Source organism: Convolutriloba macropyga, chromosome 12 (assembly GCF_964194025.1).
Source record: "Convolutriloba macropyga chromosome 12, txConMacr16.3, whole genome shotgun sequence".
NCBI classification, from domain to species: domain Eukaryota; kingdom Metazoa; phylum Xenacoelomorpha; order Acoela; family Convolutidae; genus Convolutriloba; species Convolutriloba macropyga.
This window is the reverse complement of record NC_134479.1, coordinates 45,471,805-45,543,893: the sequence shown is the minus strand read 5'-3', so window position 1 is coordinate 45,543,893 and position 72,089 is coordinate 45,471,805. Positions and strand designations below refer to the sequence as shown.

Here is a 72,089-nt window from a genome sequence, read left to right as displayed (position 1 = left end):
CAAAGCTTTCTTTTGAGTTCCTGAACTCATTGCATAAGAACTCACCTGGAACCATCAGGAAATTGTTACCCTGGTCGAGGTTTCGCGGTGAATTTTCGTAAGAAATGCGGTGAAGTGCGGTGAAAAAAATAATGTTCACAGCGTATTTCTGACATTTTTTTGCAGTGAATGCGGTGAATGGCGGTGAATTATTTATTTTCATCGCATTCTCAGTATTCTCACAAAAAAGCTTTCTTACACGGTTTCGAACCTCCTACCTCCTGCTCAACTTCTTATTCCAATGCGCCAACTGTCACTTACTGCTATGATATTTCTTGTGAATTTAAATCAGAAGGAGGAAACGTTAGAAAGCAAAGCGGGGAATTTTTGTAAGAATTGCGGTGAATTTAATGATGAATTTTTGATATGCGGTAAAAAAAATTTTTCACAGCAATCACCGCATTCACAACACTTCACCCAAAAACCTCGACTCGGGTTAAATGCTACCGAGCCTTGAAGAATCTCGTCAATCTTGACTATTCCTGAATTATCGTAGTGAGAAACTTCCTTGTTTCCTTGTTCTACTTGCCAAATCTTACAATTCCCGGAAATCTTCCTGATAAGTATCCAATCAATAAATATGGCTTTGTAAGCGGAAGTAAGTGTGATCCCACCTATATTTAGGAAATTTTGAGAAAATTCAGTTGAAACAAACTTGCACCCTCTAAAATCCTGAAAGTATGCAGTTTCAGAAGTTAAAATGCCAGAAGTTCCTATATACTTAGTCCAAGTAGACTTTCCTTTGGTTTTCCTCTTTTTGAAACTTGCGCGTTTGTGTTTTAAGTAATGATTACGAGACCCTACATGAAGTCACTGAGAATTTCTCACTTTTATCGTGAAACTGTTCGAGATATTCATTCAGAGTTTTGATCCGAGTCAATGTGCTACCGCCATTCAACGGAAAAATTTGTAAGATAAGCGGTGAATGCGGAATATTTTATAAGATAAGCAATGAATGCGGTGAAATTACATCAATCAGGCGGTGAATGAGGCGGGAATAAAACTTTATCATCGGGAAGCGTTGAAATTACATAATTTTACCGCTGAATTTAGCGTTGAAATTACATAAATTCACCGCTCTGGGAAATTGTCCAAATTATAAGAGATAAGCGGCGAAGGCATGAAATTATACAAATTCACAGCATAATTGAGTGGTAAACTTCCATAAATTCACCGCATAGAAAAAGTGTTAAAATTGTGTGATATCGGCAGTGAATGCAGTGAAATAACATAAATTCACCGCTTCGAAAAACGTATTAAAATTGTGTGAGATCAGCATTGAATGCGGTCAAATTACATAAATTCAACGCTTAGAAAAAGTGTTAAAATTGTGAGACATCAGCAGTGAATGCTTGTTGATAATCTCAATTCATCAAGGTTTTGTGAGCGAGTTGCACTTTGGTGATAAATGCGGTGAATGATAGGGTAAACGGTGAACTTACAAAAATTCACCACATTTCTTTGATAAAGTATGTAACCTCACCAGCAAAAATAGCAAATCCTACAAAAATTCAGCACTCATGTGTTAAAAAAAGTAGAGTGAAATTGATTTAAGTTCAAGGTAAATATCCCAGAAGTTTGTGAGAGTTGGCGCAGTGGAAGAAGAAGTGGCTGACATTCAGGAGTTGAGAGGTTAGAACCCGTGTAAGGCCGGAAATCTGAAGTAAGCTGTGAAATATGATAAATTTTTGTAAGTTCACCGCTCACTCTAGCGGTGAAATTTTATAATTTCGCCGCAGTTCACCGCAAATTTATGTACAAAATTGTCGGTGAAAAAAAAGTACTTTTCACCGCTTATCTTAGATATTTTTCTGATTTTTCCTCGACCCGGTGACTCACTTCTGCAGAATCACGTAACCATGCTTAAAACACGAAACGCGCACTTCTAAAAATGACGAAAGTCAACGGAAGTTACCTTATGGCTAGTAGCAACTTCTGGCACTGCAGACTTTCGGCATTTTAAAATGTGCACGTACGTGTTTTAAGCAAGATTACGTGACTCTGCAAAAGTTAATTCAAAATTCGGACCCGGGTCGAGAAAACAATTGAAACAAATGTAAGATATGCGATGAAAAGTGGGTTTTTTCACTGCAAATTTTGTACATAATTTTGCGGTGAAATGAGGTGAATGCGATGGAATTATTTAAGTTCACCGCTAGAGTAAGCGGTGAACATATAAAAATTAACCACATTTCACCTCTTACTACAAGGTACCGTCCTTGCATGGATTTGAACCTCGCACCTCCTGCATATCAGTCATTTCTTCTTCCACTGCACCACTGCTCACTAAAGTCTGACATATTTGTTTCGAATTTAAATCAAGTTCACTCTTCTCTATGTAAAACATACGCGTTGACCTTTTGGAAGATAAGCGGTGAAATTACAAATTTGAGCGATGAAATGTGGTAAATGCGGTGAAATTATGTAAGTTCACCGCTTACTCTAGTGGTGAAAATACATAAATTCAAAAAATCTTTTTTGAAAAAAAATTCAAAAAAATGTATGATTAGTCGTGGGTAAATTTTCCGTGCGTCTTTTAATAAACGTATTTTAACTTCTTGGAACAAAAGACATTTCGGAGCATTTTATAAGCGGTGAGTTTATGCTATTTCACCACTAAGTTAAGCGATGAATTTGTGTAATTTCATTGCATTCACTGCTGATCTCACACATTTTTACAATTTTTTCTAAGCGGCGAGTTTATGTAATTTCACCACTAAGTTAAGCGGTGAATTTATGTAATTTCGTCGCATTCACTGCTTATGTTAAATAATTTGGACAATTTTTTTTAAAGCGGTGAATTTATGTAATTTCACCGCTAAATTCAGCGGTGAAATCATGTAATTTCACTGCTACCAGGCGATAAAGGTTTTTTCACCGCATTCACCGCCTGATTTATGTAATTTCACCGCATTAACCGCTTCTCCTACAAATTTTTACGCATTCACCGCTTATCTCACATAATTTTGCGTTGAATAGCAGTGACACTTCGACCCGGGGACTTATTTTTTCGAACCCCTACGCTGTTCTCGATAAACGCCAGAAAATTTCAGTGACTTCAAGCAGAGTCACGTAACCTTTACTTAAATAGTAGATCAGTTTGTTCGATTCGTGAGTTTCTGTCAATTGTCGCTTCAATCCACCAGAATGCGGTTCAAATTAATAAAATTTGAGATAGTGACGTTTCCCGGTTGCAGCTTTCATGTTGACTACGATTTGTTGGGCAGTAATGGTTATTCCCCACGTGACGTTTTCTGATTTCATGCTTGAGGGTCGCTCCACTAATGTCATCGTTTATCTCTTCGAACACATGCAGATCAACCAATTAATAGTTGAACTATTAAAATTATACTTATAATAAATTGTTTCTAGCACTAATTCGGTACCTCCAAAATTACGCGTCTTTCCCATTATAGCCCCCAATGAAATTATAGCCCCCATTGTGGTATAATTACCATGATGGGGGGGGGGGCTATAGGTTGTCTGACCACTAATCTGGGAGGCTATCATGGGAAAGACCCAAAATTACTTGCACAAATACATTCACATAATTTGACTGTAGAGCAATATTGGGCAGATGACCCGATCTCAAGTGTCTCCCTCAGTTTAGCTTGATAATGAATCAAAGTGAAAAAAAGGACCATAATAGGTAACTTAAGTACCAATAAAATTGAAAAAAGAACGAATACTTTAATGGTTTTTAAGTGAACTATTCTGATCCGTTTTTTTTTCATTTTGATTTTTCGTCTGCTCAAAGGAAGGGCTCAATGTAATGACAGCTTTGATTGTCGTAGGAGATAAACAATTCGACATCTCTATATATAATAAGATTTGATCGCAACTTCCAAAAACGTGAAGCTATATACATACTGCACCCAGTACGTTGGGGGGGGGGGTCGAGACATAGTTGCAACATAACAATCGATGACAAGACCTATGATCGATTATCTATACGGTTGCTAAGCTCACATAAATAACTGCTGAAAACTAAGCTAAAAACTAACATATTGCTAAAAACTAAGCTCACAAAAATAATAGTTCAACTAGGGCATGCCTGACATAACACCCGATCACTTCAGTTACATCTGGGAGCATCCAAATCGTGCGCTAACTGCAATACAAAAAACCAGTAAAATATCACAGTTTTCCGGCGTCAATAAAAATTAGTTCAGTTTTTTTTAACGTATCCGTATTAAACAGCCTCAAACTGTGCCAAAAGTCAAGGATGCTAACTCTAAGATACCTCACATGGTGTTACTACAAAAAATTTAAAATGAAACAAGATACTTTTTTGAGAACTTTGAATGGTCAAGCCAGGTCAAACTTTGTAGTCCGCAAAAGTCACTAGAAGCTAACTTGAAAAACTTTTTTCAGTAAATTGTTCTTTTGTGTAACCGTATTGAACAAACAATCAAAATGAAGAGACTCGGTAATGTGTTTTTACATAAAATGTTCCGACCCCGCTCTTTCAGAATTTTGGCTAAAATGTTGAAAAAATGAGGAAGAGATAGAAAACTTTAAAAAACAAATTCAGGTCCGAAAGAAATTGGTGTAAAAAATACCATTGATTTCTGCTGAAATCCTTCATTCAAGAAAATAATGCCCCATTAGGAGTCCAAAAAGACTAAGCGACAAAAAACAAACAAAAAATCAAATAACAGAAAAAAAACATTTACACCGAAAAATCAATGCCTGGATTTTTTTAAATAAAAAACTTCATGACGAAGACACCTTATCGTCAGAAAAAAACCTAAGCTAAACAATAATTTTTGTACTTAACTATAACGAGTATGGGACTAGTCATTAATGAAACTCGTTAACAACCAGACAAAAGGACCGAAAGGATATTTTTAAAGAAAATGCGTTTATTTTGGAAAAAAAAACGAATATTTTAATGGTTTTAAAGCGAACTATTCTTTTTTATTTTGTTTTTTTTCTGCTCATAGGACTCAAGGTAAAAACAGCTTTGATTGTCGTAGGAAATGAACAATTCGGCATTTCTATCTAATAAGTTTTGATCTCAGCTTCCAAAAATGTGAAGCTATGCATTCTGTTCCCAGTACTTTAGGGGGAGGGGGAGGGGGGTCGAGACATCGTTGCAACATAACAATTGATGACAAGTCCAATGTAGTCCAATGGACTTTGTAGCTCATAAGCATCTTGACCAAGGATGATGCCAATTTCGATCAAGTTGAAGCTTTTGTTGAATAGAACACTCAAGTGATTGAAACTTTGCCTCAGCTTGCTGTATTTTGTAGTTTGTGTTTCTCAGATACTTTGTTCCGTGTACGCCAGCTATGTTGAGCGCCACATCGGTGCCTTGGGCTCGTAAATTCTCTTGCATACTTTGATCGATGAATGAAACCGTTGATCCATTGTCGCGGAAACCACATGTGTTCAGCCTGTTGCCATCGCTCTGAATTGAGACAGGAGCTATCTGAAGAAAACTTGTAACTTCGTTACTCTGGTTGATTGTTGCTGCACTTACGTTGACTGCGTGATTGCCCTCGTCCATTTGGTTTTTTGACTGTCGCAACCGTTTGTGCTTCTTGATGCATCCATTGATAACGCACGCATTGATTTTACAGTCTTTGATTAACTGTCTTTTGCCTAGACGTTCGTAATATAAGCGTTGCTCCCCCACTGCTGCGTACCGATCATTCACTTTCATGTTCCTGGATAGTGGACAGTTCCAAATTTTATAAGTGAACCCAGCTAGCGGACAGTGATCCATTGGCATTTGCCTTGTTTCTTTCACAATCGAACAAGTACTAAAGTTCGATGTTTTTGAAATCGATTTATCTCTATTTGTGCCTCTTCGGTCCTCTTCTTTTCGCTCTCCCTTGAAAGTTGAAAACCCTTCTCGCGCGATTGCCATTCGAGATAGCCATTTTTCAAACATAATCAGATCAGGTCAATCTTCATCTTTATCATCAACATAGACCCACCACTTCTCTTTGAGAACTTGAGGTAGCTTATCTACTGCCATATACAGTGTCGAGCTTGATTTCAGATCTCCAATCTGTTTGTACACTTTGAGCAAAGTCACAATGTTAGAAACAATAATTGAGAAACTGATCAGACATGTTGAGTCGTGAGGCTTCACCTGATTTGCTTTGAGACGACTCTCCAGCTGTGCATCAATGATCACATGAGGCCTTCCAAACTTCCTCTCCAGAATGTTCCGTGCAGCACCATAGAACTGTCCAGATTAGACCACTCCAGAGGTTGTCCTTGCCTTGCCTGTCAGTAGAGTCTTTAGATGGCTCATCTTCTTTGAGTCTGGTATTGGGCGTTGATCCACTGTAGCATTGAACATACTAGACTACTATGCTTTGCTTATTGATTGTTGCTTGTTGATGCGCTTACGTTGACAGCGTGATTGCCCTCGCACATTTGTTTTCTGAGTGTAGCAGTTGTTTGTGCTGCTTGATGCACCCAATGACAACACACGCATTGATTTTACTATCTTTGATTACCTGTCATTTGCTTAGTTATCTGTAGCATAAGCGTTGCTTCCTCACTCCTGCGTACCGATCATTCACACTCATGTTCTTGAATAGTGGACGGTTCCAAAATTTATGAGTGCCATCAGTTAGTGGAAAGTGATCACTTTGCAATTGCCTGGCTTCTATCACATTCGAACAAGCACTAAAGTTCGATGTTTTTGAAAGCCGTTCGTCTCTACATGTGCATCCTCGGTCTCTTTTCTTCGCTCTCCCTTGAAAACTGAAAACACTTTGTGCACGAATGCCGTCCGAAATAGCCATTTTTTAAACATAATCAGATCAGTTCAAAACTCATCTTTATCATCAACATAGAACCACCACTTCTCTTTGAGAACTCGAGGTTGTTTATCTACGGTCAAATACGGTGTCGAGCTCGATTGCAGATCGCCAATCTGTTTGTATACTTTGAGCAAAGTCACAATGTTAGAAACAATAATTGAGAAACTGATAAGACATGTTGAGTTGTGAGGCTTCACCTGATTTGCTTTGAGACGACTCTCCAGTTGTGCATCAATGATCACATGAGGCCTTCCAAACTTCCTCTCCAGAATGCTCCGTGCAGCACCATAGAACTGTCCAGATGAGCCCACTCCAGAGGTTGTGCTTGCCTTGCCTGTCAGTAGTGTCCTTAGATGGCTCATCTTCTTTGGGTCTGGTATTGGGCGTTGATCCACTGTACCATTGAACATACTAGACTACTATGCATCGCTAATTGATTGTTGCTTGTTGCTGCGCTTACGTTGGCAGCGTAATTGCCCTCGCCCATTTGTTTTCTGAGTGTAGCAATTGTTTGTGCTGCTTGATGCACCCAATGATACCGCACGCATTGATTTTACAATCTTTGATTACCTGTCATTTGCTTAGTTATCCGTAACATAAGCGTTGCTTCCTCACTGCTGCGTACCGATCATTCACACTCATGTTCCTGAATAGTGGACAGTTCCATATTTAATGAGTGCCATCGGCTAGCGGACAGTGATCACTTTGCTTTTGCTTCGTTTCTTTCCTTTTGGAACTTGCACTGAAGTTCGACGTTTTCGAGAACCGTTTTTCTCTATTTGTGCTTCTTCGGTCTTCCTCTCTTCACTCTCTCCTGAAAGCTGAAAACCCTTCGTGCAGGAATGCTATCCTTGATAGCCATTTTTAAACATAATCAGGTCAGTTCAATATTTATCCTTATCATCAACATAGAACCACCACTTCTCTTTGAGAACTTGATGTAGTTTATCTACTGCCAGATACTGCGTCGAGCTTGGTTGCAGATCTCCAATCTGCTTGTAATCTTTGAGCACAGTCACAATGTAAGAAAGAATAATTGAGAAACTGATCAGATCTGTTGAGTCGTGAGGTTTCACCTCATTTGCTTTGCGAAGACTCTCCAGTTGTGAATCAATGATCACATGAGGCTTCCCAAACTTTCTCTCCAGAATGCTCCGTGCAGCACCATAGAACTGTCCAGAAAATCCCATTCCATAGATTGCTCACCTTGCCTTGCCTGTCAGTCGATGATCAATAATTTTTTCTGCGCATTGTACGTTGGCAAGCAAACGTTCTTGTTGCACAGCAAGAAGTGATTGGGAGTCAATGCTTCTAAGTCATTGACCTCTGAACTGACTGGAGTCAAAGGTCTTGCGCTCAAAGTCTGCTCATCAAAACACATCGTTGTTGAAAGAACGTCCTCTCTGACTCGTCTGTTCCCCAACACTGCATACATTGCTTTTTTGCAACTTCTCACCAACAATCGTTGCTATACTCCTCTGAAGTGAGTTGCTGCGGGTGTGTTGAAGTTCCATCTATTTTCTCTTTGAATTAGATGTTGCCCAATCCCTTCTTTGTTCCGTGCCGCAAAGTACTCAGCAAACTCTTGTTCAGCTCCAACAAAGTTTTTCCCGTTGTCACTGATGATTGTACTCGAATTTCCTCTCCGCGCAATAAACCTCCTTACTGCATTGAGACAATTAGCTGCGTCTAACTTGGTTACAACTTCTATATGCACCGCTCTCATAGTTAGACATGTGAAAAGATAATACCATCGCTTTTCATTTTTTCGACCACTCTTCACAATGAAAGGGCCAAAGTAGTCAACTGCAACATTTGTAAAGGCTGTTGAAGCTCATAACCGCTCTTCGTGTAGATCTGTCAACACCGGTGCTATCGTTTGTGCTCTGCCTTTTCTGCACGTAACACACTTGTTCTTGATTAATCAGAAGGCGTTTCGTATGCCTAGTATCCACATCCTCAGTTGAAAAATGTTTCTTGCAAGCTCAGTGACCACGTGTTGATTGTCTTTGTGCTCGTTTTGCATAAATAGCTCAACCACAATGATGTTTCCAATGTAGCAAAATTGAAAGCTTCGCATTGAAGTCCAATTGATTTTTACCTATTCTGCCTGTGGCTCTAATTACTCCTGCTTCATCTAGAAAGGATTTTGCGGTTTTTTGCAATTTTCTTTTCAGTTTTCAGAGATTTGATCTCTTTACCAAACTGTTCTCGCTTTAGTAACTTGAAGATGATTGCTTTTGCTTTTTCTCTTTCTTGGATGTTGACTACGAGTGTTGCTGGTTTGTAATTGGTCAATGCTCGCTGTTCGTATGCCACTGTATTCACTAGTCTGTTAAAGTTAATGGATTTTTCCCACTGAATAATCGCTTTCTTCCCTTAAGCCTTTTTCATGAAGACTAATAAGGGTATATTCTCCTCATCTGAGGCAAAGATTGGTTTCAGTTGCTCTAGTTATTCTATTTTTGGTCGCTTCAACCAGGCCGGCCCAGTGAGCCACTCGTTTCTCTTGAGTACCTCAAAGTTGATTGCTCTAGTGCCAATGTCCACTGGGTTGTTGATACAACTCACATGTTTCCACTGCGACACATCAGTTGTATCTGGTATCTCCGCCAATCGATTGGTTACAAACACTTGTTGCTTACTATGGGAACTGTGTATCCACTGCAATACCGTAGTTGAGTCTGACCAAAGACTGCAACTATTTATCATCGTTTCGTGTTCCTTGAATATCTGTTCCTTCAACCTCACTGCCATGACTGCCGCTTGCTATTCCAATCGATGTATTGAAAGATGATTCATGGGTGCCACTCTGCAATTTCCAATGCTAAATGCTAAGCTGAGCATTTTTTCGGTTGTGAACGTAGATAGGCTACTGCTAACATCAAGTCGATGCATCAGTAAACACAAGAAGTTCGGTTTTATCCCTTCTCTCTCTCTCTCTCTCTCTGATGAAGTACCTTCTATCGATGTTTGTTTGAGCCACTAGTGTCAATTGTTCTTTCCATTTCAGTTCTTTTGCGTCACCAGGCTCCACTTTGTTGTCCAGATGTTGTCCATTCTCAGTGCAAATGCTTTTCAGAAGTCGTCTCATTTGAACACTGAACGGAGCAAACAATTCAATCGGGTCGAATACTGAAGATATCAGTGACATAATCTTCTTCTCGGTTATAGGTGTTTCAACTTCTTTGTTGATGCCTCTGCACACTTGAAGATTATCATCAGTTACGATCCATTACAGTCCTAGCACTGAGGATCTCTCCGTTTTGGCTCCACTTCGACCTGTTTCGTTTTGCTGATTGACTTCAAGTCTTCTGGGATTGCTTCGATAACTGCATTGTTTTTGCTTATCCACTTCTTCAGTTCAAATCCATCTTTTGAGAGATAAGGCTGTGGTTGATTGAAAACTTCAATTGCTTCTTCAGGGGTTTCCACAGACTTGATGACATCGTGTATGTAGAAGTTGTTTGTATTGCATTTGCCGCAATCGGATACTGTTGTCCAGTTCCATTTACTTGAGAGCGTAGTTTGCACAAGTTGGAGAACTCATAGCTCCAAATACATGACGTTGATATTCATATATCTGAAGAGGATCATTAGTCTTTGGACGCCATAGAAACCTCAAGCAACTTCTAGCCTGTTCGGGACTTTCACTTGTAGAAACATCTGTTTGATGTCAGCTGTCAGGGCTATTGGTCCTTTACAAAATCTGAATATTGTTCCAATCAACCCATGTAGCAGATCAGGTACTTCTAGTAGCTTGTCATTGAGGCGTACTTCTTTGTACTTTGATGCAGCATTGCAGACACGTCTTAGTTTACAAGGCATTTTCGGGTTTAACAGTGGATGGTGTGGCAAATACCATTCTTTTCCGAAGGTGCCTTTCATTTCGGACTCGATCAAAATTTTTACGAGTCCATTTTCCATATCTCTATGTTTTGACTGTTGATACAAACTCTCCATGTTTGGGTCCCTTTGGAATCATCACGCCAGTCAGTAAAGCTGACCCAAGGCAGAGCTGTAGTTGTTTGGTAGGTTTGACTCTGGTTCACTTCGCAGCATTCCCACTTCGTACCGCTCGCCTGTAAACTTCCTCGTACTCTCCAGCATCCTTTGTGACTTCAGTTCTTTCTTTGACTGAATGACTGACGGCAATGATCTTGGCAACATAATTTTCTATGTCCCACCAAGTTTTGAGATTCTCAACCACTTTCACATCTTCTGTGAAGGCATAATGACAAAAATTTTGCCTTCTTTTGACAATCATGGGTCCACTGACTACCCATCCTAGCTCTGTTAGAACGGCGAAAGGTTCAGTTCGTATTTCTATCTTGTAGTCCAATGGACTTTGTAGCTCATAGGCATCTTGACCAAGTATGATGCCAACTTCGATCAAGTTGAAGCTTTCGTTGGTCAAAACACTGAAGTGATTGAATATTTGGTTCAGCTTGCTGTAGCTGTAGTTTGTGTTTCCCAGGGAGATTAGATTAACGGGTAAGCAAACGCTTCGATTGAATTCACCTTTGAATGTAGTCACTTTTTTGGGAGGAACCTTCTCGATCTTCAGGTACTTTGTTCCGTGTAGGCCAGCCATGTTGAGCGTCACATAGGGGCCTTGCGCTCGTAACTTCTCTTGCATATTTTGATCGATGAATGAAACCGTTGATCCATTGTCGCGGAAAGCACACGTGTTCAGCTTGTTGCTATCGCTCTGTATTGAGACAGGAACTATCTGAAAAAAGCTTGTAACTTCGTTACTCTGGTTGATTGTTGCTGCCTTCACGTTGACTGCGTGATTGCCTTCGTCCATTTGGTTTTCTGAATGTTGCAATCGTTTGTTTGTGCCTCTTGATAACGCACGCATTGACATTACAGTCTTTGATCAATTGTCTTTTCCTAGACATTTGTAACATAAGCGTTGCTTCCCCACAGCTGCGTACCGATCATTCACTTTCATGAACCTGAATAGTGGACAGTTTCAAATTTTATGAGTGCAACCAGCTAGCGGACAGTAATCCCCTGGCCTTTGCCTTGTTTCTTTTTTGAACTAGCGCTAAATTTCTATGTTTTTGAAAAACGTTTGTCTCTATTTGTGCCTCTTCGATCTTCTTCTCTTCGCTCTCCCTTGAGAGCTGAAAACCCTTCTCGCGCGATTGCCATCCGAGATATCCATTTTTCAAACACAATCAGATCAGGTCAATCTTCAACTTTATCATCAACATAGAACCACCACTTCTCTTTGAGAAATGGAGGTTGTTTATCTACGGTCATATACGGTGTCGAGCTCGATTGCAGATCTCCAATTTGTTTGTAGTCTTTTAGCACAGTCACAATGTTCCAAACAATAATTGAGAGACTGATGAGTCGTGTTGAGTCATGAGGTTTCATCTGATTTTCTTTGCGAAGACTCTCCAGTTGTGCATCAATGATCACATGAGGCCTTCCAAACCTCCTCTCCAGAAGGCTCCGTGCAGCACCATAGAATTGTCCAGATTAGCCCCTTCCAGAGGTTGTCCTTGCTTTTCCTGTCAGTAGAGTCTTTAGATGGCTCATCTTCTTTGAGTCTGGTATTGGGCGTTGATCCACTGTAGCGTTGAACATACTAGACTACTATGCTTTGCTTATTGATTGTTGCTTGTTGCTGCGCGTACGTTCACTGCGTGATTGCCCTCGCCCATTTGGTTTTCTGAGTGTAGCAATCGTATGTGCTTCTTGATGCATCCAAGGATACCGCACGCATTGAGTATACAATCTTTGATTACCTGTAGTTTGCCTAGTTATCCGTAACATAAACATTGCTTCCTCACTGCTGCCTACCGATCATTCACTTCTCATGTTTCTGAATAGTGGACAGTTCCAAATTTTATAAGTTCCACCAGCTACCGGAAAGTGACCATTTGGTATTTGCCTTGTGTTTTTCACAATCGAACTAGCACTTAAGTTCGATGATTTTGAAAACCGTTTATCTCTATTTGCGCCTCTTTGGTCCTCTTGTCTTCGCTCTCCCTTGAAAGCTGAAAACCCTTCTCGCGCGATGGCCATTGGAGATAGCCAGTTTTCAAACATAATCAGATCAGGTCAATCTTCATCTTTATCATCAACATAGAACCACCACTTGACTGACGACAAAGATTTTGCAAGAGAAAATTTCTATGTCCCACCAAGTTTGGATGTTCTCATCCACATTTACATCTTTTGTGAAGGCAAAATGACAAAAATTTTGCCTTCTTTTGACCGTCATTGGTCCACTTACTACTCATCTCAGCTCTGTTAGAACGGCGAAAGGTTCAGTTCGTGTTTCTATCTTGTAGTCCAATGGGCTTTGTAGCTCATAAGCATCTTGACCAAGGATGATGCCAAATTCGATCAAGTTGAAGCTTTTATTGGGTAGAACACTGAAGTGATTGAAACGTTGCCTCAGCTTGCTGTAGTTGTAGTTTGTGTTTCCCAGGGAGATTGACGGTTGTGCAAACGCTTCGCTTCAATTCGCCTTTGAATGTAGTCCCTTTTTTTGAGAGGAACCTTCTCGGTCGTCAGATACTTTGTTCCGTGTACACCAGCTATGTTCAGCGTCACATATGGGCCTTGGGCTCATAACTTCTCTTGCATATTTTGATCGATGAATGAAACCGTTGATCCATTGTCACGGAAAGCACATGTGTTGAGCCTGTTGCCATCGCTCTGTATTGAGACAGGAACGATCTGAAGAAAGCTTGTAACTTCGTTACTCTGGTTGATTGTTGCTGCACTCACGTTGACAGCGTGATTGCCTTCGTCCATTTGGTTTTCTGAGTGTCGCAATTGTTTTTGTTTCTTGAAGCATCCATTGATAACAAAAGCACTGACTTTACAGTCTTTGATTAACAGTCTTTTGCCTAGACATTCGTAACATAAGCGTTGCTTCCCCAATGCTGCGTACCGATCATTCACTTTCACGTTTCTGAATAGTGGAGAGATTCAGATTTTATGAGTGACACAAGCTAGCAGACAGTGATCCTTTGGCATTTGACTTGTTTCTTTCACAATAGAAATAGCACTAAAGTTCGATGTTTTTGAAATCCATTTATTTCTATTTGTGCCTCTTCGGTCCTCTTCTTTTTGCTCTCCCTTGAAAGTTGAAAACCCTTCTCGCGCGATTGCCATCCAAGATAACCATTTTTCAAACACAATCAGATCAGGTCAATTATCATCTTTATCATCAACATAGAATCACCACTTCTCTTTGAAAACTTGAGGTTGTTTATCTACGGCCATATACGGTGTCGAGCTCGATTGCAAATCTTCAATCTGTTTGGACTCTTTGAGCACAGTCATAATGTTATAAACAATAATTGAGAAACTGATCAGACCTGTTGGGTCGTGAGGTTTCATCTGATTTGCTTTGCGAAGACTCTCCAGTTGTGCAACAATGATCACATGAGGGCTTCCAAACTTCCTCTCCAGAATGCTCCGTGCAGCACCATAGAACTGTCCAGAATAGCCCATTGCAGAGATTGCTGACCTCGGCTTGCCTGTCAGTAGATTCTTCAGATGGCTCATCTTCGTTGAGTCTGCTATTGGCCGTTGGTCCACTGTAGCATTGAACATACTAGACCTCTCCGCTGCGGTTATTGATTGTTGATTGCTGCTGCGCGTACGTTGACTGCGTGATTGCCCTCGCTCATTTGATTTTTTGAGTGTAGCAATCTTTTGTGCTTCTTGATGCATTCAATGATACCGCACGCATTGAGATTACAGTCTTTGATTAACTGTCGTTTTCCTAGACATTTGTAACATAAGCGTTGCTTCCCCACTGCTGCGTACCGATCATTCACTTTCATGTTCCTGAATAATGGACAGTTTCAAATTTTATGAGTGCCACCAGCTAGCGGACAGTAATCCCCTGGCATTTGCCATGTTTCTTTTTTGAACTAGCAATAAATTTCGATGTATTTGAGAACCGTTTATCTCTATTTGTGCCTCTTCGGTCTTCTTCTCTTGACTCTCCCTTGAAAGCTGAAAACCCCTTCATCCAAGAATGCCATCCGAGATGGCCATTTTTCAAACATAATCAGATAAGTTCAATCTTCGTCTTTATCATCAACATAGAACCACCACATCTCTTTGAGATTTCAGGTAGTTTATCTACTCATATACAGTGTCGAGCTCGATTGCAGATCTCCAAACTGCTTGTAATCTTTGAGCACAGTCACAATGTTTGAATAATAAGTGAGAAACTGATCGGACTTGTTGCGTCGGGAAGTTTTACCTCATTTGCTTTGCGAAGACTCCAGTTGTGCATCAATGATCACATGATGCCTTCCAAGCTTCTTCCTCGGAACGCTCCGTGCAGCACCATAGAACTCTCCAGAATAGCCCATTCCAGAGATTGCTGACCTTGCCTTGCCTGTCAGTAGAGTCTTTAGATGGCCCATCTTCTTTGAGTTTGATATTGGGCGTTAATCCACTGTAGCAATGAACATACTAGACTGCTTCGGCCACTCGAGAGGGTTTCGTCGAAGTTGTTCACCTTCAGCTTTGGTAGGCTACTGCTACCTGCGTACCCACTCTTTATCTTTGTAGACCAGCTCTGGGGGAAACTTCCAGTCTTCAACACTTGAGGATCGGTCTCGTGAACTACGATATCGTAAGAAGTGACTATGCCTGTTCCCATTAGGGTTAATTCGAAGCGAGTTGTTGATCGATCTGATGTTAGAAGGTTGTAGATTCTACTGACCCGGTCTGAGACATCTCTGTTCTTTGGGTTTGAGTTGGAAGGTGACTTGTCTCGAGCGGTAGTTGCTCGGGAACGAACATCATTATTCTCCAAGTCTGTTCTCTTCACTTTGCGCTCTAGCTCAAGCTCTTCCTTCAGTAGTTGATGCTTGGTTTCCAGTTTCTTCATTTGCATTTCCAGCTCTAGCCTTCTGCACTCAAACCGTGCCTGTTCTAGTCGCCTCTTGGTTTCGAAAACGATATCGAACTTCTTCATTCTTTCCTCGCGCTATTGCTTTGGTGAAGATGTTTCCGAAACATTCTCCGTATCCTGGCCGCTTGCTGTTGCTCCATTTTGCATTGTTTGATCAACTAGGTTGTCCGTTGGGTTGCTATTGTTGCTCTCGCTTTCGTTCATTGCTTGAGTTGTGCTGCTTTGCTCTGCATTCCTTGCTGGTGGCGTGCCTTTGCTTAATTATGCAAGCCTATGATAGTCCAAGTTTGCCATGCACTTCTTTGACTCTTTCAGATGTTCTTCAACGAAACTTGTTGGGTGGAATGCAAGCTTGATTAGACGCTACAGTTGCTTGGGTTTTTCTTCTTCTGGGAGGTGAACTGTCTGTTGACAGGGGACTCTTAGTTTTTGGGTCAATCTGAATCTTAATTATTTTGTAGCCAAGCCATCGTTTAGAGTTATCTTCTTATACTAAGTCTTGGAACTTCTTGTCGTACCTGTGAGCTGTTGATTGAGGCTCCTCTCTGCTGGTTGTGTTTGAATTGCCTGGTTGCTATTTGTTTGCTTTGCTGTTTTCTTTTCAGCAGGGTTCGCAATTTATTTTCTTTATTGAGTTGCACACTTCTGTTCGCCTCACTGGCCTGTTGCTGTTGATTTGTTTGATTCTCTTTGAAGGGTGCCTTCTGCAATCTTTTCATTAGATTAGACAGCAGTTTGCCTTCCACTTTCCAGGTCGGCGGACCAAAAAAAACGTCTGCTCTCCTATCAAAGTCAAGGAAAACTTTACACCACCCCGTTCGTTACAGCGGTTTCAAATCTGTCCGGAAATAGTGTTTTTGCAGTTAACTTTTGTGAACTGTATTATCCGCTATACTGTAGATTACCGTTGCATAACTTGTTACTCAATTCTTCTTGATAACTAATTGCTCAGCTTAGCTGTATAACAAACTCGTTTCTCTCACAATAATAAAATAATTCAATTTTAAATTATCAAATTTTGATCGAGTTTTGGTTAATGACTCAACCTATAATTCGAAATTGCAAAATCCCAGATGTATAGTTTTAGATAACTGTCTTAGGAACTGACTCGGGCAATATGTTTCTATAATCAATGTCTCAATATTTTCGGAGACTTCTGCGCGATAATCAAAGTTAACAAATGTAATAATTTTTGCACCTTGTGCTTTTCAGTACACTCAATAACGCAACTAGTGATCTATGCTAGGCTTCGTTAAAGCCAGTAAGAGAAAATGACTTTATACTTTGCACAAAGTTTCTCTTACTTAGGAACTTCGTTCCTCAGAAAGAAAGTTTTGAGAATATCAAAGTTAATTCTCTTTTCACAAGTCAAAGTTAAGTTAAAACTGTACAATCACTAATATGATCTACAGAAACAAGACATGATAACAAGTAATTTACCGCTCAAGAAAGAGTGCTTGAAAACGCACTGTATGTCAGTTTAGTGTAACCAAATTTACGAATTTCAACTGATTTTTGTTAATTTTTCAAGCTCTATTTTTACTGCCGTACATATCAAAATTGCATCTCTGATTGGTTGTAGATCACTATGTCGTAAAAATATCTGAATACACTGAGTTTGGGGTTCGGGATACCCTATACGGTGCCCCGCATTAACTGAATTGGTATCAAAATTGTAAAATTCATCGAATATGACTTATCAAGTTGGGTGTCTCTTGCTCCGTTTGATCTAAAATAGTGTGATTGTGAAGACTTGAAAACGTGGCAATAATAGCGTAGTTCGAGTTTGAATTTGAGTTTAACTTCATGTATGACGATTGTGTACTAATATTAGTTACTAAATATGAATGTTGAACAAAGTGAACAAATCCGTATGGCTTCGATAGAATGTAGCAATAAATTTTGCTCGTCATGCTATTCTAGCTTTAATGCTTGAAATGGCCTTGAAGCGCTATTCAATTTGGTTATTGAGTTAGTAAGCTCAACCGCCACATTGGTTCACGACCAATTGTAAGGACTGTGTGAACTTGGAATCTTTGAAAGATTTGGTCAAGTTTTGTCAATTTGAAAAAAATACCATTATACAAAGTGTTGAATATTTCTCTATAATCAATTTCAAAAAAGGTATTCGCGTATTATGAAGTGTTTTAAATGTTTTTTGTATGTTTTTGGTCAATTGTTTAAGTTCGCTTTTCTCTACCGTGCTATATCAGTATTGTTATTATTTTATTGATATTTTTGCCCCTGCCAGTCCCAAGCTCAGAATGAGAAAGGAGGCGAGAAAAACCACAAAAAAATAATACTCGCAAACTCTCAAAAGTAAATTTCTAACCTTGCTAGAGAGTTTTTCAACAGTTTTCAGTCCATTTCATGTTCAAGTGAATTTCTTGTTATTAATCTTTTTTTGGTCTTAATTGGGCATGGTGCCGTTGTAAACTTGACAAGATTTTGTACGGTTTTCTTTCCGAGCCGTATTAAGGCCTTACTAATTCTTCTATATTTTGTCAACTTGTGTAGTAAATGCTAAGTGTACCGTCTTTTTCAATGCATTAGCCAATTTTAAATCCATAATAGCTACCCTAATTCATGAATGTTGAACGAGTTAGAAAGACAAAAAAAACACAAAAAGTCGCACTGTTGACCATTTTTTTTTTACATTTTCTGGACAAAAGCTTCAAAAGTGGCGAAACGGTCAAATAAGCTTTGATTTTTTTGCGAGAGTTCTGCTGATATGCAATTCAACATTAAAAAATAATTCAATGAATATGACGCTGTTGTTTTCACAGCAATTACCTTGTCTCATTTTACCCTATTTTCAGCGTTGAATCTTCATCCGAAAAATCTAACAAAGTCACCGGCCTTGAAATGCTATGAAGTCCTGGAAAAATTTTCCTACGTAAAAATTATCTAGAGTTAATGTACTGGTCGTGACAGAACAATGCTGTGAACTAAAAAGAAGTTTATAGAGAAGTTTGAATGCTATCAGGGTTTATTAACAGTCTAAAACGCTGCGAGAAAAAGTGTTGGATCTATTCTGTTTCGGCTCCCCAGTGGTTTATGCCCCCCATTACTTTTTATGTGTTGTTACATAACACGTTACTACCTAAAAGATAACACATGCGTTTGGGGGCGTAAAAGATGCATGCGCTCCAATCTGGGGGTAGGGGGCTTCTTACGTTTTGAAACCGACAAAAACCGACAATTCTTACGTTTAAATACCGACGGAAACCGATCAAAACGGCGGAAAAAATAACGTAAGGGGTTTGACAGGTTTTGGTGAAGTAAAACCGACGAAAACCGACGATTTCTTATGTTTGAATCCGACGAAATTCTTAACACGGGGGGGGGGGGGGGGGGAGGCAGACTAGATGCAAAATGTCTACGGGATATAACACAGCGCACAATTTGAAACAGTTGACCTCACTCATGTTACTGCGTTCCACTATCGCCAGAGGAAACTAATGACAGTAGACATATCCCTGCGAGCAGTCCGGATCTCATTTGGATTTGTGAACACCATAATTGTTCTCATTCTGGTGAAACCGTTTCAGAAGTCAATTGCAGCGTTTATGTTGACAGCTGCGAAACTTTGTAGAATTCGTGGTGATGAAGAAACATAAAAATAAACAGAAAAGTGAATAAACCAAAAATTTCCCTACCCGATCTCAAAAAAAAATCTGTATAATGAAAGATTTGCCGCAAATGATGTTAACACGCCTAACAAAAATTTACCTTTACAAACGTACAAATTTCGCGGTGCCTATAGCTTCTCACAAGAATTGGCCTGAGATCTCACGATTTTCTGAGGACGATAAGTCAAGTGATATATTCAGTATATATTCAAAAACGTAGGTCAAAAGAGACAACAGGACCAAAAGAATCGATTCAAACTTCGCTTAAGAGAAATATACAATTCACAACTGAAAACAAATACTAAAATTGCGGGGCAACTTAATTATTGTCGTAACATTACGAGCAATCTACCGGTACCAAATTTTTTGAGTATTTTACTCGTTTTTTTACCAAATTTCACTTTTCTATCTTAATGCATTATGCGTGTGAAACATACTATCAAATTTTGTGCACAAAAAAGCGGTTGTTTATATGGAAATTCTTGTCATTGTTTTCACTTTTAAACTACAAGTTGAAAAATGAAAACTGCTTTTCAGCGCATAACATGTTTGACGGAAGCGCGTTCCGCGAAAAATTTTAATCCTCATTTTAGAAATCATAAAACATTAAGTCGTAAAATTGAGCGGCAAAAGGAATAAAATGATAAAGATTTTGTGAAATGCTCTTGCAGCCGAAAGTAAGTAATTTTCTCATTTATTTGATCCCATTTCTTATTTTAAGGCTCTTAATGGCTTCGTGAAACCATTTTCACAAAATTTAAGTGTTCTCCGCATTTAACGGAAGTTGGTGCACGAAAGCGCCAGCCACATTCTTTGGAAATAGTTTTAGTTCGGTACCGGTAGATGCTCGTATGAACAGAAATCCGTTTCCCATTATTGTGCCCAGTGGCCCATTATTGTGCCCCGCAAAAAAATGTGAGATAGTCGAGCGACCAAAACTAAGCACGCACGCATTGCAAAAATCACCTATTTAATTAAATATTGAGCTGTAAGAGATACTTCCTTCTAACCAAATAAAATGTAAGGCTTATTGTAAAAAAAAACTGAACAAATTTTTCAAATTCTAGTTTCCTGAAGATATGAATTAAAAAATTCACCGCTTTCTAAGGAACGGACAACTGAACGGGACCATAAAATTTCACTAGCATCTATCAAATTATCGACTACTTTATTAAATTATGTACAAAATAAGGAATTTGTTTGGTTTTGATGTCTTTTTTTGTTAACCTTTCGAGCAATTTAGACAAAGTAGTATATTAACTCAAATCATGAGAAAAGCTTGAAGGTGAGACCGTTTTCGAATCAGGTACTTCGTCCTGAAACAAAACAAAACAATTTTTAATTCAATTTTTCAAAAAGTTTTAAAGTTGCAAAAAACTTTTGAAAATGGAAAATCTCCAAAACCATAAATCCGCAGTGTTCAGATTTTCACGCAAACATTGTGACTCTAAGTTTGATTTAGAAAAGCATCCATTCAAGGCCAAAATTGATGGTGATGTATCATACTTGATAATACCTTATAAAAACGTTTGCTAGTTTTAAACTATTACCCAAAAACGTTTCTTTAAAAAATTATGATCACATGCTGTATACACACTTAGAAGTGATTTGGATTAATTTTTTCAAACAAAACTTAAAACTATCAAGAGTTGTTATAAGTGTAAAAGAAATAGCCAACCTCGGCTAAGGAATTCTTCTAAGAGCAAGTTTCAGAAAGCAGGAAGACATTTTCGTTTAGCGTAAGTTTTTTGCGAGCACAAAATGAATTTTATAATTGTCGTTCAATTTCAACTTCAGTGAACAATACATGTTGAAATAGAAACAAGTTTTTACATTAAAAGAGCACTGATTTTTAATTTAAAAAAAGAAATTAGCGAGAAGACCAATAATCCTTACAAAAATGTAGTTTTGTAGTTTTGCAAAGCTCCGATGATCAACATAGTTCAGAATTTGTAATTATAGATGGTGAATGTGTATTTATCCATAAAAATTTGCCGCTTTTGGCACCTTTCAAGCAAATAAGGGTCTAATTAGAAAAGAGAAAAAGAAGAGATGGAAATTGATAGAAATTTTTGCCGAATGAGTTCTGAAGTCAAAAAGTGATCTAATTTGGTGTGCAGATTCAGTATGAATCTAAAATGGAATTTTAAACAACTTCAAATGAGGAGATTATATGCCTCATACTGATGTGATCTAATAAACTTTTTTAACATAAAACACTATGACTTAATGGCCGGGTTTTATAGGTTTATCCCGCTTCTTTCATTTTCGCTAACTTGACCTTCACCATTCAATGTTTTGCGTAATTCATTGAATGAGTTGAGTTGAAATCCATTTTGTAGAAACAAAAAGCTAGGTACGCCAAATATTATAGATGAAAGTCATAATCGATGTAAAACGAATAACCTGATCGAAAGGTAAAAGAATTTAAAAAAATGCGTAACATGACAGGCCCTGACCTACAGTCCAAAGCGTTCAATTAACTATTGAACGGAAAAAAACCAATTTTGTAACAACATCTCACATTGACAGGCCAAATCATATAACGTTAACTGCAAGAAAAACAAAAAAAATCTAAAATAACTCTTTAAAAACTCTTCTTTCAAGTAGTAATGTTGTCAAAATTGTCAGAAAAATATAAGTTTGAAATTTATCGGCTCAAGGTTAACAAAAGTACATAACCATATACTTGAATATTCAATTCCAACACACAACACAACAGAAATCATCAAAGATTTTAACAAATCCTGTAGATGAAAAATGGACGGCAATAAGTGAAAGCATTGTTCAAAAATTCTCTAGAACAGCGTTTGATTCAAAAACTGAAGATGAACTTTTAGTTTCGTTTTATTAGAAAACCAATGAGATTGTGGTGAGATCAAAAAATGACAATGTATTCGCGATGCTACTGCGTAGTTTATTTGACAAGTGGAAATGCGATTCGAATCCAAAAAACTTATTTCTTTTTCAATTAAGACTACTTGTGCTAAATTTGACGAATCAAGAAACAATAAAATCGAATTGCACAACTTATCTCGAAGAAGCGAAAAAAGGACTGAAACGCAATTAATTACGAAGTTATGGGAAATGAGAAGCTAAATGAACTAATTGAGACTTTACAATTATTCCAGGATCACATATCCTCTTCAACAGGAAAAGAATAACTGCAAGTCCGTGCTAAAATAAGAGCAACATGGAAAACATTTAAATAACAATATTTAGTTGTTATCATCACTAAAAACAATTCTCGTTATTAAATTAAGTAATAATTAGTATTAGAAATGATGAAATTTTGAATAGTTTTTTATCATTCAAGTAATGTTTTGAAATTCTGTTTTTGGCATCCCAATTTTGTTGACCTCTTTCGTACTCATTGTCCAAAGAGCTTTCATTTATGTCCGCGAAATATCGAATTCTTGAATCTGATGACGATACAGAAGCCATCATAAATTCGGTAGATATAGATAGTCCTGTGATGACCTGCTCAACCTGAACTTTTTGTACAATTGATTGTTGAGAACTTCGTAGTTGTGGCTTGGGTGCAGTCAAAAATTGGATTCATCTGATTCTAGCGCGGGTTGAGGTTTTGGGAGGAGAATGATTCGCGAATGTTTTCGTGATTGTGTTAGTGTTCGCCCCGCATAAATTAATCCTGATACGTAGCCGTCTCTAGTTTCTAATTATCTCTAGTTTCCAAAGTGACCGACCCATTGTATTCTACATTGTATTATGCTGGCAATGCTTCTAGATCTAAATAGTGCTTCAGGATATTGGAATATGTTAAGTTTGGACGTTTTCGCAACGTACCGATACTGCATATGGACGTATTTGGTCATCTTCCAAACCGCTCTTCAATTGGGCTAACTGCTTTAAATATTTGTCTGTCCTAAAGACAGACACCTAATACAGCTTTCTTTATGTAACTTCGGCCAGTATTTTTGGGAAAAATGGGCAAAATTTTGTTTCAAATTTTTCCTCACGAGATAAATCAATCGCAACAATATCAATTTTTTCTCCTTACGAGCCTGTCGTATTTTGTGTAGTTGAGATTGGGGTCAAATGAAGTGTTACACAAGACAAAGAGCCTGTTTGACATTTTGTGAGTTTTGGCATCTGTTTTGCTAAAATGCAGTTGTAATAGTTTTTATGGCTGTACTGAGCACAATGAACTTTGTAAATCAAATTTCTATTTGAAGCATCTATATTTGGAAGTTGGTGTTTACATATTTGAATTATGAATAGCAGTTGAAAAAAAAAGATTGCAATCGAGTCGCAAATGCGCGAAGATGTTTCTACCGGAACGTCATTGTCAAAATTTTTATTAACGCCTGTTTTCTGTTTTGTATACGGAAAAAAACTAACCGACAGGTCCCATTTTGGCGCCCGGAATATGATCAAAGTGAAAATCAACGAATATAATTCTATCAATTCAAACTGTCACTCCACTATTGTAAGATAAATTTGAACGACAATCTTCCATGCTTTATAAGAGCGCTCCATGATTAGTAATACCAATAAATGATTTTGCGAAACTATTTTACGTGAATTATTCAACAGACCCAACTACCGCCAATAATTTTATTTATACCATAACGTTCTTTGATATGTTTAAGGAAGCGCGATGCGAATGCTATATTTTTCCAAACTTCTAAATTTCGCTGTTATAATGCAGCAATAACGCCAACCAATGCAGCAATAGAATTTCTAGTTTTGTTTGCTATTAATTTTAATGTGTTCAAAAAGAATATCGCATTCAGAATTCCAAAAAAGAGAATTACTCTTTCTTGTTTTATGCCGGATCTAGAGTTATAATTAGAGCAACTTTAGAATTGAGGGGCGAAATTCCTATTTTAGCAAAACCCAACTCAAGCCATTCAATCTCGGAGATCATTTTGCTTCGACTATTCAAAAAAGTGACATTTGGACAAAGTAATTGATAAAACAAAGATTATCTGCATCCAGATTCGCACATATTTGACAGAATAATTTCATACGATTCTGAATTGAATCTCGACTTAAAACAATTGCCTAATCGAAAAGCAGAGAATGTTTTTCATTCCTACTAAAATGTAGTCTGTAGCTTTCTGAAGCTCACAAGCAAGTCCTCGACACCATAGAATACAGTGTTTAATCACTATGTGCCTGTCGTGTAACCACTAATTTAAAAAGTTACAATAACGTAACGTATCAGGATGTAAATTTAACTATCTGTATGTGTCCTGCAAACACAATGTAGTGAAGTCTGCTGTACAGGACGAGTCAATTTTATACACATTTTGTGTGAGTGAGTTTAATGAACCATCATTATTTGGCAGTTCGTTTTTGATTTTGTTGATAGATTTGTTTAGAATATTTTTGAGTTAAAAGATAATTTTACAGATTGATCACCTTTGACTTTAATGACTATAGGAAATTGAAGGCTTGTTTTTGAACTACTTTATTATTTCTAATTTCACTCTTAATTGGTACTCCTCTCCTTTTTGTTGGGTAGATGTGAAATGTATGTGAAGTTTTTAACAAACGATAAAACTTTTTGACTGAACAATGCGAGTTACAAGGTCTCTGAAACCTTTGTGAACTTGTCCTTTTAATTGATATATAATAACTTTGTTCTTCAAGCACATTCACAGAAGTTTTTTGGATCGAGATTCTTAAAGGACTGAGAATTTGTTACCTTAGCAGAGGTTTATGGTCGTTCCTGACTACAAGTTTGTCTACAAGGTTGGATACTCTATTGTTGAGACTAATTGACGACTGTTTTTTCCGCCGTTTGTATTGGTGTATTTGAAGGAGTTCGTTACTCTTTTCTAATCGCGTCGCCAATTCCAAGTTAAAATTTGTCTGCTGCAAATAGGCGTTTGGCCAAGCCTTCGTTCATTATGGTGAATACGTTCCACGAATCTACCATCACCACAGTTTTTATATTGTCGGATTTCTTCAATGCCTTTATAGTTTTTGAATCAATCGAGATTGTGTTTGCACAATTGTCATCTGACGCTTGACGTTTTGTAAATGGAATCATATTGCGGACATTTTTGAACATCAATTGCAGTTTTGTTATCATTTGCCTCAACATGTTTGATCTCTTTAATCACTCGTTATTGCTATGGCCAAATTTTTGGCTTTCTCCACACTTTTCAGCAAATTTTTTGATTTCCACAAATGAGACAACGTTTGCTTGCGCTGGATATAATTTTCAATTCAAATTTCCTTTCATTGTCAAATTTTGGCAACTTTGAGGTGATAATCGATGGTCAAAACTCATATTGATAAATTTTCGTGTAATCACTGCGCGGGCTGCGAGCAATAAACTTTTCATTTGATCCGTGCTATTGCCGTTTGTTAGTTGCTGGTTGTGTAGTCGACATTGTACTTTTGCTGCAATCCCACTTCCTAACTGAAATTTAATTCCAACGCACTTTGTGTTTCCACGGCTACATGAAGCAGAAAAGTTAGAAGTCGAACATCTAGCATGTTCTAAACAAAAACAGCTCGATTCATAGTCTTCCTTCTCTCCAAGATCAGAATTTTTGGCTGGTTGTTTAAAGGTAACAAAAAATTTTGCTACAATTCACCCTCTTTATTATTTGCTCATAAGAAATGGGTAGTGATCGAAAGTAATTTTTCTTTCTTTTGTAAATGCGTTTTCCCTGGCATCCCACAGTTCTTTGGCTATCAATTCATGAACATTTCTACAAAGCTTTTCATTATTGAAATTGCGGCATGCTTTCACAACGAGGCAGAATAATCAAGGAGAATGCCTGCTGTGCTCAAACTTTACATCGCTTATCGCAGGAAAACATGCCTGCTTGTGTTTCAGCCTTTGCACATATATTCAAAACCACATATTGCTGAGCAGTCCGGAAATGGCGTTCACGTTCTGTATAGGGCATTTGCTTTTACTTTTTCCTTTTTCGTGCAAGTATTCGTCCATGATGGTTCAAAGTATTCGTCAATCAGTCCATGGTGGTTCAAAAAGTTTGTCCATTGAGATTCCCTCAATAGCCAAAATAGCCCGTTTCAAATAAATTTTCCAGATTATTGACCTTAATGTAGTTTCCGCGGTAGGCTTCTCCCACATTAGTTGTAATCCGATAGTCGAGTAATCAAAAACGCGCTCTGCTGGCTGCACCATGCGGAGAACTCAGACTGTTATTGTTGTTGTCTTGGGTGGACAAATAGCATTAGTAGCTTGACTCCTCCGTCAGAATTTTGGTTTTACCGATTCACGCAACGTTAGGTCCCGTTGGACATCTGAATTTGTCGAGAAAGCAATTGAAACTTTTTTGGTACGTTTTTGTGGGACCCTCTTATATTTTTGCCATTAACGTTTTTAGCAGAAGACAAATAAATGCAATAGACCAACTTCATTAATATTAAATTGGTAAAACAATTGTTGAGGTCAAGCAAAACATCATCTAAGAACTCAAATGATTCATTAGATTAATTAATGTCCAATTGGGAATAATGAAACCTGTGATTAAAAGGATTAGGCGGTAAGCCATAAAGTTATACCAAGTACTGGCCCAACTGAAACAAAAAACACATAAAAACTGGGACCCCCAATAGTTACAAAAACAAAAAATGTATTGAGTTTTGAACCCGTCCGATTAGTCAATAATGGGACAAAAGGATAAATTCATTTTTTGCCGTGGAATAGAATTAAAGTCTCAAAACCTATTCGTTGAGATATTGAAACTTTAAGAACGTTAATAATTTCCTCATTCCTAATCAATTATTTTAGTTAGTATTACGACTATTGTGCAAAATTAGAAACTTGTGAGATCTACGAATCAAAAAAGGAAACGCAAAATATATGCAAATTTCTGCGATTTCAAACGTTTAAAAAATTTTGTAAGAGATACACTTGGAAACATTAAAATATGCACAATCTACGCTTAGAAACACTGAAATTATGCAAATAGGAATGCCAAATTTGTAAGATCGTTACACAAAAACGTCAAATTTTGTAACAATGACGTTTTATAATGCTGATGTATTGTGTTCATTTCAATGAGCGTAGATCCTACATGAATTCAAGTCCATCACCGCCAAACTTACAGAAGTAGCTTTTTTGGCACTGATATATTCTCCCTGTTCACTTCAGCCTATATAGCTCATTGACAATTTTCTCTAATTACAATAAGTTACAAAACATTGGTTTTATAGAACGAAAGTTGGCGTCTACTAGAGCCCGTTGGTTCCTCTTCGACATATAAAAAAGTAGTTGGAAAATAAGAATATCATTTGCTTTCTTTTTACGACACTTGGTTGCCATTTGTATTAAAACACAAAATATATAGAGGCCTTTTCTTTGTATTTGCCTCAGTTTCAATTTCTCTTGGGTCGGATAAATTTTTTATTTTCTAAATTTGAGGACCAAGCCGCCTAGATGTTTTAAAAATTTAAACCATCTATGAAAATCGATTTATGAAAAAATGTAAGCATTTCTAGTTGGAAAGATTTTCATTAACTTTTATGCTAAAAGTTTTATGCTAAAAGTCATAAAAAGTTGTTCACATGTATTTTGGATTGAGAAAAAATCTTTTTATATTATAGAGTTAACTTTTGTAGAGAAGCTGAAGCAGCAATGGTGCACGACTAAACTGTAGTTGTAAAAACTTGAGTCTATTGCCACATTATTTGTTTGAACAAATTAGCTACCTTAATTGCAATCTTCTTTTTCTCATTAGCCATGATTTAAACATTCCGTTTCTTAGTTGTTTTTGTTTCCACAATTATGATTTAACATTTTTGTAAAACAACTAAGACTTTTGACTGGTTGCTGTTTTTTCAAAATTCCATTAGGTAACGCAGCATATGTGCTGACTACGTTATCTGCGTTGCAAGCGAGAGAGAGGTAAAACAGCAAAAGCAAACTTCTCGGCAGCAGTTGGACCCAATTTTTCTAACTTATTATATCGGGTTATGCAAAAATAGGGTGAAAAATTTGGTTTGAGCACAACTGCAGCGTAATTAGTTTTCTTCATGCAAACGTTGTGCAATACTGAGCAATAATAATGAGCTGAAAAATGTTGATTCAAAATGCACACTCATGACAAAACTTTTGCCCGACTCATGATATATATATATATATATATATATATATATATATATATATAATATATATATGTGTGTGTGTGTGTGTGTGTGTGTGTGTGTGAGTTGATTTTATTAATAGGACATCTGTAATGTTAGTCGCAAATCGAGAAAAACTATATATATTTCTGAAATTGGGTTTTCGTTTTCACAGCATTTTCATGATTTCTGGGAATCAAAATTCGTTGTAAACCATTCGTAATGAATCTTTTCAAAAATCAATACGTTAAATCGCCTGATTTTTCTCTTGTTTTGATTTTCTTAACCGATTTTAGCATTTTCAAGTCCCAAACAATTCTGTAAGTGTCAAATAACACTACCACTCCATTATTATTCCTACCATGGGAGCACGATATCAGTAGGCAATCACTAAAAATTCAGCTTAAAAATACCTAAGGAAAAATGCAAACGAACGTTGTGATTTATATTAAAAATCAATCAAAACGGGGGCTGTCTTAATCTCCGTAGCTGTGCACCAAACCAATATTTCGAAAGTTACGCATGAAGGACTGTTCATTGCTTTTTAGAAAAACGAGCACACAGCAAAGCTCTGAAGAAACAATAAAACATTTGGTCAAAAAATCTATGCACTGAAGGCTATACCTCTAGAATCATCAATTTTGCTGCAAAAAAAACTTTTAAAAAATTCGATTCAAGAAAACTGGCGAAAAACTACAGGAGAGGTTTCAGAAAACATATGAAAACATTGAGCCACCATTTTTCCTGCAGTACCGTAATAAAATTGGCCTGAAATTGAAGCAGCAAACGGAAAATAATTACAAAATTGAAAACCATCTTCAACACAGTTAAACTACGAACATGCTTTCCAACCTTGAAATAATGTTTTGATAGCAATATGTAATTTCATGTGGTCTAAGAACTAAGTTGCCTTGGATGATGTTTGATGCTGCACAAACTTGTTGACATTTGACAACAAAAAATTGTTACTGTGTGTAAGCATTTTGATGAACATTTAACGTAAAATTGCTAAACCCTGCTAATGAAAGTTATTGCGAAAACGTTCGAGTAAATAAACGATTCTTTCTATCAACTCTCAACTCTAATGAGAAAAGGCAATTACTCAGAAAGTCAAAAATTTCCGAAAAAGTGTCCCCAATGGGAGTTAAATGGTCGCTCAAAATCATTTCTAAAACTGCCGACACATAACCCTTAAAGGTGTAGGGGTCCAAATCCTAGACTTAAATTAATCAAAGTTCTATCGTGAGGACAGTGTATCAGGGTTATCGTATGCCTTGTAAAGAGGAGACCATTTGCTTACGAAATTGAGAAATATCAAAATACGCAAACCATGTTTGCGATAGAGAATTCAGCGTTGTGTATCAATTACAAACTTATGTGTGTCTATCGTGCCCGTAGAACTTCGAAATAAATAACAGCCTTCTTTTGTTAAATATATTGTCAAAAAAATCGTGCTTCCCCCTTTTTGTTTTCAACTACCAAGTGTGCCGGAGTTCATGCTGCTACCAAGAACGTGGCTGAGTTACGATTTGAAAAAACAACCTTATCTTCATTACTTGAAAACTCCAAATATGGCCCATGGCTGAAGTTAAAGAATTGAGGTTTTAACAATTGCAAAAATATGATACAATGTCGGACTATTTAAAGTTTCTTGCTGGTAAACCAAAATATGTTTCTGAACAAGTGGTGCATAGTTTTGAATTGAAACTCCTATAAGAAGAAAAAAACGCCGTTGAAAAAGGCCGTAAAGTGTGCAGGGAATTCGTTGAAACAGAAAGGAGTAAACTTAGAGCAAAATCGATACCAAAACTGATGCCATCTGTTATTGGCAGCATGAGGCGTGAAATGAGGAATGAATCCAAAATGGTTGCAAATAGACTTAATATTGAAAAAATTGATAATTGTCAGAGAAACAGCTCCCATAGTAAGGTTTCGATTATGGACAGAGATGAACATCTAAAACTTTAGCTTGAGGCCTAATTGTTGGGATCTAAACAGCCAGTGAGCGACAAATTTAACGAGGCGCAGATCTGTGTAGACGTTTACTAATTTGTAGGTGAATTGCGCGAGAACAACATTTAGGAAGACAACTATTGTTAAATTGAGGGATTGGCACAATGGCTTGCAAAGTGTTACGCAAAACTCCAGTGGATAGAGGAGTGAAAAAATACAAGATTACCTAAGTACGAGATCTCTTCTCAAACATACTAGCTCCTGAGATCACAAGGTCCTCGAAAAAGTTTTATTAGCTATTCATATTATTATGTATATTATTTTTTAAATAAAATAGCGGTTTTATATGTATAATTTAAATAAACGTCATCTGGTAGTACAATCAAGTGATCTAGCTCCGGGTGCATCAAAGGCTAAGATACTAGCAAACGTATGGATAGAAATGTTCGTGGTATCACTGCAATAACCAGATAAGTGGAAGCATCCCTCAATTTGATCAAAACGGGAATTTCAAGGACTGCAACCAGCGAGTGCCTTTCCGTTGAAAAATAGTGAATATTGAGCAATTCCAAAACTTTTATCGGGCCAAACGTGAACAAAAATTTTAAAAAGAGATGGCCAATATGCCGGACGTTGTTTGGATTTGTACGTACAGGCAAAAAACCAGAGGAGGCAAGGAAAGTTTAGGGAAAATTGGTCAAAAACTAATTTAATGGCGTTATCTGCACAGTCATTGTAAACCTGGACGAGTACAAAATTTGCAAAATCCATAAAAATCCTGGGCCGAAAATGAATATCCAGTTGAAAGGTCTCCAAAAACACTAAACCAGACCTTAGTTATGATAATTACTGGCAGTAAAAATCAATTGACTACGAAACAAAGAAGATGCAGAGAGGAGGAAGAAATTGTCAGTTAAATCTTAAATTGATTAAAAGAAAATAAACCTTTTCGATTATTGCGTTCATTGTCAGGAGTAAAATCAAATAAAATCAATTACAAAGTACATAAACTTGTCTTTGACTCTATTTCTAAGAAATGAGTTAAAATAACAACGAATTTTGGAAATTATTTATAGTTTAACTCATATTTACAACAGTTTGTTTACACTGTTGTAATAAAATTACCTTAATCTCTATTCTGGAGTTTTGGAAAAAACTGGGTGTATTGTTTCTCATTCCTGAAAAGAAGTTTTTACTTTCAGTCCTATATGTTGTTCTTTTTTTTTTAATTGTTGGGTTTGACAAAATATCGAGTTGACTTGTACCAGAATAATTTTTAAATTAAAAAAAAACAAATTATTTTTATTTGGAATAATACTTCAAATTCAATTCCCGCCCTCGGTACTCGTCGCGCGTTTTTAATAGCCGTTTCAGCATTTTGATATAGAACACTTCTATTGTCATTAGTTTTTCAACCCCGCGACTTGCATCTAGGACCCCCCATCCAATATTATGCGCTGTACCACAACCTTCAACGATGTGTTGTGCCACAAGGGAACCCTTCTTTTGAGGCTCCAAAATTCTTGTGTTAACATGTTGGATGATTTGGCCGACAGATAAGGAACTGCATCCATTACATGTAACTTTATCTACCACATTGGATTTCAAATTCTTATCAAAAGATGATTTCAGGGTAGTTAAGCATGTTCATAGTTTTCTCGTAGTGAAAATGATTTGAATATCACAAAATTTTTTAGTCAAATAAAATTATTTACAAAGTATATAAACTTGTCTTGGACTCTAATTTTAAGAAATAAGTTAAAATAACAACGAAATTTGGACGTTATTTACAGTTAAAATTCTGTTTAAAAAAACAAATTTACTTACACTTATTATAACAAAATTACTTCAGTCTCTATTTCGGAGTTTTGAAAACTCTAATTAGAAAACAAAATACTCATAAAGTCGAAAAATTCCGAAAAAGTTTCCTAAGTGGGAGTTAAATGATTGCTCAATATCGTTTCTGAAACTCCTGACTGACTGTAACCTTCATGTAACCCTTTTAGATCTATGGGTCCAAATCCTAGACCTACAACAGTGAAAGAACTATCGTGAGGACAGTTTATCAGCGTTATCGAATGGCTTTTGAAATAAGAGACCATTTGTCTACAAAATCGAAAAAGCTCAAAAACCGCAAAACAGGATTCCTATAGAGCTTTCAGAGTTTTGAATAAACTACAATCCTCTGTGATTCTATCGTGCCCGTAGAACTTCGAAATGAAAAATAGCCTTCTTTGGTCAAATTTATATGTCAAAGAAATCGTTCTCCCGGAGTTTTGTCTCCACTTGTTTTGCCAGAACTTATGCTGCAACCAAAAATGTGGCGCTTTAACTATTTGAAAAAACAACTTAATTTTCATTACTTTAAGACCCCAAAAATGTCACTGGCTGCAATTATTGAATTGATGTTTAAACAATTGCATTTAAAGTTTCGTGCTTGTAAACCAAAGATTTTTCTGAACAAATGGGGTATAGTTTTCAATTGATAGTCCCAATTAAAAAAATCCCGTTAAAAAAGGCCGTATAGTGTGCAAGGAAAACGTTCAAACAGAAAAGAGTAAACTTTGGGAGAAAATTAGACCAAAACTGATTCCAATTGTTATTGGCAGCATTAGGCTTGAAATGAGGAATGAATACATTACTAGCAAACGTGTGGATAGAATTATTTGTGGTATCACTGCAAAAATTAGAGATAAGTGGAATTATCCCTCAATTTCATCAATACGGGAATTTCAAAGACTGCAACCAGCCAGTGACTTTCTGCTGAAAAACAGTAAATATTGAGCAATGCCAAAACTTTTATCGGGCCAAATGTGAAAAAAAAAGAAACAAAAAAAGAGATTGCCAACATGCAGGACGTTGTTTGGATTTGTACGCAGGGCAGCAAATAAGAGGAGGCAAGGAAGGTTTAGGGAAAATTGGTCAAAAAATAATTTAATTGCGCTATCTGCGCAGTCATTGTAAACCCGGACGAGTACAAAAAATGCAAAATCAATAAAAAAAATCTTCAAATTACCCTACAATTTTTTAACAACGAACGAAATTTAATTTTTCGTATTATCAGTCTAGATATGAGCAACGAAGATAAAGTTATTTGTCTTTGCTGTGAAAAAGAAATTGACACGGGAATATTTCTGATTTTTTGGCAGCTTTGCACCGTTTTCAAGAACGCAAAATCTATTTGAAAATCCTTGGATCGGTCGTTACTGAAACAACAAGAAATCCTGGGCCGAAAAGAATATCCAGATGAAAGGTCTCCAAAATCACCAAACCAGACTCTAGTAAGGATAATTACTGCCAGCAAAAGTCAATTGAATTAAGAAAATTACTGGCAGCAAAGGTTAATTGAATACAAAACAAACAAGATGCAGAGAAGATGAAATTGTCAATTAAAACTTGAATTGATAAAACAGAACAAACATTGTCGAAAATTGCGTTCATCGTCAGATGTAAAATTGAATAAAATCATTTACAAAGGATATTATCTTTTCTTCGATTCTAAGAAATGAGTTTATATAACATCGGATTTTAGAAATTATTTGCAGTTAAAATCCTATTTATAACAACTCATTTACCCTTATTATAAAAAATTACTTCAATCTCTATTCCGCAGTTTTTGACAAAACCGGGCGTATTGTTTTTCATACATGAAAAGGAGCTTTTACTTTCATTCCTATCTATTGTTTTTTTATTTGTTTGGATTGAAAGCATTTCGAAAGTTTGGGTTGAAGGCACACTGAAAGCTTAGTTTGGAGATAAAAATCCAACTTGAAAGACACGTTACGGAACGAAAATTTCATTTTTACTATTGTAATATAATAATGAAAAATGCAAAGGAAGTAAACAAAGAAATCTGTCAATTCAACAAGCCGAAGCCCAGGAAGGGGGAAGTGGAGTTTTCTTTGTCATTTTAGTTAGATCAACATGAATCAATTAAATTTCCTTGAATGATTGATTTTTGTGATTTGCATTTTACTTTTGGATATGAGGAAAAAGGAGGAAGATACCGGTTAGGGTCTTTGAAGCTTTAAGGTCCACTGGAGGGCAACCGGCAAGGTTGTATGGATTAGCTAAAGTACACAAAAAAGAAACCCCTCTGAGACCTGTTCTCTCTATGGCGGGAAGTTGTTACCATAAACTTAACAAGTTTCTAACACCCTTTTTCCAAAAGATTGAAGGAGCAAACATAGAAACTAACACCAATGACGCACGAGAGACTCTTGAGCAAATAAAACTTGAAAAAACGAACAAATTCTATCATTAGATGTAAAAATTTTGTACACTAACGTTCCCGTAAAGGAAGCCATTAACATTGCCGTGCGATTGCTTTATGCTAGGAACGATAAACCAGACATACCTAGAACAACAAAAAAGGTCTGTTTGAATTAGCCGTCACCAACGTCCATTTCAAATGCAATGAAAGCTGGTACTGTCAGAAAGACAAGCTGGCAATTGGTGCATCCTTAGCGGTGATTTTGGCAAACTTTTGGATGAAATCGTGGGAGCCACAACTGAAATTACAGACACCTAAATGTAAAACCAACACACAATCTAGCACTTAACGCAATTGCGAACATCGTGTGACAGCACGTTCCAGGGGTGTTGAGTGTGAAGTTTGTAATAGAAGGTTCCACACAAACTGTCATCAAACCAGTAACACAGAGTATGATAGCATGGAAAACTAGTTCTGGTTGTGCTCATTCTGTCGTAAAAATGATCAGACTGACATTAACCATTTGTCGAAACTAAAGTTTTTCTAAGATATGTCGACGATATTCTGAGAACAGTTAGAGGTGACATAAAAGAGCTGTTAGATGTGGTCAATAACCTCCATTCAAAACTCCAATTTACATTAGAAACAACAGATGATTAAAATAGGTTGCAATTTCTGGTCATGTCAATTAACGTACAATCGGAGGGGAATACTTTCGCACATGGTATCACAAACCATCAGATATTGGAACAATTTTGAACTATCGTTGCTGTGCACCCCTACAACATAAGAATAGCATAATACACGGAACGATACACCGCCTGTTTCGAGCCACCAGCAATTGGAAAGCGTTCCATGAAGCTTTGACCAAAAATGAAGAAATTTGGGAAGGTAATCAATATCATAGGCATTGGGAAGGGAGTATTGTCAAGGATACAACTAACCAGCTGCGAATGAAAGAACAAAGAAAAGGACATAAATATAACGCGGGTGTAGCCGTAAAACACCAGGAAAATACTGAGAAGCAACAATTTGTACTACTGTACAGAGACAAAATCTCCAATGAATTCGTAAAGAAGTTGAACAAAATTAATCCTGTAAAGACGATTTTCACCACTCGGACACTTAAGAGCTGTTTACCTATCTTCAAGTCTAGCTTTGATAAGGATCTCAAATCCCACGTGGTTTATGAACTCACTTGTATTGGATGCAAATCCATCTATGTAGGGCAGACATGCCGACATTTTACCACAAGGATTGCAGAGCATGGCAAGGCAGAGTCACCGATGGGATAACATGCAATCGAGTGCAACGGTGATGAAACAGCTTTCCAGTGGGAGATATTAGACCAATGCAGCAACCAATCTAAGTTAATGACACTAGAGGCGCTCTATATAAGAACGCTGAAACCAGCCATCAACACGCGCGATGAATACCGAACACAAGAATTGACACTGAAAGCTTAGTTTGGAGATGAAAATCCAACTTGAAAGACACGTTACGAAACCAAAATTTCAACTTTACAATTTTACAAAACCAAAGTATGTTTAAATCAATATATGTAGAATTTTTAATAAAAAACGTCGATATGCATCTGCTACATCAAATCAAAAATTTATTTTTACTCAGATGTAAATATTTTGTAGACACGATTGTAGATATGTAAAAATTTAGTTTTAAATTTCCTTGAATGATTGATTTCAGTGATTTGCAATTAATTTTCTGGCTTTTCATTTTAGCATTTTGTATTGTTTATAACCTGACGATAAACTCAGAGTTCGAAAACGTTCGTAAGAAAGATTTAAATTGGCAATCCTTTTTAAATCTTGTACCAGAATAGTTCTTGAATTTCAAAAGTCAAATTTTTTCTATTTGAAAACAAAGAAGCATCAAAAAGCCAGACTAGGTCTTATAATATACCAATAATTTTTCTACAGTACAGATGTAAGCTACACAAAATTTTGTGTTGCGGCTGCTCAAGAATCTCAGCGGAACCGATATGTCACAGCCTGGTTCTCGAGTTTTACGCCGGCCTGGTTCTTCACTGGGTTCGATTGACTAACGATCTCGCAGAAATAATTAGTCGCTCGGACGTATTAAAGGACTGTAACTTTGATTTTGTTGATTGAAGTTAAGAAAATCCTTAGTGATAATCTATATTCAATCTCGTGCTGAAGTTTGTAAGGCTTCAGCCAGTAGCTAGTATTGTTGCAAACTTCTTGTTAAGAGAGCTCAACTAACTTATAACCCGCAAGATCTTAAGATCTAGCAAACTTAACAAAAAGACTAAAGTTGTTAAAGAATCAAATTTTAGTCTATCTGAGAGCCAACTGCTCTTTGTAACAGTTTCTAATGGTTCTAAATACAATACGGTTTCACTAATCAAACAATTGGGTTAAAGTAAATAATCAAATATTTATCATTTATAACATCATCATTACTTGTTTCTGATTGGTTAATCAAGAAAATGATTTATGTCATTGTTTACATAGTAAATGTCAAATTACTGCAATATTTACCTTTGTTGACATAATACGGATGGTTATTACGTGGCTCTAAATGCCTCAAATGCACGGTATTTGACCTTTAATGATCATCTAAAGTATCATAAAATAAACAACTTAAGAAATTTAGCAATAAATGACAAAATATCAAAAAATGCCAATTTTGCACCATATAAGTGCTAATAGGCACACTTGTGGGTCTGATGCAATAATGTTCGTTGGGTCCTTGGATAGCTTAGAGGTAACCCTAACCGTCTGCCAAAACCTTGGGTTGCTCAGGTTTTCCCTTCCCAAAATCGGGGGGTGGACAAATTTTCGGTCCCAACTTGTAAAAATTTTCAGTTTTGACCTTTTTTGAGTTTTGGCAAAATTTCAAGTTTCTGAGTTTTGATTTCATTTCTGTTGGTCTGATGGCTCATGCTTCTGTTCACTAGTGGCGCCAACATCGCCGGCCCTGTTTTCGATCTCGGAAACACCATCGTAGAAGACTGGCGCCAATTTCACCACCGGCCTGTTGAATTCGCCATGTGCCATCTTGACTCTCGCTGATCGTACGACGCCATCGTTGCCTTTGAAGACTTGGATGACTCGTCCCATCTTGTACTCACATCGTTTCACTGACTCGTCTACCATCCAAACAAGTTCTCCTTCTTTCAGGTTTCTCACATGTTCCTTTGACCACTTTGACCTCTGATTCCATTGTGGAAGATATTCACGAGTCCATCTCTTCCAGATCATGTCCGCATATGCTTGAGCCGTTTTGAATGATTTTCTCAGATCATGGTAGCGTTCACTGGATGGCATGAATGGTGCACTCGCGTTTTCTCGTCCTAGCAAGAAATGATTAGGTGTGAGTGCTGTCAAATCTTCAGGGTCGTCACTTACTGCTGTCAGGGGTCTTGCGTTGAGAGTCTGCTCTACAAGACACATCGTTGTGCTGAGTACCTCGTCAGTGAGGCTTCTGTTGTCCAAGATTGCAATCATGACCTTCTTGCAACTTTGAACCATTCTTTCCCAGATTCCACCAAAGTGAGGAGCTCCGGGAGGGTTGAATTTCCAAACAATCTTTTTCTGTGCTAAGTCACTTTCAATCTTAGCTTTGTCCCATTCGATCATGAATGCTTTGAGTTCCTTGGCTGCTCCAACGAAGTTCGTGCCGTTGTCGCTGATGATGGTACTTGGGTAGCCACGTCGTGCGATGAATCTTGTCACTGCCGCTAGACATGACTCGGTGTCCAATGACTGTGCAACTTCGATGTGTACTGCTCTGGTTGTCAGACAAGTGAAGAGGCAGCACCATCTCTTCAATGTACGTCGTAGGAACTTCACTTCTATGGGTCCGAAGTAGTCAACTCCGGTATGGGTGAATGGGAACACATGGTCATCAAGTCGTTCTCGTGGTAGATCCGCCATCGGTGGGTGAATGGGGTTGGCGTTCCTGTGTCTGCATTTGATACATCTCGACTTGATTTTTCTTAATGCATTTCTCAGTCCGATGATCCAGTATTCTTGTTGGAGCATGTTCCTCACATATTCTGTGCCCTCATGTAGGTTGTCTCGATGTGCTTTCTCCAACAGAAGCTGTACAACTGGATGTTTCGCGGTTAACAATATTGGGTGTTTTGCATTGTAGTCCAGGTTTGAATGCTTCAGTCGGCCTTTCACTCTAATTGTTCCATCTTCCTCTATGAAGGGTGACAATTTGGCAATGTTTAAAACTTTGGAGATTTCTTTGCTGTTTGATATAGACTTCGAAACATTCGGGAAGCTTTCGTTTTGAACAAGTCGAAACAGTATTTGCTCTGCTTGATGAATCTCGTCTGCTTTGAGGGGACCCTTCTGTTTTGTCTTGAACCTCGTGCAATAGGCAATAAAGTTTCTAATTCGTTTGAAGGAACTGTATCGTCTCCAGTCAAATAGTTGCTCTAGTTTTGTTTCTGTTGCTACAGTACTCGTAACTTGCTCAGGTTCGAGTTCGTTCACTTGGCACCACGGCTTTGGCCACTTTTCTTCATCTGCCTGAAGCCATGCCGGCCCGTTTAGCCATGCGGACTCCTTGAGGCCTTCGATGGACATTCCTCGGGTTCCGATGTCGGCAGGGTTTTCAACACCTTTGACGTGTCTCCATTGATCCATCGATGAGTTTTCCAGTATTTCAGCTGCTCTGTTTGCAACGAATACTTGTTGTTTCTTGTGCGCTGCCTGTAGCCACTGTAGCACTGTTGATGAGTCGGTCCAATGATAGAGTTTGCCGATTTTGACATCATGTTCATTGAGTACCTGCCTTCTGAGACGAACTCCGTAGACTGCGACTTGAAGTTCTAATTTCGGTACCGTCATATGTCTGATGGGTGCCACACGGCATTTCCCTATTACATATGTCAGTTTTAGCGTTGCTTCATCTTGCAGATATGCCACGATGCACATCGCTTCCTCTGATGCATCTGTAAAAATGTGAAGTCTCAAATTTGAACATCCATTTTCGAAATAAAGTCGATTTATCGACATCGTTCTTATTTCTCTCAACTCAGAGCACCAATCACTGAACAGTTTTGAGTGTTCTGCTGACAACTCTTTGTCCCATGCTTGTCCCATTTCTGCCCAAATGCTTTTGAGAAGAAATCGCATTCGTATGGTGAAAGGTGAACATATTCCAAGTGGGTCGAACACTGCTGAGACAAAGGATAGGACAATTCTCTGAGTTATTTTTGCTGGAACTTCTTGCTCAGTTCCACGACAGACAATGAGACTGTCTGTGTCCACATTCCAGTTGAGTCCTAGGATTGAAGATGATTGTGGTTCTGCTTCGAAAGTTTTCACAACTTTCGTTGATCTGTCTGTCTCTGGAATGTGTGACTTGACTTCTTCGTCACTTGCTATCCATTTCGTCAACTTGAAACCACCTTTGATGAGGATGTCTCTGAATTTCTGATAAATTTCAATTGCTTCTTGAGGTGTTCTGACTGACTTGAGGAAGTCGTCCATGTAGAAGTTTCGCTGAACCACTTTGACAAGATTTTCGTCGTTGACTGCATTATCTTTCGCCACTTGGTGCAAGGCGTAATTTGCACAAGTCGGCGAGCTTTTCGCCCCAAAAACGTGTCGTGTGTACTCGTAGACTTCTATCCTCCGCTCTGGATCTTCTCTCCAGAGGAATCGTAAACATCGGCTGTCATCTTTTGGGACAGCTACTTGAAGAAACATTGCTTCTATGTCGGCTGATAAGGCTATTTGGTGTTCTCGGAAGCGAAAGATGATTCCGATCAAACTCTGCAGCAGGTCTGGCCCAGGTAGAAGTTTGTCGTTTAGGGCTACACCTTGATACTTCGCTGCTGCGTTGCACACTCTTCTGACTTTTTCGGGTTTGTGCGGGTTTATGACAGGATGATGTGGTAAATACCATTGCAGTTTGTCTTTGGTTTCATTCAGTTCAGCTTGATCTACTTTCAGAACGTATCCAGCGTTGACATCTGTGTCAATGGTTTCTTGGTAGCGCTTCTTTAGCGCCTCGTCTTTCTGCAGGCGTCGTTCTAAGGACTTGAGTTGCCCCATTGCAGAGTAGAAGTTGTTTGGTAACTTCACTTCGTCCTCTCGCCACAGAAGTCCAACTTCGTATCTTTCACCATTGAATCGTGTTGTTTGTTCCAACGTCTTGATTGCTCGTTGTTCTTCTTTCGAATGTCCAGTGACATCGCAGTTTGAAGCATAGGACTCGATATCCCACCACTTACTCAACTGGTTTGCTAATTTGTCATCTGCAATTGATGTTGCTGTTGTGGCAAGAGTTGATGCTTGCTTCGCTGGTAGGGGTCCACTTAAAGCCCAACCAATCTTTGATTTCACTGCCCATGGTGCAGTTTTGTCTTCTGACTTCTTGAATTCAAAAGGGTGATGAATGTCGTAGCAATCTTGTCCAGGAATCACTTGAACATCATTTAGATTGTAGCTTTGATCTGGCAAGTTCCTCAGATGTGGGTAACGGTCTTTCAATTCTTGCAACTCTACAATCTGGTCACCCAATTTCAGTTTTTCGTGTACGTAGAACTGCACTGTTGTCAATGGTCGAGACTTCTCATGCGCAAAAACAGCTATTGGCACTATTTCAGTCTTTACATCCTGTGATCCATGGATCCCTGCTACTGATAGAGATGCTTTTCTGCCTTGGAGATGGAGTTTTGACACCACTGATTTGTCCACAAACGAGATTGAGGATCCTGAATCACACATTGCTAGTACATTTAGGCTTAAGTCTCTGTTAGTCAGCTTGATTCGTACCACTGGAAGTCCTCCTTGGGTGATGTTAGTTGCTACTGCCGTTGTAGCATCTGAGACATTCCTTGTAGTCTCCTTCTTCGGTAGTTCGCTGTGCAAAAGCCTGTTGTGCCGCCTTCCACAGCTGGGTACGCTGCAGGTCCTGCTTCTGCAGTCCTTCGACATATGACCTGGTTTCAAGCAATTGAAACACAGTCGGAACTTCTGGACATGCTCTCGTCGTTCATTTACTTTCAGTGACTTAAACTTTTCACACGTCCAAATAAGATGTTGCCCGTCTTTGAAGGGACATTCGAAATTCTTGGGTTTGCTTGACTCTTCAGCGTTTGAAGCAAAGGTACTCGTCTTCGGTTTATCACGGCTTTGAAATTTGTTTCTGTCAAACGACGAGTTTGTCTGTGCTAACAAATTCTCATGAATTGTAGCTTTGGAGGCAAGCCACTCTTTCAAAATAATCAGGTTACCTCTCAGTAGTCGACGATATTGCATATACTGCAACCACTGTTCTCTCAGTTGCGGAGAAAGTTTTCTGGTTGTCGAACTTAGCACTGCTTCTGCTTCTAGGTCTGATGTGTATCCAAGTTGGGTCAAGGTGTTCACCACATTTGTAACCACATTTGCGAATTTGACAATGCTCGTAGAATCGTCATGTCGAACTGGAGGATGAGTTAGTATTTTCTTGAATTGCGCGTTGACGATGAAATCTGATCTTCCATACTTCTCACAGAGTATATCCCAAGCATGATAGTATGATTGCGAGCTGAATCCCATTCCCGATATTGCTGCTTTTGCTTGACCCGTGAGACTGGTCTTGAGGTATTGCATCTTTTCTGTATCGCTGATTGGCTTTTGATGAACAACAACATCAAAAAGACCTGACCACTCTGGCCACTCCAGAGGATCTCCTGAAAACTCAGTCAGTTTTAGTTTTGGCAAGCCGCTGGCACCACTGCTTGGTACTGGTTGGTAGATCACTTGGGGAGTGGTGTGATTCATTGTGCTCCTGTTTCTGCTCTCGGCAGACCTGTTCCGAAAGTTGTTATTGGGACTCTGACTCCTGTTTCTGTATTGAACTGCTGACGTTCGCTGCTGCTGAAACGTCGTCCTTGTCAACGGCGGTGCTGGTGGGTCCGTTACTCTAATTGATTTACGGACTTCTGGTTTCTTGAGAATGCTCGGTTCTGTTAGTTGGGTTGAGAAAAGCCTTTCGCCTGGGTGGAACAGTGGGGTAGTTTTCGGGTAGGTGCTGAAACGTTTGTCAGCTCTGTCCTTAGTGACATTCGTTGGAGGGTCGATAACAACATTTGGAGATAGTGGTCGTTGAGGGACAGACTGTTGAGCCCCTGCTTCTGCCCACCTCTCTATTCTTTCTTGATTTCGTTTTGATCCAACACTTTCTATCTCATCTGCCACTGATCCGGATGCTCTTGAGCTTCCTTTGGTCAGCTCAAGTTTCAGACGTCTTTGTTCTTCTTCTTCCTCTGCTTTCCTTCTTTCGTTTTCAAGAGCTCGCTCATGCTGTCGAAAACGCAGTTCGTCTTCTTGCTGTTGCATCCTCAGACGTAACTCTTGCTCTTGTTGCTGCTGTTGCTGTTGTAAACGTAACTCTTCTTGCTGTCGACGAAGTTCTATTTCCTCACGCTCTTGCTCTAACTCCAACTGGCGCTCTCGCAGTCGTTGCTCTGTTTCTTTCTTTGCTCTTAGGTTTTTGAGCTCCATTTCTTCAATCTGTCGCCTTCTCGATGATCGCGAGTTGGCGATACTGGGTTGCTTTCTGTTTCCATGTTTAGCAGAACGCTTGGAAGAGACCTCGGCGTTCTCCTCAGCATTTTCTATTGCTCCATTACCTGTATCAATTACAGTTTCGTCGTTTGGGTCTTTGTCACCAGCCGATGTAGTTGACACTAAAGATGTTTGATTTCCACAATCCTTGCTGAACCTGTACTGGTTGATCAGGTCTTGATATTGACTTCTCGTTTTACTGAAATTCGCAAACCTATCGGGACAACCTTCTGTATTCAATATTCGAAGAGCTTCTGCGTAAATTTCATCTAGCTTTTCTAATAATCGTTCCATCTGATCACACAGTATCTGTCTTTCGGAGTCGCTTAAATTTTCTGATTTCAATTTCTTTTCGAGTTCTCCCAATTCGTGCTCAATTAGATTAGCATCTTTCCATAATTTGTACCATCGCAATGTGTATTTCCGGTAATCGACGACTACTGCGCGACAATCTTCAATATCTTGGAGATCTGGTATTTTGTCAACTACCCATCTCAAAACTTTTTTCTTTTCTTCTAACATACGCTTGGTGTCATTGTCAAAGTTTTCAAAATACTTTGGTTTTAATAGTAACCTCTGCTGTTGTCGGTTGTCTTCCAAGTCGTCGTACGTCCTGAAGAAACATCGATAAGCACTTTCGGCTGTCATTGTTTTGTTTTGTGTTAGGTAGCCTTCTAGCTCGTTGAGGTGTCTGGAGAAGGACTTGAGTAGGTCAGCTTGCTCTTTCTCTAACGTCTTGAGTTGACCACTCGCCTTCCAATCAGCTGTCTTCCAGTGTCTGTTGGGACTTTTGCTGGCCATCGTCGCTGATTTTGTTTTGGTCCACCAGGTTGAATTGAAGATTCGTTTCTGTTCGTGTCACTGCTGTTGATGTTGTCCGGGTCGGCGGACCAAATGTTGCGGCTGCTCAAGAATCTCAGCGGAACCGATATATCACAGCCTGGTTCTCGAGTTTTACGCCGGCCTGGTTCTTCACTGGGTTCGATTGACTAACGATCTCGCAGAAATAATTAGTCGCTCGGACGTATTAAAGGACTGTAACTTTGATTTTGTTGATTGAAGTTAAGAAAATCCTTAGTGATAATCTATATTCAATCTCGTGCTGAAGTTTGTAAGGCTTCAGCCAGTAGCTAGTATTGTTGCAAACTTCTTGTTAAGAGAGCTCAACTAACTTATAACCCGCAAGATCTTAAGATCTAGCAAACTTAACAAAAAAGACTAAAGTTGTTAAAGAATCAAATTTTAGTCTATCTGAGAGCCAACTGCTCTTTGTAACAGTTTCTAATGGTTCTAAATACAATACGGTTTCACTAATCAAACAATTGGGTTAAAGTAAATAATCAAATATTTATCATTTATAACATCATCATTACTTGTTTCTGATTGGTTAATCAAGAAAATGATTTATGTCATTGTTTACATAGTAAATGTCAAATTACTGCAATATTTACCTTTGTTGACATAATACGGATGGTTATTACGTGGCTCTAAATGCCTCAAATGCACGGTATTTGACCTTTAATGATCATCTAAAGTATCATAAAATAAACAACTTAAGAAATTTAGCAATAAATGACAAAATATCAAAAAATGCCAATTTTGCACCATATAAGTGCTAATAGGCACACTTGTGGGTCTGATGCAATAATGTTCGTTGGGTCCTTGAATAGCTTAGAGGTAACCCTAACCGTCTGCCAAAACCTTGGGTTGCTCAGGTTTTCCCTTCCCAAAATCGGGGGGGGGGGGTGGACAAATTTTCGGTCCCAACTTGTAAAAATTTTCAGTTTTGACCTTTTTTGAGTTTTGGCAAAATTTCAAGTTTCTGAGTTTTGATTTCATTTCTGTTGGTCTGATGGCTCATGCTTCTGTTCACTAGTGGCGCCAACATTTTGCAAGCAAATTGAAGAAAATTTTGGAGTTGCAAGTGGCAACGCGAAAATAAAGATCATGCGTTCCCACTCTAAAATCATCTTTCAATCTCAAATATTACGTGATATATTAAATAAATGTAATAAATGTTGATTGATCTATGTTGGGCAGACAAGCTAAAATGTTAAAACAAGAATATCAGAAAATCAAAAAAGGATTCACACATGGGTCAAAACCTTCTTAAATGTTTTGGCTCTACGAAGGACATTGAGTGAAAAGATCTAGATGCCTAGCGCACAGTAGAGAACTTTATGACCATCTAAGCCATATAGATCAGCAAGTTTAAGCCGGGACTAAAGTCACGCGATGAACGCTAAAATATTAGTTCAAAAGAAAAACGCTAAAATATTAGTTCAAATCTGAGTTTTTGACTGAAAACTATAGGAAAAAAATGTCGTTTCATTTCATATTATCCTATAACAATTTGTAAAACAGTCTTAACCTGACGTTGAATGTAAAGTTGGAAAACTTTTGTTTTATTGTTTATAATTTTAAACTGACAAATTAGTTTCTTCACAATCTTAAGCCTTAATAAAGGAAAATTCCCAGAGAGCTGGAAAACAAGTGAGATCACCCCGATCTACAAAGAAAACGACAAAGCAGACATCACACAGTATCGACCAATAAGTCTATTGAAGAACGTCTCAAAAGTCTTCGAGAAAGTCATCTTCGAACGGCTTTACCCACCAATAGAAAGAACCCTCTCTGACTCCCAACACGGTTTCAGAAAGAAACGATCAGCAGTACTTCAACTCATCCTCTTCACAGACGAACTATACCAGCAACTTGAATCGAAAAAATGCAATGACATTCGAACTCTGTATGTTGACTTCAGAAAAGCCTTTGACAAAGTAGCGCACAAAAGACTCATCCAGAAGCTCGAGAACATTGGCCTCGGAGGAAAGCTACTCCAACTACTCGAAAGCTATCTCACAAACCGAACGCAACGCGTCAAAATTGGAACAAGCAAATCAAAGACCAGAAATGTAACCAGCGGAGTACCTCAGGGATCAATTTTGGGGCCTCTGATGTTCATCATCTACATTGACGATCTCCCCGAAGAAATCTCAGACATCCCGGCCTTCGGATACGCGGATGATTTCAAAGCAATTACCCACGGTGAACACGAAAGCGAGACCACTCTCGGGGAAATACAGAAATGGAGCAAAGCAAACCATATGGACCTAAATGTTAGCAAAAGTAAAACTCTCCTCATCAGAGGGGATCTAGCCCAGCGTGACGAAGCAGGTCTTGAAACCGTTGCCACCCAAAAAGATCTCGGAGTCGTAATGTCTCGAAATCTCTCTTGGAGCGCAAACTGCCAACTTAGAACAACCAAAGCGTGGAAAGCCTTCTACACACTCAAACGAAATGTTTCGAGCAGAACCTCAATGGAAACGAAACTGAACGCTTACATAGGATACGTAGTGCCCGTACTCACTTACGCCTCCCAAGTCTGGTACCCTTCGAAGACTGACATGAAATCAATCGAGAAGATCCAGCAAAAGGCAACAAAGTGGATATGCGGTGGAAACGACGAATACCATCAAAGACTCGAAACGCTGAAAATACTCCCACTCTCCATGTACATGGAAATGCACGATGTCCTCTATCTCCTCTCAATCCTAGAAGGCAATTACTACGTCCCCGAAGACAAACTGCCAAAGCGAAAAGAAAACGAAACAAGACAAAAGCAGGAATTTGAACTCCCCAAACACCGACTACATAAATCAGACGAAAATTTTTTCTTCAGAGCCACAAAGCTATTCAACATCATCAGTAGGACAACGGAGAAGCCAATGACGAAGAAACTTCTGACAGAGATGTACCAAAACTATTTCCACAGAAGCTACAACGAACTCGACAGCTGCACCTGGAGACTTCTATGCAACTGTGGAATCTGCAATCCAATGAAAAAACTCGTGCCAAACGAAAACTGAAGGGTTCCACACCCGAGGGCTCCGACCCTAAAGACTCTCCTACTACTACTACTACTACTACTACTACTACTACTTATGAGCTTATTTGAACGTGTAGAGATATCCATCCAGCTTGCTGCTAGTCATCAGCAGCAACAAAAATGAGTTGTGGTTCTTGATAAATAGAGACGCCTTCTTTTATTTGATCTCGAACGAAGTTTGAAGCAATTGGAAACTTTTTTAATGCAAAATTTTCGCTTGAACCTTTTCTAGAACATTCTTTCGGTTTCCTTTCTTGAGTGACTTTTTGTTGATAGAACAAAAGCGACTGTTAATTAATTTGTCGCAAGGCCCGAGTGATCAATGCTTCAGTCTTTTACGCAGGAGGTCTAGTGTTTTGCCTTCTTGGTCGGAATTTTTTGCACGCATAAGTTTATCGGGCTGCAGCACTCTCTTAATTAACTGGCCGCGCCTGTCGTGCGAGGGCAATTCTTCCTACGTTACAAACGTGGGGCTATAACGACTTGGACCATTCAATGTTTTCTCATTTTTGGGTCAAGGGTGATTTATCAATTGATCGTTTTAAGGGTGGGGCTTATTAATTGAACTTGTTTTTCACTCCTTTATTTCAGAATCGGAGCATGTAATGCAGCCAGTATCTAATCTCAAAGCAAGCAGTTCAGGCAATCAACCGCCGACTAAATATATTGTGCTCAAATCCTCGCCAGGAGCTGGGCCAGTTGTAACGAAAGTCGTCAAAGCTCCAATTTGCACTTCTGCATCAGGGATTAACGTTACAGTGACCAAAACTCCTGTTAATGGTGTAGGTCCTACTCAAAATGCAGCTCAAACGGACTCCTCGCCTGTTTCGACCCGAGCTACAGTGGCCCGAAAAGCTTACGAACGATGTGGAACAGCAGATTTTTTAAGACGCATAACTGGAGGTGCCGTTGCCGGTAAAATGAATGTGAGTAGATGTCAACATCTTGTCTAATTTGCTGTTTTAATGCTACTTATGCAGCAAATTCTTAATAAATGCTGAGTGGTTGTGGTAGAATTGGATTTGAAGATGGTTGTTCATAGTTTTGCTCTCATTTAGCTGGACAGAATTTGTTATCTTTTTGCTGATGTCGCAGTTTCCACGCTTGCAGATAATTCGCCATGTACATTTGTTTTCCTTTATGCGCCACTTATTTAAAAAAACCTCAATACATTTTGGAAATGTATAACTTGCTTAAAATTTAAGTCCATTTTGCGGTGGTGCAGATAGTTCACAATTTGAAAGGTTGTGTTCTAAGATAAGCTCTTTAATAAGTTGACCGACTACCCTTTTAGGAAGTGGCTTTCTTTTAATTGACCTTTTTTTCTTAGATAAGCTCTTCGCAAGTTACAAAGCCAGCAGCATCAACTGAAGTGTCACATGCAGGCGTGAACAAAAAACCCAGCCCGCCTAAACAGATCAACATTTTCTCAGCGTTGGATGATGATATATTTGCACCACCTCAACCAAAGAAAACAAGCCCAGGTTAGGCCACCTAAAAGTACGCCTGTTAATTCAATGAAAATTGAGATTGGTTTCAAATGTCCATAGGTACAAAGATATGAAAGTAAGTAATACAATATCGCCACTTTTTTCCTCCAACGTTTTAGGAGTCTCCGGAGAAAAGTAATATTCAATCAAATTCAACATTAATTTAAATTGCTCTTTAATAGCCACCTTCAGCCTCTCAACGGCTACTATTTAGGCGCTTTCCATGGTACAATCCGAAGAATTTGGATTGTATAGGTGCTCTATCTTTTTACGACTCGAGTGTTGGTGGAGCGTCTTTCTTGAGCGATATTTTTGAAAGTCAATGCCGGAGGTGAAAACTAAGGCTTAAGGTCCAACGGCTAAAGGAAGTGAAGAGCAGAGAGAAGGGAGAGTGGGTTTATGTTCATGTCGTTATTTGAGAGGGGGAAAAAGTAGGTGCAAAAAAAATTTCGCGAAGCTAGTGAAATTTTTTGATCAGTTGCGGCTTTTTCAGAGCAGTTTTTTTAATTTTAAATTTTTTTAGTTTTAAGTGCTTCTTGCAATTATCTAAACCAGTACTAGTGTGTTTAGAAGCATTTTTGAGCATCTGACGCAAATGCTACAATTTTAGATTCAATTTTCAGCTAGTTTTACCATTTTGCATTGGTTGAGCTTTTCCCAGCAGTTTCTGACACTTATTCGTTTTTCATTGTATTTGGGGAGTTGTGTTGTTGAAATTAGTTAGCAGTTTTAGAGGTCTTTCAAATTGATTGATTTTTTGGAGCTGTTTTTGTTAAAGAAAATTGATGCTAATAAGTGACACTTGAATGCTAGATATGGAATTTTTCGCTGAAATAAATAATTTTTGTTCTGTGTTTTATAGCTTTAATTGTTGTTTGTTGTTTCACCGATAAGTATTGGGTTGGCGGCTGATGTACCACAAGGTGTCGTAGAATACTGGTGTAATAGAACACCTTTTCTCGGAAACTGGTTGGGAAGTTGAATTTTGGCATTTTGTAGATAAATGTAAAGAGAATATTTTTGATTTTCTTTTGTCATTCCCTTTCCCTTTATGAAACGTTTTGTTAGATTGTCTGTCTATTGGTAATATTTTTTGCTGCAACGTACATGCAATACCAGGTCTTAGTAATTTTTTGGAGTCGCAACTAAATGTAAATTTTACTAGATGATATATCAGTTTTTGTCAGATGTTATCTTTTTAAGGTGTTCAATAGGTCAGTGCAGATAGTCAATTTTCTACTTCGAGTTGTTTCGGAATTCTTCAGGCTGTTTTTTTGTAAGATGTTTTTACATATTTTTTGATGGCTTCGAGCTTTCGAAAATGAAAAGCAGGTAACGCTCATTTGGATTTTGCTTGCATTAGTTCATAATCTGGCTTTAGCTGTCTTCCAAGTGCTTAGTTTGTCTATTTGAGTTTTAAGTGAGTCTTTTTATTGATATTGATCACAGTTCATAGTGGTCTTGTGCAAGCTGGGACATTTTTCTATTGTTTTTTGAGATTTTTGTATTGGTTATGCAAGCTTAATCACAAAATGTCGTTGTAGTCTGTTTGTTGTTCATTTCAGCTTTTCTGTAGATTAGTAGCAAAAGCAGTTGGTTTCGAAAACATTGATCACTTAAAAAATTGACTTTTGCATTAGTTTTGCTTTTTTTGGATTTGTTTTTTACTGTTGTTGAGGTTTTGTCTCAAATTCTTTTAAGCTTGCTGATGATTTCGGGCAATATTTGGTTTTCGAGGAATTAACACCACGAACCTTGGTATTTTTCAGCACCAATGTACATATAATTAATTTGTTTTAGTTTCCAATTGTCAATCTGTTCTGCTGTTTTTCGTCTGTTCGGCTCTTATCGTTCAACTGATCTTTGAGTCAGGTTCAGAGTTTTTGTGTTTAATTGCTCTCAAACGAAGTTTGTAGCAATTATATTAGTCCTGTCGGTCTTTTTTTATGCGATTTTTCGCTTGACCAATTTTTCGTCTGACGCTTTTGACTTTTCGTCCTCAAAAACGGGATAAACAGGTAGCGCCCAGCGGGCATTAAGTGCTCTTAGAGCCTTTCAGCTCTGTTTCAGCTCAAACTGTTTTGGAGACTTATACTTATACTTATAGTGTGAAGGGCGGATCTTAAAGGTTGAGACACCTCCCCCCCCCCCCCCCCCCCCCCCCTGTTGACCCCCACCCCACTATTGCCCCCCCCACCGCGCTGTTGCTCCCCAACCCAGTGTTGCCCCCCATAAGCCCCCCGGTGCACCCCCGTGGCTAGCTACTGACGAAGCCAACCGCTCGCCGGTCGTTTGAGAGCAATTCGCCCGACGTTAGTCGGATATGTTTCACCAATTTTCATTCATTTTTTTGAATTGTATTTCTAGTCCTGTCGTGCTGTTTTTTCCTCCATTTTCACCCCGCGGGTTTAAATTGCGTTGAGGTATCTAGGATGGTTTTAGCTGTGGGTCAAGTTCGTAGTGCACTGAAGTTGCGTGGAAGGCTGAAATTGAACGAAACTCAATCTTCGATGTTTTCGAGCCCTGAATGTTGAATCCTTTTCATATTGTCTCAATTTATAGCTTATTAAAGGGCTCGTCTTTCCATATCATTTCTTCAGGTAATGTATTGTCAATGCCAACTGAAACCAAAAATTCCAATGATTCCGGGGTTTTTCAATTTTGTTGGCAATTTTAATTTTTTTAAAAAAAATTATGGGCTAATGATGATTTTTTTAAAGCTTTCAAAATGTTCAACAGGCAAGTTTTCTCAAGACATTAGCGTGAGAGATGTTTCCAAAGTTTTAGTGGTTGTTTTTTTAGTTTTGTTTTTTGCCCTTTTGCCTCTGCGTGTTTCTGCTAGCCTACAGTTGAAATATTTGCATTAATTGGCAATTATCAGTTGGCTCTAAAGACAAGAAATACAATTGAATCAAATACGCAATAAGTTTTGCTACTCTGGCAATTTTATTGCGTAGGATTTTTCAATGATGATGATGCATGTTGATTTGTTTTGTGATGGATATGACATATGATCCATATCGATGTGATCACTCCAATTTAGACCCCTCAACCTAGTCACTCCAGCCCTCCGAACCCAACCCCCCACCATCGCTTGGTCCTACGTCCCGAAGTATCTACAATTATTTGTTTTTAATCTCTTTAAATTTTTTTCTGACTCGTGATGTTAATTGATCTCATGGTCAGGAAAAATATTTTTGGATCTTTTTTTTCGGCTTGTATTTCAGTGGCTTTTATTTCAGGACTTGTCCTGCTAAGTTGTTCGTTTTCTGAGTGTCTTTTTCAGTCGGACATTTGTTCAATCAACAAAACCTAGAAAGCAAATGTTCTGAGTCTCTTTCTCCCCCTAGCATCTTTTCTGAATAACCTTTTCCTCGTCTTTTCTCACTCTTGCAAGATCTTTTCCGGGATTAGATTTTCGTCGTACGTGGTCAGACTCTCAAAAAATGACCCTGTCACCTTGACACTTAAGTTCAATTTTAAATAGTTTAAGCTCAAATAAACTCATATGTGTAATAAAGGTTCCTAATAGAGAGACTTCTGCATAGTGAATTTGAGCAAGCCATATCAATTTGTCCCTGAAAATTTTCGTAATTTTTTAATTGGTTTTAATAATTTTTTTAATTATAACATATCTGTATCGATCTCTATTCTACGGCACCCACGTCCATTTCCTAGTTATTCCGGCAATATGCCAGATATTCTTTTTATCATTTGTGGAGAATCGTTAGAAAACACTGAGAGTTCATTTTTATTTTCAGGAGCGGCGGCGTCAGCGAAGAAACCAATGACAACTAGAATTGAACTCAGCTGTACATATCAACCAGCCGCCAAGCCATCGCAGAAAGCGCCACTAATAGTCAGACCCGCTGAAATGGCTAACATGTAAGTAGTATATAGTTTTTTTATAGGGTCTCAAAACATGTAAATTTTGTCAATTGATGAACAGTAATAGTGCCGGAAAAATGAGCAGCGATGATAATCTCATTGAAATACCAGTTTGATGGAATCTAGTCTTCTGTTTCACCCAACCTCCCCCCACTGGTGTGACATTTCTGTACCGTAAACTGTTTGTGAATTCTGGTAATTTAGATTAAGTCCAGAAAGGAAGTCACCTCAACAAAAGCAGCAGCAACAAAATCAACAGCAATCTCTACTTGAAAAACTCTCAAACAAAGATGATTGGCTGCTTGAATTTAGCGGAAGTCCAACAAAATGCCCGTCAAAGCCCGGGGGTAGTGTTGTTGATAACAATTCGAGTGACGAAGAACAAAGTTCGTCCGCGAACCGCAGAGCTCGAAAAGGTTTGAAGACATTTTTATTTTGTTTTTACTACGCCTCGGGATAAACTGCATATGGTTATTCTGAAAGGTTCTGCAGAAAAATGTACAACAATTAACCAGCCTCGTTTTCGTTTAAGACTTCGGAAGCTCTTTAAGGGTAACCATTCATTTTGCAGCAAGGGTTCTGGAGGGCGAATCATGCCGTGAATATATATTATGAGCGCTAATTTGTTGCACCATATGAGGCGACGGGTGTCTTGTTTTTAATCAGACGCTGAAAAATGCCAGAAGAGTGCAGCAGCAAAATTCAGCTGCTTCTATCAGTCGGATTTTAATAACTTCTCCGAAGCTTAGAGCAGTTGCTAAAGTCCTGTTGCTGCTGATTTTATTATTAATAGCCGCCCTCATCTTCTCAGCCGGCTATTATTGCGCTCGTATTTTTTTTTACTTCGTCAAACTTTTTTTCGCTTTACCATTTTGCCGCTTTTTCGACATTTTGCGTGAAATCTTTTTGACTTCTCTAGGCTATTTTCTCTCTTCTCTCTTTCTGCTAAAAGTGAATTTGAACATCAGTTGCTAAGCAAAGCAATTCAAAATGAACAGAGTCGGTATAAAAAATTGAAGTCAAAAATAGAAACGGGATAAACCCATTAAGCCCAATTTTAGATGCCCGCTATTTGAACGTCGTTCCTATAAGTCTTAGTTACCACCTCTAATGCTTATTGGTGTTGATAGTAGCCCCTGTAGCCTCTCTCTAAGAAACAGAAGTATGTTCAACTACGAAATGCCATCAAAATAAATCGGACTTGTACAAAAATCTTTTTTTCAATATATTCTATTCGTTCAATCCCAATCATGCTTATTGGAATCAGCGGCGGCTATTTTCCGGCAATCTGCCGGGTATGTTGTATTTTTCGAGAAAATTTTGTGAGTAATTTTTTAAAATCGTTATTGTTCCGCGATCTTTAACATGACAGTAATTACATCTTTTATGTGATGTGATATCGATTTCAAGAAATGTTGGTGGTTTTAAAAAATTCACATTGGTTGGAACATTCACATTGGTTTTTTGCTGAAGTTCATCTCAAAGTTTGTAGCAATTATCTTCATGCTTTTATTTTTTATGCGATTTTATTGTACTTGGCGATTTTTCGTGTGATCGTTTTTTTCGTCTGAGCAAAAAATCTCGTGACGTTCGGTCCTGAGAAGTCCCCGGAAAGAGCGGTGAAGGCCGAGAGCATTAAGTTGCCTTGCCAAACAATTCTTAAAGTGCCTGGCGAGTCTCGAAGTATGCTATTCGCCGAAATTGCCGAGCAGACAAATTCATGGTGTAATGAGCTATTTTTATTATAGCTGCGAAGCTGTAAGCTGAACGTAGCTATATTGCGGTGCTCTTGGTTTTTTACAATTCAAAGAATTTGAATTGTATTGGGGCGCTGTTTTTTTAAGATCTGTTCACACATTTTCATGATTTTTCAAGTCAAATGGGAGTAGTGATTTTGGTCACGCCGAAACAGGAAATGGAGCAAAATAGCGAGTGGTTTTGCGGCGTGAATTTTTTCGCTCTAATTTTAAAGTAGAGTGAGAAAACGGTGTTTGAACAAAAATTCGGTTTCTCGGTAGTGGTTTTTTGTTCACATGCGGCAATTTCACTCTGATATTACTGTTTTTTCGATTTTTTGGATCGGTTTTTTTTCTAAATGGTTTTCCCAATCCATTCACAGCTCATTCTAGGCCTAATTTTATTGTTTGAAATAAATTTTACTTTCTCGCTAGTGGTTTTTTTGTTCACATGTGGCATTTTGACATTGATTTTCTTTTTTTTTCTTATTTTTTTCATCTGATTTTTTTAAAGTGGTTTTCTCAATTCACTCATAGTCCATTCTAGGTCTAATTTCTCTGTTTAGTCAATGAAAATTTTTTGAATTGTACGTCAGGACTTGTCCTGCTATGTTTTTTTGTTTCGTCGTCTGACGCTCTTTTTTCGTTTTACATTTGTTCACACAGCAAAGCTGAAAAAGTCAAATTTTCTGAATGACTTCTTCCTCTCACTAACGGCGTTTGCGCGCGTGACGTCATTTCTCACTCTCTTTAGCAAAAGTTTTTTGCGTGATTAGATTTGTATCACAAGTGACTTACCTCACTCAATAAAATGACTTTTGCACTTTAAAACTTAAGTTTAATTTGAATTTGTTTAAGGTCAAAGGAACTCATATGTGCAGTAAAGGTCCTTAATAAGAGGCTTCTGCGGAATGAATTTTAACAAGCTTTATTAATTTATCGTTAAATTTTTTTTACCTAGTTTTTTGAGCGGCGTCGATTTTTTTTTCAATTTAGATCTGTATCTGTTTCTATCTCTATTATATGGCACGCAGGTCTATTCTTTCGCTGCTATTCCGGCAATCTGCCGGCTATGTTTGGGAATTTTAAACCACTCCTACCGTACCCCTTTCCAACAAGTCCCCCCGCCTCTGCACTGAACTCTGATGTTTAGACATGTATTTACGGTGCAGAGGGCAGTTATGTGGTTTGGATACATAACCCCTTACGCTTCTCCCCCTCGTTTTGTAATAACTGTTCGCAACAATTGCAGAAGCCCCCATTTAATTTATTGCCACTCTCCTCCACAATCGAGAGATTTTCTTCAGCCGAGGGTGAATTGTTTTAACCAATTTTTGTTATTTAGATGATTCTACCGAACGAACAGATTCAATTCCAGGAAATCCTTCCAAAGATCAAGCAAGATCCTTTGCTGGTGGTAAAGCTGTTGAAGTTGTCAATTTAGACTCTTCATGTGAATTGAATGAAATGGAGGGAGGGGCGAAAAAGAGCGTCACTGATCGAAATGAAGACAACGTCGAAGATGAAGATTTTGATATTGAGGTCAGTCAATTTTCTCAAATTGCTGTTCGTATCTCAGCCAATTGGCCTGGTATAGATTGTGCGTGTGGTAGTAAATATGTCTTATAGTCTTGACCCAGGTAACGAGATTTTTAGCAGCGCAGTTGATGTTTTTAGTGGAAGATTTTCAAATTCGATATTATAGTTTCAACATCTGTGCTTTTTTGTTTACTTTAAGAGAGCCGATCTGTAGAATATGAATTTGATGCGCCGCCATATTAACTGTTAGTACATAGTACAATTTAATATGAGCCAACTTCATAAATGTAATCTCTTTAAGATCGAAGATCCGAAAGAAGTGGAGAAGTCGAGCGTGAGCAGTCGGGACAGCAAAGAAAAGGATTTGAGTTTTGTTGAGGCAAGATCGAGAAGAAAGCGGAAACCACCAACCTACTTTGGTTACGAAGATCATGAGCTGTCTTACAATTTAGGTAAGAGTTGTCCTAACTGATATGTTATGTTGCATAGTTTTGATTTTCGCTGATCCGTGGAAGTGGCTTTTTTGTTAATGTATGAAAAAAAATCTAAAAATACCTTACCAAAATTTGAAATGGAAGCATTTCGAATTTACATGATACTTTCGTTGATTGTCCATTTTTTTTCGCTGAAAATAACATACACTCCCTATGCAAGTTATGCCAAGTGTTTTACATAACCTATACTCCCTCGTAAAAATGTTTTAATTTTGTGTGTATGAGCTTTTTAAGTTGTAAAGTAGCAGCTAACCCATTTTTTATAGAAATCAGTTATTAATAAGCGCATAGCGATAGCTGGGGCTATTATTGGCCTTCTCTTGGTTTTTTACAATTCAAAGAATTTGAATTGTATTGGGGCGCTGTCTGTTTTTTTAAGATCTGTTCACACATTTTCATGATTTTTGAAGTCAAATTGGAGTAGTGATTTTGGTCACGCCGAAACAGGAAATGGAGCGAAAAAGCAAGTTGTTTTGCGGCGTGAATTATTTTCGCTCTAATTTTAAAGTAGAGTGAGAAAATGGTGTTTGAACAAAAATTCGGTTTCTCGGTAGTGGTTTTTTGTTCACATGCGGCAATTTCACTTTGATTTTTACTGTTTTTTCGATTTTTTGGATCGGATTTTTTTCTAAATGGTTTTCCCAATCCATTCACAGCTCATTCTAGGCCTACTTTTTTGTTTGAATTGAATTTTCATTTTTCGCTAGTGGTTTTTTGTTCACATGCGATATTTTGACATTGATTTTCTGTTTTTTTTCTTAGTTTTTGATCTGATTTTTTTAAAATGTTTTTCTCAATTCACTCATAGTCCATTCTTGGTCTAGTTTTTGTTTAGTCAATGAAAATTCTTTGAATTGTGCGTCAGGACTTGTCCTGCTATGTTTTTTTATTTCGTCATGATTTTTGTTACGACCATATGACGTCACAGCCACTTTTTGTTCATTCGTTCTTGCAATTTCAACTGAATTGCATGCGTGACGTCATTTTTCGCTCTTCGTGGAGCGAGTTTTTTTTTGTTCATTCGCGTGATTAAATTTTTGGTCACACTTGACTTACCTCACTCTCAAAAATGACTTCCTCACTTTGAAATTGACTTTTATTTACTTTAATTCAAAGAGATAAGGTCAAATGGGTGTGTGTCACTCCAAATGAAGGTTAATTGAGATCAGCTAATAGAGGCAGCAATAAATTATACAGATTTTAAATCAAAATATAACAGATCAGCCTTGAATGAAACGACGAACTTTTTTGGTCTGTCTTTTTTACTGTTCTTTTTTTCGACTGCCGATCTACGAATCTTCTGCGGCTATTTTCTGGCAATCTGCCAGCTATGTTTTTTAGTAGCTGCACTCGTCTTAGACTTCTTAGCTCGTCTTAACTATTATTGCGTACAGTTTTTGTTTCACAATAGAAGAATTTGAATTTTGTTGGGGCGCTTTCTTCTTACAACTCGAGAGGAGTATTGATGGAGCGTCTTTTTATCATTAATTTAAGACAGGATGGAAAGTTAATACCTTTCGTGGAAATTGAGTTTTGAATTTCTGATTTTTTTTGGTTTACGTGCGGGTTTTTCAAACCAGCTTTTCAGGCGTTTCTTTACTTTTTTTGGGTAGTGGGGTTTTTTAAACCATATTATCAAGTATCTGTAACAGGAGCATTTTTGACCATTTCAGTCATATTAGAGTTCTATATGGAATCTTGATCGATTGGCGATTTCGCTGTTTTAGGCGCTTTTTCGCTGTTTTTTTAATTTATCACGTTTATAGTGTCTGGGTTTTAATTTTCTTCGTTTGCGTGGCCTTTTGATTCTGTTAGTTGAATTTAAGTTGAAGATTATAGGCTAAATATAAATTTTTTTTGGTTAATTTTTCTGTTTTTGAACTTTGCCCAAATCTGTCTTTCTGCCTTGTAGAATATTTTTTCGTGTTCAATTGCTCAAGTAATTATTTTTAGGGTTAATCCTACTAAATGAAAAACCTGAAAGGTTTGATAACGCATATTTTTATAAAGTAAATAGTTGAATTCTGCAGTTTTGTAGCTTTTACCACTTGCTAACGTTTTAAACCTTTTCGAATGCGTTTTGGTGTCAATTGGGTGCTCGTTTGGGTGTTGTTTGGGCGCTCAAGAATGAACTGTTTCTGAAGATGCGTTGAAAGCAGTTATTGAGACTTCGCAATGCTTAGAGACTATTATTGAAAAATTTAACAGGTTTTTTGGATTGTCAATTTTCTTTTTGCTCGGTTTTTCTCCTTTTTCAGATATAGCATTGATTTTGTTATGACATCATTTGATTTTTTTGTTGCAGGCAAGTAAGTGCTACAAGACAATCTATTGTAATTAATGTTTTTGGAGTCACAACTTATAAGAAGTTTGCTTGTTGCTTTTTCCCTGATGATTTGTTTCCTCGGTTTTTTGTTTCAGATTGAAGAGGATAATGAAGTTAATAGTTTTATCAGTCAGTGGTTGGCTAAGGCGTAAGTGAAATGTTACTTTGAGTTGATTCGGATGTCTTCTTGCGGCTGTATTTTAAAGATCGGTTCACATATTTTAATGATTTTTGGCAAATTGAAGTGATGTCTTTGGTCACGACGAAACAGGAAGTGGAACGAAAAGCGGCGGTAGTATTGCGCCGTATCATTTTATTTCTGAAGTTGAGAGAGGAATAGTGTTTATGAAAAATTGCTTCTCGATTGTTATTTTTGTTCTCATGCGGCTATTTGACTTAGATTTTCACTGTTTTTTAAAATTTGTGATTGGATTTTTCTTAAAGATTTTCTGAATGCATTCATAGCCTGCTCTAGAGTTTTTTGGTTATTCAATAAAAACTCTTTGAAGAGTTTTAGGTAGTTATGGTTTTTGTCCTTAGTCGAATAAAAGTTTGTTTTGCTTTACCTTAGTTCACGGCTTGTTCAACATTTTTGCGTGAAATCTTTTTGACTTCCTTAGGCTAATTTCATTCTTCTCTCATTCGGTTCAAAGTCCTTTTAAACAGCTGTTTCTCAGCGGAGCTATCTAAAATGAACAGTCAACGCCGAAATACGAAATCAGAAATGGAAATGATAAAAATGCATCATGCCCATTTTTAGATGCCTGCTACTTGAACTTTGTTCTTTCAAGTCTTAGTTACAATCTCTAGAGTATGTCTAGGATTCAATATAGACGGAATGAAATCAAAATAGTTCTTATGATATTTTTGTTATAAATATAGTTTTCTTCATTTTTAATAGCCGCCCTCATCTTCTCAGCCGGCTATTATAGCGCTCCTATTTTTTTTTTTACTTCGTCGAATAAAAAAATGTTTCGCTTTACCTCATTTTGCCGCTTTTTCAACATTTTGCGTGATATCTTTTTGACTTCTCTAGGCTAGTTTCTCTCTTCTCTCATTCTGCTAAAAGTGATTTTGAACAGCAGTTGCTCAGCAAAGCAATTCAAAATGAACAGAGTCAGTAAAAAAATTGAAGTCAGTAGTAGAAACGGGATAAACCCATAAAGCCCAATTTTAGATGCCCGCTATTTGAACGTCGTTCCTATAAGTCTTAGTCACCATCTCTAATGCTTATTGGTATTGATAGTAGCCCCTGTAGCCGCTCTCTAAGAAACAGAAGTACGTTATGTTCAACTACGAAATGCCATCAAAATAAATCGGACTTAAAAAATGTTTTTGTACAAAAATCTTTTTTTTCAATATCTTCTATTCTTTCAATCACAATCATGCTTATTGGAATCAACGGCGGCTATTTTCCGGCAATCTGCCGGGTATGTTTTCTGCTTTCAATCCTAATCGAGGTTTTGGGAATCAATGGTAGCTTTTTTTCGACAATCTGCCGGGTATGTTTATTCTTGATTATCGAAGTTATAGAATTCCAATTAACTGTTTTGTTTGTTTAGTTTCACTCAATAGTTCTCTGGTAAATAGTATTTTGAGCCCTAAGCAACATTTTAAACGGCTCAAATTTTTAATCAATACTTTTTAATTGTCGTCGAAATTTACTATGGTAGAAATTTTGTTTCCAGGACTGAATCCAGTCTTTACCCCAGAAGAGCTAGAAGCTCAGGCTGCCGCGAAAAAGAAACGCTCTTCCTCAGCTCACAGCGACGCACACAGTACCACATCAAGCAACTCTTCTGGTTCCAGAGGGCGAAGGGGTGGGTCAGTGGGTAGCAGACGGGGCAGAGGAAAACAGATCAGCAGGTCATTGAATGTAGCTTAATGTATTAGTTGTGCCAGGGGGCACGTGGAATAATAATAACTAGCACACCGCTATCTCTCATAGTAACAAACACCATCAACAGTCTTTAATGTTGCTTGCTTATGACACCTGTTCATTGATATCTAGTATTAATAGACCGCAAACACTTCACTTCTTTGAAGCAATTAAGGTATCATGGTAAGTGTGCCTTTTTAATGCAAAAGATGGATCTATTCTGTTTTTGCCCGTTTTTGCCTGTTTTTGCACGTTTTCATTATTTTGAAGCCAAATTGGAGCCGTGATTTTGGTGATTGGAGTAGTGATTCAAGATCTGTTCACACATTTTCATGATTTTTGAAGTCAAATTGGAGTAGTGATTTTGGTCACGCCGAAACAGGAAATGGAGCGAAAAAGCGAGTGGTTTTGCGTCGTGAATTTTTTTCACTCTAATTTTAAAGTAGAGTGAGAAAACGGTGTTTGAACAAGATTTCGCTAGTGATTTTTTCTTAACATGCGGAAATTTTACTTTGTTTTTTCTGTTCAATTTTTTGGATTGGATTTGTTTCTGAATGGTTTTCCCAATACATTCATAGTTCATTCTAGGCCTAGTTTTTTTTCTTTGAACCAAATTTCCCTTTCTCGCTAGTGGTTTTTTGTTCACATGCTCGGTTTTTCGGACTGGAAGTTAGACATCTTTTTTAAGAAGTATATAAGCCCTGCCTGCCTTTTTTCACTAAAATATTTTGCCTTATTTTTGCTTTTTTGATTTGTTTTAATAGCCGGAAAGCGATAATGTAGGCTATTAATTGCTTTGTCTTGGTTTTTACGACTCGAGGATTATTCGTTTTGCTCAAGGTTTTTTAATAGACGCCGTCAGTCTCTCAACGGCAATTATTTAGGCGCTCTCCTTTTTTAAATACCTGCACAGCGATAGGTTTTTTGTGTCGCGGTCGAGATTTTTGTTCCGACCATATGACGTCACAACCACCTCAAATCTGCTTTTTGTTCATTTGTTCATGCAATTTCAACTGAATTGCGTGCGGGACGTCATTTTTCGAGGGAGTTTTTGTTCATCAGCGTGAAATTTTTTTGGCCAAACGTGACTGACCTCAGTCTCAAAAATGACTTCCTTACTATGAAATTGACATTTCTTTACATTAATTCAGAGAGATAAGGTCAAGTTAATGTGTGCCATTTTAATTGACAGTTATTTGAGAGCAGCTAATAGAAGCAGCAGTACGTTATACAGATTTTTAATAAATTTATGTTATCTCAGCCATCAATAGAAGAAATTTTTTTTTTTTCTGTTTGTTTACTATCTTTTGGAGATTGGATTTCTAACAGCTATTGCGGCTATTTTCTGATAATATACTGGCTAGGTTGACGATTTTACCCCTTTTTATAGTTGCGAAGCTGTAAGATGAGAGACGCTTTATTCCGGTCAGCCATATATCGTTGTAAATTTTCACACCGCCAACCGTGAGAGTGGTTTTGTTCGCGGGAGTTTTTGTTCATCAGCGTGAAAAAATTTTTGGCCAAACCTGACTGACCTCAGTCTCAAAAATGACTTCCTTACTCTGAAATTGACTTTTCTTTACATTAATTCAAAGAGATAAGGTCAAGTGAATGTGTGTCATTTTAATTGAAAGTTATTTGAGAGCAGCTAATAGAAGCAGCAATACGTTATACAGATTCTTAATAAAATTTTGTTATCTCAGCCTTCAATAAAGGAAATTTCTTTTTTCTTCTGTTTGTTTTTACTACCTTTTTGAGACTGGTTTTCTAAAAGCTATTGCGGCTATTTTGATCATTTTACTTTTTTTAGCTGCAAAGCTGTAAGACGCGACGCTATATTTCGGTCAGTCGTATATCGTACATTTTCACGCCGCCAACCGCGAGAGTGGTTTTGTTCACACGTTAATGCCGCTCTTTCAGTAATATTTTGCTCCTTTTAAGAGCGTGCCGCCATATCTTCATATAAGTGAAAGTGAATTTTAATCTGAATTGCGGGTTTTTGTGATAATCTATGTCTTACTCCGTTCCGAAAGGTTCTTAAACTCTTATATTCAAGTCGGTTAAGGTTACTCGAAACCCTTTTAAGAAGGTCAATAAAAAGTCCTGTACAATTAAAGCTTTCACTGATAAAGAAGAGCGACCAAAGAAACGTTAGTGTTTGAATTTTGTCGACATTTTAGAACACTTATACTTTTTAAATGGTTGTTATATTTTACCTATGCTGAAGCAACTCATTTCAGTGTCTGCTGTTTAAATAATCTACAGCACGTAAGGATGTAATACTTACTGCTAAAGCCCACATCTCGCCATCGTTTGAGAGCAATTCGTACGACGTTAGTCTAGTTTTTATCACTCAATTTCAATCAGTGAAGTTGTCGATTCAAAGTTTTCCATCGATGCGTCCTCAATTACAGTCCATTGCTATAAACTAGGCTGTTATCTAAAAGTAACCCCTCAGTTTATTTAGGCAAAAGCTAAATAAATTTCCCTGGCATTTGTTTCAGAGGGATCAGCATGTTACGTTTTAGTGCTGTATGATTTTGCATGACCACAAGAACGGACAGTTCGGATCATGCTTAATGTCTTGGCCTTCGAGCGATTGTTTATCAACGCTATTTTTTCTAGGTTTTGTTTTCCATCGCAAAAGCTCTGAACAGAAGTTTTCATCGTTTTCTACGGTTATCTATACACGGTGTCATGAACTGCTGAGTGGAGCTATTTTGCGGTGCTCTTGGTTTCTTTTACAATTCAAAGAAGTTGAAATGTATTGGGGCGTTGTCTTTTTTCTTAAGATCTGTTCACACATTTTCTTGATTTTTAATAGCCGCCCTCATCTTCTCAGCCGGCTATTATAGCGCTCCTATTTTTTTTACTTCGTCGAACTTTTTTTCGCTTTACCATTTTGCCGCTTTTTCATCATTTTGCGAAATCTTTTTAACTTCTCTAGGCTAGTTTCTCTCTTCTCTCATTCTGCTAAAGGTGAATTTGAACATCAGTTGCTCAGCAGAGCAATTCAAAATGAACAGAGTCAGTATAAAAAATTGAAGTCAGAAATAGAAACGGGATAAACCCATAAAGCCCAATTTTAGATGCCCGCTATTTGAACGTCGTTCCTATAAGTCTTAGTTACCACCTCTAATGCTTATTGGTGTTGATAGTAGCCCCTGTAGCCTCTCTCTGAGAAACAGAAGTATGTTCAACCACGAAATGCCATCAAAATAAATTGGACTGAAAAATGTTTTCTACAGAAATCTTTTTTCAATACCTTCTATTCTTTCAATCCCAATCATGCTTATTGGAATCAACGGCGGCTATTTTTCATTTGCAGCTCATTAAAGGCCTAGTTTTTTGTTTGAACCAAATTTTCATTTCTCGCTAGTTTTTTTTTGTTCACAAGCGGTATTTTGACATTGATTTTCTGTTTTTTCTTATTTTCGGATGAATTTTTTACAAGCTTTAATTTATCGCTGAATGTTTTAAACCTAGCTTTTTGATTGGATTCGATTTTTTTTTCAATTGAGATCTCTCTCTGTTTCTATCTCTATTATACGACACGCAAATCTATACTTTCGCAGCTATTCCAGCAATCTGCCGGCTGTGTTTATTATAGCTGCGAAGCTGTAAGCTGAGCGTAGCTATATTGCGGTGCTCTTGTTTTTTTTTTGTTTCGTCGTCTGACGCTCTTTTTTCGTTTTGCATTTGTTCACACAGCAAAGCTGAAAAAGTCAAATTTTCTGAATGACTTCTTCCTTTCACTAACGGTATTTGCGCGCGTGACGTCATTTCTCACTCGCTTTAGCGAAAGTTTTTAGGTTATTTGCGTGATTAGATTTTGATTATACGTGACTTACCTCACTCAATAAAATGACTTTTGCACTTTAAAACTTAAGTTTAATTTGAATTTGTTTAAGGTCAAAGGTACTCATATGTGCAGTAAAGGTCCCTAATAAGAGGCTTCTGCGGAATGAATTTTAACAAGCTTTATTAATTTATCGCTGAATGTTTTTTTCCTAGTTTTTTTGAGCGGCGTAGATTTTTTTTTTCAATTTAGATCTGTATCTGTTTCTATCTCTATTATATGGCACGCAGGTCTATTCTTTCGCAGCTATTCCGGCAATCTGCCGGCTATGTTCTTTTTTGCTTAAGTTTCGCTTGACCGTTTTTGCGATTTTGTTCTAGCACATTCTTTGACTTCTTGTCTAAATTGTTCACGCTTGAGTTCTTCATGTTTCTTAAGTTGCTGTCATTCTGAAATAGTTTGTTTGTAATATAAAATTGATTGTGGGGGGGGGGGGGGGGGCGAACAAAAGCAAACCCATGTAGCTTAGTGGTTCAAAATGTCTGGCATCCTGGAGGTGCGTGGTCCTATCCCCTGTGGAGGCGGTTTTTTCGCCCATAAAGCAACTTGAGAGCAACTCGTCCCATGCTAGTTGGTTTTGTGCTTTAATAATCTTTTCATACCAATGGCGCGTCATTTATTTCTATGATTTCTCGCAGCTATTCGAGCAATTGCCATTTATGCTTCATTGGTTGAATAGTCACATAATTGGCAATTATATTATGTAATAGATCTCGGGACGACGAGGCTCTGAGCGACAGTGACCGCGAGTTGGCGGATTTCAACGAAGATGAAGATAATCACGACCAAGATAAGCAGCACCGATCAGACTTTTATGATGAAGATGACGAGGAGGAAGAGGAGAACAAGTCACTGATTAGTAGTTTCTCATCCATAAGATCTCTCAAATCCCAAGAGAAGTCGGAGGATCTCTTTGCTGACTCGTCAAGTGACGAGGAACTGCTGACGTCAGGTATGTTGGGTCATAAATTTTTGTGTCCACAAAGTTTTGTGTCAAAATATCTTAAAATTATATGAGCTGTTTTTACTTGTTAGTTTTTACTTAAGTGCATACTAACATCAATCACTTGAACTTGAGTTCCCTGTGTAAAGTAAGTGCATGGATTGAAGACGCGATGGGCGGGAACTGTGTTTTGACCTGTATTAAAATTGGCCTTATTGATTCTACTAGACTCGCAAAATTAAGAGGAACAATGTTTAGCTCCTGACTACTACAGAGATAACTTTAGAAAAGTTGATCTTTGTGCACTGGCAAAAGTTTTTATACTACCCAAAAATGAGTAATTGTCGACTATCGTTTTAACTGCCGACTGCTGTTTCAGTTGCACAGAAAGAAAAGCCCAAGCCGACAGAAACTATAGAAACAGTTGACGTCCGATCGGACGACACAGATTCTTCAGCATCGTTTTCGAGTCCTGTCAAGGACAAAGAGACGACCGAAATTGAACAAACTGCATTCCGACTATATTATAAGGAAAATCTGCTCAAGATAGAGCGCAAGAACCCCCATCTAAAGACTCCGGATGAAATTTTAGATAAAGTAAGCGAGCTGTGGTGTAAGCTGTGGAAAAACGAAAGGGAAGCTTATTTGGAGCAGGCGAGAGAGTTGACGCAAATTACGCTGCCACCCCAACTGCATAAGGGTAAAAAGGGGTCAAGCGAAAGGTCATCTGAGAGGTCAACTAGAGATCCGAGTAGTTCCAGAAAAGCTCAATCGTCATCAAGTGAAAGTCACAAACGCCGTAAAGGTAAGCAAGATCCTTTTTATATAGGAATAGATTCTTTATATATTGAGTAAATTCCTGGCAAATAGGTTCAAATTGTAACTTGGCTTAAAGTAAATCGAGGCTGCGAATTTTCTTGTATTTGCTGTTTTATGACACAATTGATTCTGTTGAAAAATGTTTTCCAGTACAACTGCTTCGTAATCAACTGTCAGTACACATCAAACTATACATTTACTAGCATCAAAGTGCAACTAGTTTGTTTCTTAATTGTGCTGATTAATAGCCGCCCTCATCTTCTCAGCCGGCTATTATTGCGCTCGTATTTTTTTTACTTCGTCAAACTTTTTTTCGCTTTACCATTTTGCCGTTTTTTAATAGCCGCCCTCATCTTCTCAGCCGGCTATTATTGCGCTCGTATTTTTTTTTTTACTTCGTCAAACTTTTTTTCGCTTTACCATTTTGCCGCTTTTTCGACATTTTGCGTGAAATCTTTTTGACTTCTCTAGGCTATTTTCTCTCTTCTCTCTTTCTGCTAAAAGTGAATTTGAACATCAGTTGCTAAGCAAAGCAATTCAAAATGAACAGAGTCGGTATAAAAAATTGAAGTCAGAAATAGAAACGGGATAAACCCATTAAGCCCAATTTTAGATGCCCGCTATTTGAACGTCGTTCCTATAAGTCTTAGTTACCACCTCTAATGCTTATTGGTGTTGATAGTAGCCCCTGTAGCCTCTCTCTAAGAAACAGAAGTATGTTCAACTACGAAATGCCATCAAAATAAATCGGACTTAAAAAATATTTTTGTACAAAAATCTTTTTTTTTCAATATATTCTATTCGTTCAATCCCAATCATGCTTATTGGAATTAACGGCGGCTATTTTCCGGCAATCTGCCGGGTATGTTTCGACATTTTGCGTAAAATCTTTTTGACTTCTCTAGGCTAGTTTCTCTCTTCTCTCATTCTGCTAAAAGTTAATTTGAACATCAGTTGCTAAGCAAAGCAATTCAAAATGAACAGAGTCGGTATAAAAAATTGAAGTCAGAAATAGAAACGGGATAAACCCATATGGCCCAATTTTAGATGCCCGCTATTTGAACGTCGTTCCTATAAGTCTTAGTTACCACCTCTAATGCTTATTGGTGTTGATAGTAGCCCCTGTAGCCTCTCTCTAAGAAACAGAAGTATGTTCAACTACGAAATGCCATCAAAATAAATCGGACTTAAAAAATATTTTTGTACAAAATTCTTTTCAATATATTCTATTCGTTCAATCCCAATCATGCTTATTGGAATCAACGGCGGCTATTTTCCGGCAATCTGCCGGGTATGTTTCAACATTTTGCGTGAAATCTTTTTGACTTCTCTAGGCTAGTTTCTCTCTTCTCTCATTCTGCTAAAAGTGAATTTGAACATCAGTTGCTAAGCAAAGCAATTCAAAATGAACAGAGTCGGTATAAAAATTTGAAGTCAGAAATAGAAACGGGATAAACCCATAAAGCCAAATTTTAGATGCTTTTTTTTCAATATATTCTATTCGTTCAATGCCAATCATGCTTATTGGAATCAACGGCGGCTATTTTCCCGCAATCTGCCGGGTATGTTTTTATACGCGGAGATGATAGAATAATTTTACAATTGCTTTAATTTTCTGTCAATTTTGTTTAGAGTCGAAAGAGAAATCAAAGAATTCGGTTGAGAGCGTGTTTGCCCGACTGAGCGCAGAATTTGACTCAAATTCAAGTGATGCGGATTCAGTCACAACTTCAAAAGATGCAACCAAAGAATCCCAAATTGATAACGACTCACCAGTTAAACCAGTTTCCAAAAAGAAAGTTCGAAAAGTCAAAGTTGAATCTTCAACTTCGAGTAGCGATGACGATTCTTCATCAAGTTCGAGCAGTGAAAGTTCAATAGAGCTGAACAAAAATGACACAAAAAATCAGAAAAAGCAGACACAAAAACATAGCGCGGAAGACGATCAAAAACCACCGAAGAAGGAGGTTCAAACCCCTCCCACGCCCAAAATTTGTTTCAATTGCCCTAAAGAAGCTATTACGAGTCATTTATGGTGCAGTGACGGACAATATTGCAGTATATCGTGCTGTGTTTTGTACAGTAAAAAGTGTTTCAATGATTGGGTGGCTGAACGAAAACGAAAAGCTGAAATTAAGCGTGAACAGAATGAAATTGAAGCTTATAAACATGCGAAGGACTTTTTCTGCATCGAAACCGAAGATGATGAAATTAACTATGCGGAGCCCAAAATTGAGCTGAAGAACTCAGTGGAAAGTCCAGAAACTTTAAAACACGAAACGCCCCCATTTTCACCCAGCGAAGCAAAACTTGAATGAAATTTATTTGAAAACTGGTTTATAGTAATCTCATCTCGTTTTTCTGTGGATTGTTATTTGAAAAAGCTAGATCTAAATTTATAATTGGCCCTAGTCGAGTTTTATAAATTAAGTTGCTGCTTGATTTTTGGCAGCTTTATTTGTTATGATAATTTTCTATATTTCTGGGAAAGTAATGTCTGAAATGCTCATAGGTTTCAGCTAAAGACTGGAATTAGCGTACGACTCTATTAATTTTCAATAACTGGAGAGAGCATACGGCTTAGGTAGAAAAATAGCGGCGTATGATAGATTGTTTCCGCGCACTTTAGGAGCTTTTAATTGCGAACAGATATTTTTTGAGAGCATTGGCTCTGCGGAAAATTTCATTATCTTCATTGATTTTTGCGTGAAATAATACGACTGATTAAAAGTTCTTATAGCTGACAAAGTAGGTCACTTCTGAGCTTGAAAATAAAAGAACAAGAGAGAATTAGTTCCGAAAATTATTTTCTATGACTCTTGAACGCAAGATTTGACGTTGCGTCATGTAAATGTGATCCATTCAGTGCCTTAAGGAACTGAACTCCTTTGCGTGCGATAATTAGTGCTAATTAAACAAGTCTGATGAATTTCTTTAGCTTTTGTAATATTTTCAATTCCGAAATCTGGTTTCAACCGATCACTGTTTATTAAAAGCCGCTAGCAGACTGGCATCGGCTATTTTTTAGCCGCTTTTCTTTTTTTACAATCCAAAGTATTTGGATTGTATTGGTGCGCTGTCTTTTTTTCCGTGCACACTTTTGGCTATTTCACGTCAGTGAGAAGTTAAATCATAGTGGTGATTTTAATCACCCTGGATTAGGACATGGAGATAAAAAGCGAGCAGGTTTGAGGCGTGATCTTTATTCAAAATACCTGTAAAGTTGAGCGAAAATTTTTTGTTTGAACAAATTTTCGGTTTTTATAAGCAAATTTTCACGTGCGGCAATTTGATATCTGTTTTTTTTTTAGTACTATTAAAATGATAATTGTGTTCTAATTGCCTGAATTTGCAATTGCTTGAAAACATCTACCATTTTTCAATGAGTTTGCCACTAATTGTTATAAAGTTCTAGTGAATAGATGATTTTTGCTTCTTTATGAATATTATTTCTGTTGTATTATCCACTTGGCATCATTAATGACAGGCCTTGTCGTTTGTTATTAAGAATAAAATGAAGATCGTTAACGATTCGAGTTCATGGCCAGTGGTTCGCATGACTGATACTATTTGTTCTGAAAAACTTTTATTAATAGCCGCGAAGCGATAGCGGCTATTTTTTTTAATTTCGTCTCAATCGATGATTCTCCCGACCTGACTGCTTGGAATTGACTTTTTCAATAACTTCAGTGAGTTCTACTGCTTTGCAGTTAAAATTTGTGTGCTTGACGTCATTTATGCTTTTAGGTCAATTGTTTGACTTGCCTCATTCGAAAATGACTTCTGAACTCGCTTATTGAACTTCCATTTTTATGAACATTTACTAAATAAAAGTGTGCATCTAAGTAGTGCCAAATTTTTTTGCCCTAATTCTTGATTATTAGTCTTGAGTTTTTGATATCGAATATCAATTTTGAAAAAGATCTTTTAGAGCTTTTTCCTTCTGACCGTATTTGTCAAAATTGACAGTCCGAATAAAACCCAAAAAGTCTAGAGGTCTCATTAAAGGACTGGTGGTCGATCTCTCTCTTATTCCTTTAGTTGTTTCAATTCATGGGAGGCCACAAGCGTCTATCGCGGCTATTTTCCGGCGATATGCCTGCTATGTTTGAATTTTGCCTCTATTTGCCGTTTTTTTAGCTGTGTATTACATGTCTCATGAGTGGATAATGAAGTTTGTTTTAATCAATTTTATTGTTTCAGTTCGATCCTTATGCTTTCCATGACCTTGACACAATTGTTTTCAGAGTTTTTTTTCAGATTTGCGAGTTCTTTTTACTTTATTGTCTTATCTCTTTGTGTCAATAATGTTAGATGTCATCTATTGCTAAGAATGCCCAAATTAATCGAATTAATCGTTGCAGTAAATAGGTTTTACGTTTTATGACATGCGAGAATTTTTGTGAGTTTTCCGAAAATTTAAGCGAGCTTTTTTGTTTTCCTTGTTGGTGCTTCATCACTTAATGTCATTAATAACATATCTAATCGGCTGATTTTGTTCAATATTATGAGAAACAATTGTTTCAGTCCGTATTCGTCGCTTTCCGTGACTTTTATTTTTATCTTTGTTAAAAGCTATCAGCTAATCCTTGAGTTTCAAAATTTGGTCTTGTTTACCAAACTGCTGTTGTTTGGTGTATTCATTCTAAGGATACTAAGAGTCATAATTTTGTAATTTATAAAGATTCCTAAAAGAGAAAATTTTTGATTAAAGTTTTCATATTCTATAAAGATTTTTTGTGCATTTTTGTGCATATGTTTTCATGGGTGTTGTCCATCTTAGTTTGATCTTGCTGTTAATGTGTTAAATGTCGGATGCTTAGTTAATGCAATTCCTTGGATTGTAGTTCAGGACTTGTCCTGCTATGGTTTTTAAATTCGCGTTTTATTTTAATCTGGTTTTTCTTTTTTACCTAAGTCACGGTTTTCACGTTTGACTCGTGACTTACCTCACTCACTGTTTCAACTGATTGGATTTTAAATTTTTTCGCGCATTGAATTACACAATGTAGTGAGCACCATCAATGAAATATGATCGAAATAAAAACGGGATAAACCGATAAACCCCGTGCATTAAGTCATAGTGTATTAGGTTATCAAAGTTTATTAGAGTTACTGCTAGCTGAAATTAGTTTTTCGCCTAATGGCTTCCAGTTGAGGAGCTAAATTAAGTGTAGTTTTAGAATCTAATTGAAACTGAATGACAAATTAGAAAACCTTTCAAACTTAGGACTATCTCTTCTTTTTAAGAGCCGAAAAGCGATAGCGGGGGCTATTATGTGTCTTCTCTTGGTTTTTTTCGTTGCCAAGATTTTTGTTACACCCATTTTTGTTTATGCAAATTCAAATGAATTGCACGCAGGATGTCATTTTCCACTCTTAATTGGGCGAGTTTTTTGTTCATTCTCCTGAATAATTTTCTGGGCACACCTGGTTAACTCACTCTCAAAAGTGACTTCCGTACTCTTAAATCGACTTTTCTGTACCTTAATTCAATTTAAAAAAGGTCAAATGAGTTTTTGTCACTCTAATTGAAGTTTATTGGAGAGCAGCTAATAAAAGCAGGCTGAAGTTATACAGATTCTGAGTACAAATCTAACATCTCAGCTTTTTAAAAAAAAAACATATTTTTTTGGTCTGTTTCTGATACTGAGACTTTGAGACTGTACATCCACAAAGCTATTGCGGCTATTATTTGGCCATCTGCCAGCTATGCTTTCTTTTTTTGTTTGAATCCCGAATTGCGTCTAGCGGGTCAACGGTGGCTCGTCTCCGACAATTTACCGACCATGTTTTTATAAAATTACCTCAGATCGAATCAAAATGGGATTTTTTTGTTACTTTCAAAAAAATCTCAAGCTATCTTCAATTAAAACCTTCTCCCAGTTGGGAGAGTACTAAAAAAATGAAAGGAATGGTTCTTAAAATGAATAACACAGAGCTCCGTTTCTTAAAATGATTAAACAATTTGAATATTGAATTAAACCATTGCGATCTGTACTTAAGATTTGTACTGGGTTTCTTAAAACCTTTTCTATGATGAAAAGTTGAAAAACGA

The 72,089-nt window shown here is 37.7% G+C and overlaps 1 protein-coding gene and 1 long non-coding RNA gene across 2 annotated transcripts; both read left to right on the top strand.

The window, feature by feature from the left end:
* Positions 1 to 3,269: 3,269 nt before the first annotated feature.
* LOC142350264 (uncharacterized) lies at positions 3,270 to 19,451 on the top strand. Its single transcript, XR_012760870.1, has 3 exons — positions 3,270 to 3,370; positions 4,087 to 4,141; positions 19,150 to 19,451. It is a non-coding gene; the product is annotated as an uncharacterized LOC142350264 (long non-coding RNA).
* Positions 19,452 to 47,613: 28,162 nt separating this feature from the next.
* LOC142350240 (uncharacterized) lies at positions 47,614 to 68,442 on the top strand. The gene is made up of 10 exons (XM_075402010.1): positions 47,614 to 47,984; positions 48,389 to 48,542; positions 52,310 to 52,433; positions 52,641 to 52,852; positions 55,518 to 55,714; positions 56,013 to 56,163; positions 60,220 to 60,397; positions 64,980 to 65,221; positions 65,592 to 66,017; positions 67,664 to 68,442. Exons 1-10 carry the CDS (start codon positions 47,664 to 47,666, stop codon positions 68,347 to 68,349), a joined length of 2,691 nt encoding a protein of 896 aa, XP_075258125.1. The 5' UTR covers positions 47,614 to 47,663; the 3' UTR covers positions 68,350 to 68,442.
* The last annotated feature ends 3,647 nt before the right edge of the window (positions 68,443 to 72,089 follow it).

Bases quoted from the DNA above. Each gene is read 5' to 3' on its own strand.
- LOC142350240 (XM_075402010.1), top strand. From the start codon at position 47,664: ATGCAGCCAGTATCTAATCTCAAAGCAAGCAGTTCAGGCAATCAACCG. The intron at 48,543-52,309 runs GTTAGGCCACCT...TTTTATTTTCAG, and splicing joins ACCAAAGAAAACAAGCCCAG to GAGCGGCGGCGTCAGCGAAG. The intron at 66,018-67,663 runs GTAAGCAAGATC...AATTTTGTTTAG, and splicing joins AAGTCACAAACGCCGTAAAG to AGTCGAAAGAGAAATCAAAG.